The sequence below is a fragment of the Pinus tabuliformis genome, chromosome 8, assembly GCF_031772625.1.
Source record: "Pinus tabuliformis cultivar Carrire ecotype Pingquan chromosome 8, CPIR1, whole genome shotgun sequence".
In the NCBI taxonomy this organism is placed as follows: domain Eukaryota; kingdom Viridiplantae; phylum Streptophyta; class Pinopsida; order Pinales; family Pinaceae; genus Pinus; species Pinus tabuliformis.
Genome location: NC_142294.1, coordinates 1,905,280,459 through 1,905,352,547, shown reverse-complemented (window position 1 = coordinate 1,905,352,547; position 72,089 = coordinate 1,905,280,459).

Sequence of the window (72,089 nt, the reverse complement as noted above, 5' to 3'; positions counted from 1 at the left end):
CTTGACCACCAGATTGGAGATGCCCCTTGATGACACTTCCGTGAGAAGTGAAATGACGGACATGTACTCCGCAATATTGTTGGTGTCGGTACCAAGAAAGACCCCCCTGGAGCAAAATAATTCTGACTCAGGTGCGTAGATGACCCAAGCAGCTGATGCAATGTGCCGTGTGTGACGACTAGTACCGTTCGCATATCCTACGTATGCTAAGGGAAATGACAACATCTGCATTGCGAGAAGAATGCATGATACAAGTACTCCACTAAATAACAAAACAATCCAATCACATCAGAAAAGGGAAGCAAAACTTATGATTACATAAAATTACAAAGCACATGCCCAGTGCGATACTAGGCACAATAATTTTTCAGATAGAGCCCATATCTGGGCTCCTTGAGTGGGATTTCGTCCTAGTCCTGTAGTTCATATGCCCCCATGGGGAGGACTTTGTTATGACATAGGGACCTAGACAAATGGGTCGAAGCGTGCACGCCTCCAAGAGGTTATCTTTTGGATGATAGAGCGATACGAAGTCGCCCTCTTGGAAAGAACAAAAACCTAACCTCTTTCGCAAATTGGGATTGTACCCGCTCCTTGTGAGCTGTGAGTGCCAAATCGGCATCTCGATGGGTTTTATCCAGCTGTTTAAGGTATAGTAGGTGTTCTTCTTCAGCAGTAGGGCTGGGCATGGGTTCAACGACTATTTCTAGGGAAGGGATCAGCCACCCATTTTGTTTTGCTTCGTCGTAAAGTTGGATCTCATGCGCGACAAATGATGGATTAAATTCGGGCATTTCCTCGTGAGACCAAACAAATTCATCGTGGAATTCCTCATGTAGGCAGGTGGAGCTCGCAATTTCCTCAGGACTGTAATCTGCTCGCATCTGGGTGTTTTCCACGATGCCTGTCATGACTGAAATATCTATGGGCAATGACCTGGAAGTGTCGCCCATGTTTCCTTCCGCATCCAAAGTTTGGATGATCGCGTATGGTGAGGAAACAATTTCTGGTAAGTCAGAGGATAGGATTTGAAGAGGCATCATGTCCGAATCAGATATCGGGACATGATGGTGCCAATCCTCCCAATGTTGCTCTCCAAAACTCATAATTTCTTGAACGACTTTGTCCGTAGGTATGAGTTTACTGAATGGATCGAAAGGAGGAGCGGTTATGGGAAGGGCAGTGGTACCATCTGTGATAATCCACATGACCGGGAAAGTGGATGCGGATTGAATGCCTTGGTAGGCCGATTCAGCTGGTGACATCGGCATCTGGTCTCCGAATGTGTCAAGGTCTGAAGGAGCCGTCAGGATCCAGGGATCGGTCAGTTCATGAGGAATTGACGAAATCATGTTGACTGATTGTGAAACTTGGGGCGGTTGAAGAGGAAAACAACCCATAAGGGAAGAATCCTTCAGTAGACTGATACCGATACCGACATAACTTTCAGTTCCACCTCCTACTAGGGGTACGAACACACTTGGTAATGGTGAATAATCGGGGGTACAGAAAGACAACTGATCCATTGTAATGACCTTTCCATCCATTGGAAATAGGAGGATACGAAGGACAATGGATACGACGACCATCATGGCATATGTCCAACTATGACCCAACAACAGATTATAGTCGAGTTTCTTGTCCACAACTTCGACGTCCACCGTTACTGTTTTCCCATACAATGTGATGGGGAAACTAGCTAGGTATCCTTTTGGGATAAAGGTGTGGCCGTCGAAAGCTTTAAGGGAGTTCGATGGCAGGGATAGGGTTGGGGAACCCAGGGCGAGCCAACATGAAGTTGACATGACGCAGGTTGAAGCACCTTCGTCAATGACGGTTCTGTGTATACCTTTACGTTTCGAAGTGATATGCACCTGGAATGCAAGTTGGTGGGAAAGGGAAGGTTTACAGTTTTCCATGTCAAAAATAGAAAGCATGGAATCCGTAGGGTCAATACCTCCGATAGCTGAAACCAAAGCTTTCCGTTGGCTGGGGCATGTTTGTAATACTTCGAGTGCCGACATAGTTGACAGCGCTTGTGCCAAATCCTCTATGATATTGTAGTGTTGGGCAGCACATGCAAATTTATTGTGTGTTGTGCATCGAAGTTCCCCCTTGGGGGGTCGAATTACAAAGTCCTCAACCGGCCTTTCGATATGCAGATTGTTGGGCAGTGATGGGTTTTGACCTGAGGATGGTTCTGCTACAGGAGCGACAGGAGCTCCATAAGATTTGGCTCTTGTGGCGAGTTCTACTGTTTCAAATGTGTAAACGGCAGAAGATCCTTCACCAGTTGAAGGATGTTGTGAACCATCATTGCCCCCTGGCGTGGGTTGCAGTTGGTTGGCAATGAGATTTTCCTGCTGTTGAGTAGGAAAAGGATTTCTAAGGACAGTAGGTGCCTTACCAGAATCCCTTTTGGCAAGGTAATCTATGCATTCTTGAAGACGTGGATAATGCCAGGTTACGTGGTCTTCAGCACAGAGTTTGCATGGATATCTGGTGCCTTTATCCTTTTCCTCATCAGTAGGTGCAACGACCTTCTGTTTCAGGTTGGGATGCTTGGATGACTGCTCTTCAGAAGGAGCGGTCTTGTTCTTATTCTTCTTGTTCTTGCCACCAGATTTTTGTGTAGACTGCACAGAGTTTATCGCAGTGGCAGGAAGAGCAGTCACTTTGGTAGAGGGGTCCACTGCCAGCTTGGCAATGGAACCACTGAGTTGTTTACAACGATCCCAGAGGTTGCGCCGACAATCCCGTCGGCGTGCACTCCAGGGTGCTGAGTGGTGGGAGCATTAGGGTTACCAGGAGCATGGGGGATTATGTCGTAAAGAGTGCCAGACTATGAATAAATCAAATCTAAGTGTTGGGCAAGACATATGGATTGGTATTCTGTGACCGCGCCACCTAAAGCGACATCTCTAGCGATTTGTGGGAGTAAGGACTTACAGAACTAGTTTGTTAAGAGAAAATCAAGGATGGGAGCTTTCACTAACCTCTGCCTACATCTCCATTCATGAATATGATCAGAGATGTGGGTGGCAATATCCTGACAAAATGAAGTAAGGAGCTCTGTCCCAGTCTCATAGTGGATAGGTAACTAAAAATTCTTTAGGAACTCCATCGCTAAAGTGTCAAAGGTATTTACTGACGCGCGTGGTAACTCAATATACCATTTCGCGGCATTTCCAGTGAGGGTGCGGGGAAAAAGACGTAACCAGACACTATCATCCACCATAGAGTTTGAAACACACCAGAGATGGTAGGTGGTGATATGGGTGCCTGGATCCTCCCCTTGTTTTCCATCGAACTTTGGAATGTCTGTTGGTATTTTGTGCGGGATCGGTGGCCATTGTAAGTTGTGGTAGATGGGGTCGTTTGTCAGCTTGTATAAGTCGGGAATATCCAACGTTGCCAAAAAAGGCAAAGAGTTGGGTGCCCCCGACTCGGACCATGGTGATGATAGATGACCTAAGGAGCTCTGTGCTCCTCCCATCATTTGGTTCCCCATAGTGTACATGGGTTGCATGGTGTAGTAGTTGCTTTGCGGTATGGTGTTGTAGAGTGGATTTCCATGAGGATTTTGATACTGGGGTATGAAATTGCCCCCAGTATAAGCGGTGCCCCCTTGACTCATTTGAGTCTGTGAGTAGGGTGCCCCCATGGATTGGTTGGGAACCCCTTGTGGATTCCCGACCGACACAGAACTAACCATTTGGCTTTGATTGACAGAGGGAACACTCATGTCAATCAGCGACTGTCCATGCATGCCTAAGAATGGAGGGGGAACTGTGACATTCCCTACCGGCATGTGCATATTGGGAACCCCCCCAGATATCTGAATCTAGGGGTTGGAACTATACATTGGCGGCCGACCGTGTTGTTGGTAAATGGGAATCGCGCCCATAGTGTCGCATTGAGTGTTATATGGAGCACTGTATGTGGCACTTGTTGAAGGTATGCATTGTGGCACCATAGGAGTGGAACCTGGCATCTGCTGGGTTCCACTTATAGAGGGTGTTATGTGAGTTGTCGTACCTGGGACAAACGGGATAGTGGGATTCCACATTACCAGTGTTGTGATGATCGATGACTGGGGAAGTGGTAGAGGACCAACAGTGTCTCTAAAATTCCACAACCCGTGAGTCATCGAATGGATAGATGGGAAAGTTCCACCTACTGAAGAAGGAAGTACATGTACCACGGGAACCATGATGGGGTCCGATGGATTTATGAGCAGAGTGTTAAAGTGAGGAAGAAATCCTTCCGTGAAGAAATCCTCCGGCAAACTGGAATCGTCGGTCATCCACACAGATCCCGTGTGAGATTTAGGAGACTGATTCCTCGAAGATGAGGAATCTGAGTCAGTGGAACTCGGTGGATCTTCCACAATGAGTGGAGGAAGTCCTAACAATCGCCTGGAGTGACGACGAGGGCCAGATGTAGCCACAATGACTGTTAAGTTCTATCAAATAAATTTTAATGTGATATTCTTTAATTTCTCAAAAATGATAGCACGCAGGTACCTAAAAAAACAAAATACACTAAATATATCAATCAACAAACAGAGGGAAAGTACCTCGTTTGATAAGCACCAATAATTGGAGATGAAACCTAGTATCTCAATGAATAACAGAAAAGGATGGCCAAATGTATGGTTATGGTTACTCTAGAGCTTCGCCCGAACCTCAGATTGAGGGGCCAAGTACTCTCGTGAAGACGAGCACCCTCCCAAAAACTGAAGACAGAGTAGATCCGTCCATTTTAGGTACTAGGACAACCCGTCCCAGTCACCTTGTGTAAGTACCTAGAAGTTTTGGCCACTAGAGATACCTCAAATCACATAAATTACGAGGGGGGACATAATCATAGACAACATGCTATGTGGGCAGGAAACCTGAGTCCCCGACTCAGTTCCGAAATCCCCGAAGGGACCCCCAGTACATAGAATGCCCAAAGGATTTGTAAGAGAAGGCGGGCTACCTTCAATTACAGTCCGATGTTGTCTCGTATTTCACTCCGTTGTTAGTGGAGTGGTCTTGGTAATATGAGTGCAGAAGGATTTTTCACTCATTAACGACACTAGTTTTGGTTTTCAACCTTGGGCAGGAACTGCCATGCTTATCCCAAGATGCTAGCCTAGCTAATGTTGGTTTGCTCAAAAGAGTAACTGATTGATTTTAATGTAAATTTTAAGTGTACTTGATTATTTGTCTTTGGTAGGGGTGTTGACATATGAATATGGTGAGACTCTTGACTCAATAAATCATGCAGAACAATGCTCTGATTTTTTTTTTTTCATTTTTTTATGAAAATAAGTCTTATTCTACATATTCATCTTTTAACATATTCATAGATTCGTCTGTGCGTCTAAAGCCATTCAACACTTGCATAACCAAAAGATTATTTTTCCAATATTTCCTAACAACTACTGAAAACCAAAATGAAGCAGCTTACAACTATTTCGACAGAAGGATGAATACAATTTATCAGTCTTTCTTAAAAAAAAAAAGTATTTTGAGAGAGAAAAACTAAAACATTTTCCTAAAAATAAATTTTCAGGACACCAAATTTGCTAACATAATATAGTTGCAGATCTTACTTCAGCCCATGAGAAAATCCCCCCCCCGCCTTTTGGTCCACAAACTCTTCTGGAAATCATGGAAATGGGAGACTAACGCTCTGTTTCAGTGTAAATAGAGAGTTAGTTGGTCCAATAACACTCCTTGTACACAGGCACAATGCTTTATAAAGCTCTGTTTAGCATGGTAACCTGCCTTAGTGAGGGAAATAGCTCAAACAGAGGGCCTTTAGGATTAGTTTCTAAGGAGAATGCAAACTAGTAGGATGTAACAAGATAGTTGGTGGATCAGAAAAGGATTTGAAGAAGTAGGGAGCTCTTAGAAGAAAGAGAAGAACTGAGAGGAGTCCGGGTAAACCAGGAACTAGATGTATAGTCCCCAGCAGAGTCGCCAATTCTGCTATGGGGTAAAATGCACAGTGTATGTAGAATGAAAACTACCCTCAAAGGCCTTCCCGGGACCTTCGACAGACTGTAAGATTATCTGCAGAAGCTACCAAGTTATACACATGTTCATCTATCAAACATAAATTGACAAGGTATGGAAAGAGGATCACCTTTAGTTCCTTCTAGATTTGTTTGGAGATCTCTATGCGGCAAGAAGAACTCCTTCAAGGCCGGCTCCAAGACAATTCCTGCACAAAGGACAAGGTAAACCAATCACAGCATACACTCTTGAAAACTAATGTAAGAATGCACAATAAACATATATTAGTATATAAATTAACTACTCATCTCGACAAGCATCAGAATGAACAAATCAATGAACAACGTTACCGACATTATGGAGTAGGGAACACAACTGCAATTTTGTATTTATAATGGAAGAGTGATTACAACCATCCGTTGTATCAGCCTTCTCCTGCCCCTTCTTTCTCTCTCTCTCTCTCTCTCTCTTTCAGATCACTTCTTCAAGTGTATGACAATTCACAACAACTTACTGGGCTATCCTTCCAAATGCTCTGACCCCTTTGACAATGACCCTCTTGCTGCTTATGTAGCAATTGAATTAGGGCTGCCAAGCTCCTCCTAGAGTTCATTAGGGCAAAAGCCATGAACCTGCCCTGTTTTTAACCTTTTTCCCATTTGCCTTCATTCTCAGATTGGAATTTCCCCAAATAATTCGATTTTTGGAGTTTCCTTGCTTTCTGGAGCAAATTTAGGGATAAATATCTAGATATTTGTGAGTAGATTCGTTGGCTTGACCCACTGAACTTCTCTTAGTTTCACTAATGCTTCCCCTGTTCTAACAACTTGAGTTAGCAAGGTGACTAATGCTCCTATATGCTTGGTAACAAGCTTTATAAAGTAGGTTAGCAGTGTGCAGAGAGCGTTAGTGTGGAATCAAGGCCTGCAATTGTGGTCTTTGCTTCAGTCATCCTGTCTTTCACCTCTGAGTTGATGAGGAGGTCATTTTGTTGTATAACACCTCGAGACATCGGGAAACTCCATCATATCCAAGAAAGGAAATTGCATATTAAATGACATATAGGGTCTTTGAGGAGACCCAAACTGCGGATTCCATCCTTGTTGGTAAGGAGTTTGGCCCTATAGTGGAGGATTTTGCCCATAAGGGACTTGATTTTGTCCCCATTGAGGGTACCATAAGATGGATTTGGTCCAGGGTAGGCTTGATATTGTCCTAACATAGGCCATTGATAAACATTGTACGTGGCATACGAGTTATAAGGTTGTTGAACATGTTGACCCTAGACATAGGGAGATTGACCCTGCTGTTGCAGGGGTTGACCTTGGGCTTGCAAGGGCTAACCTTGTTGATACACATATAAAGCTTACTACTACCAAGGTTGACCTTGTTTCTACAAAAGCTAACTTTGATGTTGTAAAGGTTGACCTTCTTGCTGCAAATGTTGGCCTTGCGAGGACAAAGGTTGAGAAGATTGTTGAACAAACTGAGTTTGTGGCTGTAAAGGCTGCTGCGACTGCGGTAAAGGTTGTCTCTACTACTGTAATAGTTTCCATTACTGTTGCGAAGGTTTCCCTTGCTGCTGCAATGGTTTTCCTTGCTATTGCAAGGGTAGCTAGACAGTCCCTTGGGATATACCCTAAGGGTATTGATAATTCCCAAATTAAATATGACCATAGCCACCAAGAATAGCGGATTGAATAGGCTGAACATAAGCTCCTGCTTGAGGAATGTGAGATGGATTAACCAAGGCTTGCGAACCATATGGGACATAAGCCTCATGGAGTGGAACCTGAGCCATATAAGGCTGCTGATATTAGATGTTACCTGACCCAGATGGACTAACAGGATTATTAATACTACCATAATAGGGTTGATTAACTCCAAACATGTGAGTTTGTAATCCACTCACATTGGTTTCACCTGACACAAGAGGAGTATTTGGATCTTTCCCCCCAAGTGGTGGCACATTCTGTCCACTTGATGGAGGGGTAGAGGAACTTACCAAAACCTGACCTGAAACAGTCGGTTGTTCCAGAAGGGTCAGTTGAAACAACGATACAGGATGTGACAGAATGGTAGGTTGAACAGGAATTGAGGTGACAACAATTTGTATAGAATTTAGAGAGGTCGTGTTAGGAATGAATGGACCAGATGTAGGTATAGAATTGGAAGACCAAATGGGGTTTTGATACAATGACGAAGCACTAGGAGTACCTGAAACTAACTGAGCTAAAGTGGTATAACCATGTGGCAACATGGGACCACTAGTTTTAGGAATGGTGAGAGACAGGAATCTTCTTGTATAGGGGAAGCCTTCTGGAGGAAATTCATACCCTTTCTCATCATCAACATGGGGAGTATAGGTAGCGGAAACTTTGGAATGACCCAGAGAAGAGGTTAGGATTTCACCTTCTGACTCCATAGATGGAAATAACTAGTGATGACGAACCCGAGATGTACGAGGAGATAAATCCAAAGGAATACCAGGCTGATCGTAAGGACTGTAAGGGTGCTGAGGAGATATCACAATATAATCGAATAATGGATTCAACGAATAGACAACAAGCCTCTACGGACTCTCAGGGGTCTGAATAGGATTGCTAGAGGTACCTGGATCAGATTCTTGAGGTGACCAGGAATCTGATGGAGGTGGACAAGAAGACAAAGGTTAGATACTTGGAATAATCCCAAGTTCAAAACCTTGATCCTCAAGTGATTGAGGAAGTTACGGATGAAATCCTTGGGAGGACCCTTCAGTATCAGATAATGAAGGGGAACTATGAGATGAATTCAATGATTTAGCCACAATGACTTCCTCTCAAAAGAAAAAAAGGAAAGGAGATTTGTTAAGGGCTTTTAACAATCTTGAAATTAACAGGGAATTACTCAATACTGGTCCAAGAAGCAACTTCTTGGGTTTGACATGTTTATTATGGGCAATTATTTTTAGAAACAAAAAGTTTGTCTTTTCATCTTTTAAGAGTCAATAAAGGAAGAAAAGGTGACTCTAGTGACTTTCGATGGTTTAGCGAGATTGAAAGGACAAGTTGCTCGTTGATATTTTCAAATTTAAAGAGTCAGAAAATACCGAAATGACTACTTAGGTGAATCTAGGTAAAAGGAGTACCAAGTAACTGTGAACTGCAATATACACCTCAAAAAATAAATTTACCAAGGACTTGATGTACCTGCAGGCAATCTCCCCGAATGTTGTGTTCGATGTATCACATTTACAGGGCGGCAACTTGACTTCCAATGGATAAATGTTTGCAAACTATGGGGGTCTCCCTTTATATATGCGACGGTACGAGGAGCACAAGTCCGTGCTAGCGATGTCTAATGCCGAAGTGAACCACAACTGCTAATTTTTAAAGATGCCGGAACATGTCTATAGCCTAGATCACTAAATATGAACGTTAATGTTTCAAATGCTCCTTAGATTAATTGATATATTTGAAAGTTGATCTTGGAATTATGTTTCGATTTCAAGGCCTTAACGATGTTACCTGTTCCTAAAATGAAAACTAGATGATGAAATGAAATCCTTCAATTCGATGAAAGCTATCTATGTAAGGAAGAAAATCACTCAAATCATGCATCAAACCAAATTCAAAAGTTCATTCATGACAATCTTCAAATGCTAAATGCAAAATATGAAATCTAGTCTTTCATATGATAAACAAATGCAATGCCAAAACAAACCTTAAAGCAAAAATTCCTTAAGATATAATGATGATTTTTCTCTTTTCACTTAAATGCAACCAATGTAATCTAGTGCAAAAGTAAAGAGAATGCAAGCAAGCCAACAAATATGAAAATCTATTTGACATTAATGATTTGAAAGAAACCTAAAAATGCTTCGAAAACTATGAAAATATAAACACTTCCACTTTCACTTTTTGAAACACAAAACTCAAATCAAACACTTACTTTCGATTTAAATGAGACAATCAATTTGTAATCTATTGTTTGTCAAACAGAAATTAAGTGACTTTCACAATATCTACTAATGAAAACAACTTAAGACACAAGAACCAAAAGGGATGTGTGAACACACAATGACTCTTTAACACAGGTAATTGATCTCTGATCTCTGATGAGAAGACCAACGAGTGGATGAAGGTTGACCTAGAAGACGTAGAAACCCTACAAGGCTAATCAAACTTAAAGCACACTCAAACCAAGTTAAAAGGTAATTGCAATCAGGCAATAAGGGAGTCAACTGATATCACACTGGTAAATCACTGGGAGAAGGCAAAAATAACTGATAACAAGAAGACAAACCCTAAATTTATCTAACTTCTACAATCATCGCACCTACTAAGAGGAAAGCAATGATCATTTCTACTGTAATCAACAAACCAGCGATATCCTCATGATTGTCAGGGTCAAGAACACGATGGTAAAAAAAGCAAAGAAAAAACACAAAATCTTCAAGAACAACTCAAATCAACAACCTTCAAGAATCTACCAGAAAGTGACACTGGATACAGACAAACAATGAGGTCTAAGAATGGATGGTTGATCAAAATCGTCAAAAGACAAGGTCATAGGCTCCCCAGCGGAGTGGCCATTTTGTTGACAAGGTTAATCCTCTCTAGGGACAAAGACGATCCCTATAGCCCAATGAGTGGATCTAGCAATTGAAGTGACAATCAACTAGACATTTTCCTATGTTATAATTGAAAAGTATAACGAAAGAGATGACCTACCTCATTCTAATGTTATTTCGATTTCCTTTGTTGAGGGCCTCTAACCACTTATGTCACAGACTTGTTCCTGCTTCTCTAAGAATTTATGTACCTGCACAAGTTATTAAGAGACAACAAAGCATGTCAAAACCATTATGAAATCTAATAACAACCTACTTAACTGATCAAGGAATGTCAAGCTAAATAAACACATGAACATATAGATTTTGGGAAGATGAACCAACAGTTGTATATTATTAGGATATAAAGGGAAGCTTAAAACCAAAGCCTTGATGTTGAAAGGCTCTCCTTGAGTGGTAATCCAAGTCCAAGCCAAGAAACTCTCCAAGCACTCCTTCTCCAAGTCTAATGAATAGCCTCTAAGCACAAGCTTAGCATAAGGGTGCAAATAGACATAGACTAACCATTTGGGAATGAGAGGAGGAATTTAAAGGGTAAAAGAGGGAGTTAGGACTCCTCCAAATATAGGATTAGGCCCACATTTCAAGGAGGTAGCTCATAGGGATAAGACAAATAGGTCAAGTTGGGAGGATTCGACCTCATCTATGCGAAACCACCTCCAGCTCGTCGCTCTGGAAGCTTCTAGATCATGAAGCTTCTCATCTCCTTTAGGAAAATTACCTTTTTGGGATCATCACAGGTATGCAAAGGAATAGAGCGATGCCATCATAGGTCAAACTCAGTGCAACAACCGACCATCATTGTTTTAAGCTTCATAAGAGCGATGACTCTCATTTTAGGGTTTTAAGGCTATTTCTTCAGGGAAAGCTCAAGGCATTTTCCAAACAAAGTCTTAGGAGGGATCTGAGATGTATCATGTATGAGTATATTGTATAATGGTCATGTTGCAGGCACTTTGGGGTATGTCATAGGGAAGTGCAGGAGGCATGAAAAAATACTGTGTAACACTCCTTGCATTCGTGAAACTCTTTAAGGTGCTAGTCGTGCCTTCTCTCTGTGTTCCCACTCAATCTAGGCAAGTAGGTATCCCATTCATGAAACAAAGGAACATGGTTAGGATAACCAACAATGGAGGAAAAATCTAGTGGGGCAAACTTGTTGGCCAGGAATGCAGGAATGGCCATCTTGAAAACCTCCCTATATGATTGATTTCAGCTTCAAAAGTAGGGAGAGTTTTCAACTGTTGTAGCATCTGAGTGAGTATGGGGCTGCTTGAAAGCCAGGATGATCAAATAGAGATATGGACAGTGGAGTCGCTAGGATGTTTACCATAGAATTGACAGTGGAGTCATGAAGGTGAGAGATCTTCAATCCACACTTCCATAGCTCACCTAACAGGGGAAATGTGAAATTTTGTCGTACCCAGGGAAAAATATTCTGATCCATTCCCCGACAACGACGCTAGAAAGATGTTGTCGCTATTTCTTTCACCTACAACACAAGTACAACAAGAGGCAAAGAAATCTCCCTAGAGACAACCTATGGGTTGGTTGCAGACCAGTGTCTAGGACATCTTAAATAGAGGATTTCTTGTAAGATGGTATGAGAGGGGTTTGTAACACTCTAATTTTCACGAAATGAAGATGGTGGTAAGAGGGTTTGGTTCAATATTCCTTTAATGAGGGACATTCAAGTCAACTCATGAATCCAGATGTTGGGGGTATATGGAGCAATCTCAAAGAGAAATGGTTTCTTCTTCTGGTGGCCTACGTATGGAAATGAGACAACTTGAACTAAAGTTGAAGTGGTGAAGGAGAGGGGGAGGAGAAGGAGGAAATCAGGTGTAGAGGGATGTAACAAACAAAGTCCTCAATCACTCTATTTCAGCAGAAACATGAGAGAGTAAGAAGGTGGAATGATAGCAGTAGGGGGAGCTGATGTAAAGCTTCAGGCTTGCATAGTAATGGGTATCAATCTCTGTTCAACAGTAGAGGTAAGTCTGAGCCACCATAGGTACTGTAAGCTACTCACAGACATGAGTAAATCTGAAGGATGGCATGTATTGATTGCAAAATGATAACATAACTAATTATGTGGTCTCACACGGGTACTCTCTTCTATTTAGCAGTGAAGACAAATCCATTTATCAGCCAAAAACATGACAACTGCCTTAACATTATTTTAAGGAAGAAATACAAAATGAAATGAAGTTACAAGAGGGAAAAATTACTACACATCAACCATGTTTGGAATCAACAGAAGAATTTCCATTAATCTTAAAGGTCCAATAACCAGTCCGTACATCCAGTAATGAAATCAGTGAAGCCCTCCCATGAATACGAAAAATTGAGCCCAAATCGACCTCATAGAGATCAGCCCTCACGGGTCCGAGAATCTTTGCAACCCCTCCAGAACCAGAACCACTACATAATATTTCTTCCCCCTTTTTATAAGAAGAGAGGGGTACTGTCATTATAGTTTAAAAAAATATCTGAGCCCAAGCCCTAGTTTTCATACTAGACTGGCTGTCTCGGCTCTGTGACATGCTCTGCTTCCCCCAAAAATATTACAACAGGATCAAATCCCTTTCTTGAAGAAATACATAAATAAATGCATAGAGAAGGAGAATCAAGAGAGAAAGGAGGAGGTGTCCCCTTGCTGCTTTAGTGGAGGCCTCAGAAGGAGCCATGTCCCTGTTGTCATAGACTCTTTTCATCTGATTTGAGGTGGTTCATTTATACATCAACCGAATTAAGTCAATTCTGCCATTAAAAGGCCTTCGGTGCAGATTGATAGAGGCATGATGTAGGCCATCTTTCTTTAAATGCGCCCATAATCCTCGTAAAACGCCCAACGGCTAACTCATTCGTCTTTCAAAGGCTCTGTGCAGTGTTATTAGCGTATCACGAGATTTTAACCATTTGAACAAGCGAACAGGTGGGCTGTTAAATCATTCAAATAGGTGAATTGGTGGGCACTTTCAATTGAGTCTTAGGCCCTCTTTGTTTCAGCCCCTTTTATGAATTTCTCCATAGGAACACAGGCGAAGACCAAGGAATTTTTCTTAAAGTGCTTAAGTCCTTCAATAAACGCGTGGTGGGAATTTTTCTTTATATCACAATAAGTCCCTTATCGGCCAATTTCCCAGACCAAAATTTTTTATAGGTCACCGTTTATAATATATTGCGTCTAAGACCCTTCCTCATCGCATCGAAATCATCGATAAACCCGAGACCCAATGTCGCCGATCGCCAATAAAATGATGACGTCATCCTGCCATGTGTCACCCTGTGAGTGGTGCCACGTGGAACTCAGAAACAACCTTATAGTACCCCTAAAAATTCCAAAAGCGAGTGACACTTATCCCCTTGCCACGTCATTATTCGTACGTGCAATGTCATCGTTGATGTCAGCTGCCACGTCAACTTCGATGATCAATCAAAAGTCGCCAAGTGGCCCCCTGAAGGAGAGAGAAAAAGGCCGGTCGGGCCTTGGTTTTGCAATGATTTTCTTTGTTAATGAATTTCTTGTCCCCCCTAGCGATATTACACTGTATAACAATTGGCCCCCTCGTGCAGGATTTAGGACTTAAATCTCACTGATTGGCCAATAACCTGGTGCCCTGGCCCGGATCACACTTTCTACGATCACCGATGTTCTTTTCCTCCTGGTCCCCATCGATATCGATATGCGGTTGCGATGAAATATCCCAAGTCTTGATTGCAATATTTCTTCAACACTTAGCCATTTTTTGGGTTTTCTGAGCTTTCTAAAAGGATTCTTCAACATGCCCTAACTTCTGCCAGGAACACTTTTTTGGACTTATATATACCACTGAAAATATATTTCGGAGAACTACACACTAGAGAGGGTCTATTTTGGATTTGACAGCTTTTGTGGTTCAAGATTTGGCATCAAACAACACTGCTATTTGGCTTCTGAAGCCACTGGTGACTAAAAAGGCAGTGAGTGATAGTAGAGAGGATTGGAGTCCTTAAGGAGACCAAGTTGGAGCTTGGATTTGAAGTGAGGATTGGAGTCCTCATCCAAGGTTGGAGCCTTGAAAAAGTTGAAGAACTTTTTGAACAGGTTAAAGCCTGATTTGTTGTAAAAAGAGGATTGAAGTCCTCACCATCTAATTAATAACATTATTTTTTTTTGTTCAAATTCATGTATTTTGGTTTAACTTGTGACAAAAATATTAACTGAAACCATATAACAATTGAAATGAATACTGATTCACCTAAGGGAGGTTGGAATAGGAGGAGCCATCAGAAACTGCATGGGTGGTGAGATCATTAGTGTGTACAAAGGCTACATAGGGTATGAGAGTAACAACACAATCGAGTTAGAAGTCTTAACCCAAGGAATTCCTATAGCCAGGAACATAGGCTACCATCATCTCATCATTGAAGGTGACTCTCAATTGATTATTCAAGTAGCGAAGAAAATCCATTATGGATCTCCTCCTTTGAAGTGCTCCTCTGGCTAGCATTTGGATCAAATGATGCAACAACTAGCCCAAATTTTCTCCCATCAAGAGGCTATAAGTTTCTCCCATATGAGACACAAAGCCAATTAAATGGTAGACTTCCTAGCCAACAAAGGCGTTGAGGAGCACACCCCATGTGCAGACATGAACCTTGATTCCCCTCTAATTGCTCAGACATTGCAAAAATAGATCTCAATACCCTAGATTTGGGTGTATAAGCCGAGATCAAGGGTTATTAAGGCATCCATGATAGGTTACTCCAGAGAATTAATGATGGGAGGATGGCGGTGTATCCCAATTTCCATCACCACCCTTCACATTCTCTACTCAAGGTGGGGTGTCTGGTTGATAGATAATTTGTAATCAATGCATCATCGGAAAGAAATACATGGCTTAATTCCACTAGGAGTCCTTAAATTGAACATTCACAGTGTTGAGATAACTAAAAATTTAAGCAACGATAGTGAAAGAAAATTACATTTGGGTTCCATGGTCCATGAGTAGGGTCAGCCCAAGCGAGGAGGCATAGGAAGAAGCCATTAACCTCAACTTCCATGGAATAGACCAAGATCTAATAAATTTGATGAGGGCCTTCTGCTTCCTATCAACTGGATGATTGTTGAGATGGAAAAACATTAAATTGGAAATACATGTGATGGTCATTGGGTGCCGAAAAATTTGCTTGGAAGGCATAAAGAGACCAGGAAGACGTTATTCTTGATAAAATATGTTTGAAAGGCATAAGAATTGTATCATTGACTTAAACTTTCACCTTGTCTTGTAGATTGTTAGGTGATATTTTCCTATTACAAAATATTTTTTTTTCCCAAGGAAAAGGTTGTACCTTCTCTTTCAATATAAAATCAAAAGTACATTCCAAAGGCACAAAATATGCAGTACTAAGGAGGAACCAATTTACAATATTTCAAAAAATTGGTCCCAAAAGATATTACAATGAAAATTTTGCAACTTGTGATGTTCCATAATATATAATCTTAGTAAAGAGGGCTCACAAACATTACCATATGTTTTAACAAAAGGATCATATTAGGTTTTTTTTTGTTTGAATATTAATGAAGCCATGTTCAAAACGAGCCACTTGATGTTGGTCTTTGAATTCTTGATCGATGAATGTGTTCATCGGAAGGCATAGGGCCTCCTTGGATAGAGCATCGATTTGCATATTTGTTTCCTTGGATATGCACAAGACCCATTGAAATTGTTCTACACTCAAATACCTTTAAGAAAATGCAAGAATCACGTCAAATAGACTTTGTATGAAAAAGTTACGCCTCTCACAAGTTGACCTACCATATTGACCACCATGGTACAAATGGATGCTCTGTTATCACCATTATTTGTTCATATGGGGCTAGCTACATGTGGAATTTGAAGAAGAATCTATAAGGTTCAAGCCCATAACTTTAGTTGAGGGTTGAGGGAGTCAAACATTTCCCTTGGTTGACTATCGGGCTATTGAATTGTAGGTCAGTAGGAGTAGTAGGGGTTCCATGTTATGCTATTATATTTTGTTGCATAGTTGAGTAGAGCGATTGGGAGTGGTAAGTTAGGGAACAAATGAGGGGGTCAAGATTATATAGCAACGATACATGCCACGGTCTCAGATGACTCCATGGAGAGAGTACTTTTTTGTACCTGCACGTTTTCCATTCCAGAGAAAATAGAGTAAAGAAACCTCACATCCTAGTTGGGTTTTCTCCTGTAAGGGTTTTCCAAGGCAAATATTTGTGTCTATTGTGGATGGTGTGTGTATGTTTTTCTATTTTCTATTTCTCGATGTATTTTGTCGATTTCATTTAAGTAGAATATCAATGAAATATGAAATCTAAGGATAAAATTACTATCAAATATTTCAATAATTTTATTAGATTTGTTGTGATGAAATGTATCAATGGAATCTCCACCACACTTTACAAATCACATCAAGAATAACATTTACTTATAGGGCCACTCCCAAAGGAGATGTATGAATATTTTAAAAAATTCTCTTATTGCAAACCAACCGAATGCTCTAGGTAGCCAAGATTGGTAAAGATGTATATCTTTTGAGGTTGCAATCCTAAAAGTAGTATTTGTAGTAGTTCTCAATGTTGGGTTTATCCCATAATTGTCGCAAGTTCCAATGAAGTTCAATATGATCTCAAACTTGTCTAGTGAAAGGGAAGGATAAAAATAAATGTGAAATATTCTGAGCGATACTACAAGATATATAACAATAACTGAGACCTTTGAATTGTAGTTTCTGTAGTTTGTCCCAAGTGAATACTCAATTCTTGAGGATGAGCCAAAAAAGGAATATACCTTTTGTTGGGGATGCTAATTTCTGTTTTTTTTTGTGCCGCCATTGGTTTGATGATGAGTAAGGGCCCGTCAATGATATGTATACAAGTTTTGTTGTGTATTAGCCACCTGTGGCATTGTATACCCAAATTATTTGTTATTTTCATCGCGGAGCCTTACAAAAGATTTCTTGAGTTCATGATTGAATATATGCCAATAGTGGCACCTCATATCATCTAGTTTGTTCTATTTTTCGAAAATCCAACTTTCTTCCCATATTTTTGTAGTTCCAAGATAACTTTCCTTGTTGACTGTACAAATGCCTCTCTCTTGAAGTGAAATATTTAGATTGAAGGAAAGAAAAAAATTTGACCACAACCTATGATCGCATCTGTCCTAATACAAATCTAGAACCCAAACCCCCCTTTCTAGCTTAAGAATTTCCTCTCAATTGAAAAATCTTGTGTGAGTGCCTTCCATTGGTTGGAAGATTTTGAAGTGGATTTGTTCCTATCTTTGATCCAGTCCATTCTCGACCTAGGAGCAATATTTGGCAACAAGGATATCTCACCACAAGCTGTCATATGTTAAGAAAACCTATAGATATTTTGTTTCTAAAGCTTTTCCAAAGAGCATGAAATTCTTCAACACCCATTCTCTTTGGGATTTATGAGTCGCTATGAGTTTCCACTTGACAAGGTGTGACCCTAAGTATTCTAATCTGCCTTTCCACAAATAATTGAACCAAATAATATATCTGGCAACAAGGATATGCCACCACAAGTTGTCATTGGTTAAGAAAAATCCAAAGATATTTTGTTTCTAAAGCTTTTCGAAGGAAGATGATATTCTCCAACCCCCATTTGCTTTGGGATTTGGGAGTGGCTATGAGTTTCCACTTGACAAGGTGTGACCCCAAGTATTTTAATATATATTTCTACAAATAATTAAAGCATATTTTACAAATTCTGTTAACTATGGCCTTTGGAATAAACACCAAAAGGTGCTAATAAGATGGAATTACCTTGAGAATAGAGTTGAAGAGAACAAGTTGACCTCCTTTAGATATCCATTGATTGACCCAGAATTTTCTCAGATTCTCCACTTGAGTGAGAAACCACTTCTAATCAACAATGCCATATTTATCAAGCTTGATGTTATAGCCAATATATTTAAAAACTTGCTCCAAATCATAAGGAGGAAAACCAAAGATCACAATCATTTGTTCACAATTGTTGACTTAATAAAGTTACCGATTTAACGAGAACTTAAATCAGTTCTCCATTTTGTATTTAATGCTAATTTTTATACTCATTTTGAAAAATGGTGATGCAATATTACTCTTTTTCATTATAGAATTAAAATACCCACATATTTTAACAATGCCATTAAAAATCAAATATCATGACTACAAAAAATATTTAAAAAGTCTCTAAAATGTAAAAGCTTTGATGCAACATCACCTTTTTTCCCAATAATGATAGTATTAAAGATCAAATATCGTGATTACTTGAAACTTAAAACTCAACACCAAAAATTTGTCCACCATTTTCTTTGTTTACTTTTTTTTCTTTTTCTTTCATATATTTGTTGTTAAGCGTTTTTTGAAGTTTGTTTAATTATTTTATTTTTAAGGGATATTAACAATTTTGAAAATTAAAAACATAAACTCATCTCTAAATCTAAAAGTGATATATATATATATATATATATATATATATATTTTACATTAAAAAAAATTAAATTAAGGAAAAATTTGTAAATAAAATTTTAAAAGGAAAAATCAATTAAAAAATGGAAAAATACCACCTTCTATTATTAAAAAGAATGATTATTATTATTATTTTTAATAATTTACATTAAAAAATTAAATATATAAAAAAATTGTAAATAATTTTTTAAACAAAAAAATCAATAAAAAAAAAAAAGTAGGAAAAAGAACAACCTTGTATTATTAAAAAAAAACTAAAAATATACAATTTTTTCTTAAAAACTAGAGGTGATTTTTTCCCCAAAAAAGGGAAAAACTACCCAAAAAACACACACACACATATATATAGCCAAAGTACTGAATTTAGAGACAAACACAAAAAACATAATAATTAAAAAAAGTAATATAATTAAAAAATTTATAGAAATATAAAAAGAATAAATTAGATAAAAAAGAACAATAAAATTTTGATTTAAAAAATCACAAAATCTTAAAAAAAATAACAATTCAAAAAACACATATAATTTAAATTAAAACAGAAAAAGAAGAGACAAAACATAGGCTGCAATTGGGGGGTGCTGCTTGGCATTGAGGGCATTTCCCCCAAATCCCCTGTCTCCATGCTTTCTATGTAGGGTGGCTGTTGCACACACATTGCCCCTTGAACCCCTAGTGTAGCATATGTTTTTGTTTATATTACTTTGTTTAGTTTTTCGTATATATAGGGGTGATGCTTGGCATTGAAGGCATTGCCCCGAAATCCCGTGTCTCCACGTTTTCTATGTAGGGTGGCTGCTGCACAAACATCACCCTATGAACCCCTAATGTGGCATATTTTTTTATTTATATTATTTTTTTACAGTTTTACGTGTGTGTGTGTGTGTGTGTGTGTGTGTGTGTGTGTGTGTATATATATATATATATATATATATATATATATATATATATATATATATATATATATATCTATATATATATATATATATATATATATATATATATATATATATATATATATATATATATATATATATATATATATATATATATATATATATGGATGGTTGTTCTTTTTGTAAATTAAAAAGCTTTATTGCTTCAAAATATCTTTACAACCAAATTACACAGATCAACAATACTGTGCTATTTATTCCCATCATATTGGGGAATTTTTGTTGTCATTAGGGACCAACAAAATTCTCTAGCTGACGTTTATAGTGAGATTCAAAAAGCAAAACCACACTCTGGTTGTAATCAGACAATACAAACATAGGATTTGATTAAAAATACTATCAAACTGGAAGACCATTAGGATGCTGAAGAAGATATAGGGGTTATATCCCTTGTGCTCGAACCAGGATGAACAGCTGTGTCAGAGTCACACTGAAGATGCCCTTCCACATGGGCTAGTTTAGCATTAAGCTTGTCCATACAAAAACATTGATTTCTCAGCATTCTTTTGATGTCCTCTAGCAAGGAAAACACATTATACCTTTCCACTTGCTTATCCTTTAGAACCATACCCGCTAGGGTATTCATTTGTTAGTACAAAGTGATTTCATTAAGATACTATTTCCTCCGCCCCTTGGTATGACTAGGGTTAGGTATCTAGCTGGATACCTCCTCCAAAATCTCATAATCATAGTGAGATTGTCTTTCTACGCCCGCCATGGTTTCCAACTTGCGAATTTCTCGTTGAGTCTCAAGAGGTACAACATTAAAATAAACCTTAGTCATGTCCTCATTGAAAAAATAAGCCCTACGTTAACCTCGGTCTTTGCCTGTGATATCGCCTCTCTTGCAACACATTCATTTCCTAGGAGGCATGATGTGTGAGGTGGGCTCTTTCCTCAAGTGTCCACACAATCTACCACCACCAGAAATGCACAAAGTGCTCATAATTGAAGAAAAAAATCTTGAAACAAACTGGTTACCAATAAACCTATACACCACCCCAGCCACTAGATACCATATATAATCAAGGCACATGCCACCACTGACGCGAACCTTGGAGTATAATTATCTATCACATGACAAGACACACCCACAGACTGAACTTAATATGGTGAGTATTACAATAACCCCCCTTATTTTTGACACAATAAACTAGAGATATGAACCCTGACATGCATCAGACCATTATAACTTTAAAAACACAACGAACAAGCACTAAACCAAGACTAACTATTTTGAAAACACCATGAAGCCAATAGCTTAGCGCTACAAGCACTTGTAGGGGGGGACTAGGGACCTTTTTCCAAGAAATCAACCCAATTGCTACCAACAGACCTATGTAACTGTTAGGTCCCTATAATACTAGTGATTCTTGCATTACTATTGTCATTGTATTCCTTATTGTTATTGTTGTGCCCATATTGTCCCCATATTGTTATTATTGTGCCCCATAGAATCCCTCTATTGTTATTTTTGTGCCTTTATATTATTATTGTTAGGTTGGCTTGGTTATATTGTGACCCCTTAGACTCCTATATATAGAAAAGAGGTTTTGTCATTTGAATCATCCATGAATTGTTCATTTGTGTAATGTAAAGGAGGTTGCCCCCTCGAAGAGGCTTATTTCTAAGGCTTCATATATATTTTCTATCTTTTTGTGAGCTGGTTTCATAACATTTGGTATTAGAGCTTTGGATTCTAGGGTTTCACTGCTCCAAACAGGTCATTGTGGTATTTTCACTATAACTTTTTTTTCTGAAACGTTTCAGAAGCTAAAAATAACCCGCTGGAGAAGAAATAGTTCTGAATCTTGTCTCTGAATTTCAGATCCTGTCTCGCTATATTTTCAGAGATATGATCTGAGGAAGTTAGGGTTTTTGCAGACCCCTGAATTACATTCCAAACAGGTCACCTTGGGAAAATCATCATAACGTTCGCTCTGAGCATTAGATTTAATTTTCGTAAGAAGTTACATAAATAGGATGGACTGTAGTTATTTTGGGTATCATTTTTAGAACCTAAGGTTGAAACAGTGACCCGCGGAACGTCATACAAGTTCTCTCTACTGAACCAGTCTATACTCAAGTCATCGTGGGAGATTTGGCATAACTCTTCATTGGAGAATCCAATCTTGATCAGATTTGTGGGGTTAGAAATATTACTCAGAGGGTTACCACAGGAAGCAATTTCAAACTTGGGAGATCCAAAATTACAGAGATATATCAGATTCAATATCGAGCTCCTACAAAGTGAAAAAAGGTGTGTAGTTTTTTTTAAAATTTTTGCATAAGATTGGTTTGAAAAATTAGTTTGAAGGAATTCAAAGGGCATAGTGAAGCATTATTATCAGTAATTGATGCTGCAAAGAAAGAAAATGGAAACACCTAGTAAACAACCTGAAAGCTCTAGCATGACTCATGAAGAAGAGGAAGAAATACAACATGATATATCAAAATTACGAGACCAAGTGCAACAAATTTCACTCACACAAAAAGTAACAGAAAATAAGATGGATGGTTTAAAGAAAGACGTAGAAGCTAAGATGAATGCGTGGAAGCTAAGATGGATGATTTAAAGAAAGGCATGGAAGATTTGCAGACAAATTTGACAAAATTTCTACAAGAAATGCTTACTAATGGCGAAAGGGTAGGAAAGGGAACTCATGATAAGAACAAAATAAATGTTAATCATGATTTCATAGACTCTAATGTTGGATCGAAGAACCATCATGTTCCAAAGATCGATATGAGGAAGTTTGATGGCAAGGATCCCGAAACATGGATACTACAGATGGAGCAGTTTTTCGATCTCCATAATGTGCAAAACACACAAAAGGTACACATTGCAACTTTATATTTGGAACCAAATCAGTTTGTATGGTATCGATGGCTTTGCTCTCGTAAAAAAATTGTCACTTGGTCTATTTTTATGGATGAAATGGTAACACATTATGAAGATACAAAAAGCAACACTTTTTTTAGCCAATTGATAAATCTCAAACAAAAGGGTTCAATGATGGAGCACATTGCGGACTTCCAAAAATTGATAGGGTAAAAGATATTCCAGAGGAGCATAGGATTGATGTGTTCATAGAGACTTTAAAGGATAACATCCAACATGAGGTTCACCTTTGGGAATCAGATTCATTGGAGAAGGCATTCAGGTTGGCAAGAAAAATGGAAATAAAAATTATGGCAACAAGGAAGCCTACCACTCACAATCATAAAGATGGAAGTGTTACTACCCCTAGCCATCCACAACCTACAAGGTTGACACCACAAAAATTGGAAGAAAAAAGAGCAAAAGGGCTTTGTTACAGTTGTGATAGCAAATACACTAAAGGTCATAAGTGTGCAGAGAAGAAATTATTTTACATAGATTGTGAAGAGGAGGAAGAAAATGAACAAGAAATGTCAAAAGAAGAAGATGTACACCAGGAACAAACCCTAGAAAAAGAAGAAATGAATCCGACCATATCTTGTAATGCATTGGCTAGAATTACCACTCCTCAAACTATCAAGATAGAAGGGCATATCAAGAAGAAAAAGGTAATAGTGTTGATTGATTCGGGAAGTACCCATAATTTTATTCATTGTAAGATAACCAAGGAATTATATTGCTTCCTATATCCAGCACCAGAGTGTCAAGTGACGGTTGCAAGTGGAGGAACCATAAATTGATCAGGAAAGTGCCATAATATCAAGCTATCCATGGGAGAATATGTATTGAATAGCCCAATGCTTTCCATTCCAATGGGTGGTGCTGATGTTGTACTAGGAGTCCAATGGATACAATCCTTGGGTACAATAGCTTTAAATTTTCAAGACCTTTTCATGAAATTCTCTTCAAAAGGAAAGGAAGTTGAATTAAGGGGTATCGCAAGGAAACCGAGAAAGATAATCAACTATAACGGAATGACAAAGCTTCTAAAGAAAGAACAACGAGGCATAATTGCACAATTATGTTCACTAGAGGTTCCCACATCGAAATCATCCACTTCTCCAGATCTCCAAAAGGTCTTGGACAATCATTCCAAGGTATTTGAGACTCCCAAAGGCCTCCCACCTATTCGTGATCATGATCATGCTATTAATTTGATTCCAGGAAGTGTTCCTCCAAACCTCAGGCCTTACAGATATCCCTATGTCCAAAAGAGTGAAATTGAACGTATGGTTGCAGAAATGCTAGAGGCTGGTATAATTCAACCTAGTCAAAGTTCTTTCTTTGCTCCAGTAGTATTGGTTCATAAGAAGTATGGATCATGGTGCACATGTCCAGATTATAGGGAGCTCAACAAGCTCACTATTAAAGATAAATTTCCTATTCCTTTCATTGATGAATTATTGGCTGAATTGCATGGATCAATTTACTTCACCAAGTTGGATCTTCGTTCAGGATATCATCAAATCAGAATGAAGACGGAAGACATTCCAAAAACAACATTTAGAACTCATGAGGGTCATTATGAATTTTTGGTCATGCCTTTTGGCCTTACTAATGCACCTTCTACATTTCAAGGTTTGATGAATTCCATTCTCAAACACTTCCTTAGAAAATTTGTGTTAGTATTTTTTGATGATATACTAATCTACAACAAGTCTTGGAAGGATCATGTCCAACATGTTGACATGGTGCTCAAACTATTGGAGGAGAAACAATTATATGCAAAAATATCCAAATGTTTCTTTGGAGTACAAGATGTGGAATATCTGGGTCATATTGTATCTCATGAAGGCTTATTTCTAAGGAATTCACCTATATTTTCTATCTTTTTGTGAGCTAGTTTCATAACAGTAACAAAGATGAACAAGACTAAATTTTGATTCAACCTTGAAAACCCAAAACCAAACAAAACATAAATAACCAATACATCAACAATACTGAGAAATTTTCTACCATGACAAATATCATATCAAAGAGGGAGTACCAGAGAAGACCAGAATTGAGTGGACGAGAGAAAAATTTCCACAAGCGACAACGCCCACCAACGACGCGTATGTCCCAATCTCGTTTGCAACTTCGTTTAGACTAGGTGTTCCACTGACTCTCACCAGACCACACATCTAATTGGATATTTTCCTTCCTCGACTAATGCCTCCACTCCTCTAGTTGTCCTAGACTTCGCTTGGTTCTCAAAGCTCTGATAGAGAAATCCCTAGAGAAAAATAAGGCTTAACACACACAATGAAAGTAGGGGTTCTGTCTCCTCACCCCCCCTTAGGTGGTGAAGTCTACCACCACCCACTAAAACAATAATTCTCATCACCCCAACCATGCTATTAGTATCCACTTGTGCTGCTGCATGCGAGCTCATGCCAGAGACAAGCCGATCCCCCTGGATTTTAATTTCCATCACTTTGATAAGGTGGCAGGCTTGTCCCATGAGACCCCACCTCGATCCTTAGAATCACACCCATCAAGGAATTTTTAATTTTATTTTTTTCAAATTAGGATGAGTCTAGTCTAGGGACAACCCCAACGTTAGATGGAAGAATGATATTTTTAGCAATGAGATGCTATCGCTAGGATTGAGTAAAGATCGATCGAGCTTGGATGCCTTTGGGATAGTTTAATTCCCCCAAAGGTGGCTCCCATCCTCAATCCCTCCCTCTGATATTTGAACTTTTGAACCTATGACATGGTGGGGACTAAACCCCACGTAAACCAATTAATCTACTCCTCATGGATTAATTAGTTTCTTTTTTTGTTATTTTTTAATATATATATATACACACTCTTTTAATGATTTTTTTTTCAAATGTATTTTAGTTTTTTTTTATAACCAAAATGAGTAGTTATATATATATATATATATATATATATATATATATATATATATATATAACACGCCCGTTTGCGTGCAAAATTAGGATTTTAAATAGTATTTTTAGGGCAGTTGAGGGCTACTGATACATCAATTGTTCCACATTTCTTCTATGAGAGTTTTATCCTTGATTCTTACAAAAATTTCTCATTTATGGTATCGTATGACTATATATGCGACAGAACTGGAAGAGTAAATATATACATTTAAAGTATGCCACTCAAAAACATTTGTAAAACCAGATAGAGAACAGACTAAAATTCCATTGGTGTTGGACTGTTTAGATCCAGTCTAATGGATTCTTCTTCATTTCTCATATTAAGATCTAATCTAGTACATTCTTCTTCATTACTCTTGTTTCTCTCCTCCATCTTGAGCTTCAACTATTCGATTTGCTGACGCAATGCATCCACCTCGTCTTCCAATTCACAGATTCATTCCTTCTTCTCCAATTGCCGCTCCTACATGGCCAGATTCTCAAGTTGTTGTTGGTGGATGCAACGCTGCAAAATAGCCAAACCTTCCCGAATCTCTAAGTGATCTTGCACACATTTGTTACAAGCCTACTTGTTGCTGACGCCAACTAGAGAATTACCCTCCCTTGGCCCCCCTGTCCTAGGCCTGCGACAAACTTTGGAGCAAGACAGGGAGCTATCCTTTGCATAATTACTATGCACACTCATGTTTGTCTTCAGAATATCACTGATGTGCCACTCTAGGATGCCACAGAATCCCCGATCCGAAATATCGCACACCCCCAACTCCAAAATACCCACGACTCACCACTCCAAGAGACCACCAACCTCCAACTCCAAAGTTTCCGCGATATTCTGCCCCAGAACCCCCTCCCAAACTAGCAGATTAGTGGCCCTCAGACTAGCAACCCTCATACTAGCAGTCACACTGAGACAAGCAACCCACTGTAATTCGACACTCAAATTTTCTATGTGGTTGCTAACTCCTCTAGAAACCCCCTTGAAGTTCAGAACTATGACCCAAAACCAACAACTGATACTCATAGACTCCAGTGTCAACCGCCAGGCCTTTGTAGAGGTCACCTAAGCAAAGATAAATCTTAAACCATAGAAACATATCATACTATTATTCCTTAAATAGAATGTGCAGGACTGGGTGATGATGTAGTACTGTGGAATGGTACTAATGGAGTTGTAATCCCAATGATCCTCCTTAATTTCCAAACTATCAACCATTATTTAACAACTCTTCTCCTGGTCCATCATCCTCACCCAAGCCTTCCTCCCACGAGTGACCAGAGCTATGTTGAGTTGGGGAAATAAATGCTTCTTTGAATTTCCTATTAACTTGCCTTCGCCTGAGATGGAGTGCCAACGTTTGCAACAAAATCCAAGCTGTGGGGGTTGGATACTCATGCTTTATGATCTAATGGGCACAAGTGTAGTACTAAGGAGAAGGAAGTAGGCACATCGTTGCAGCAGACATAGGAAGCCCTTGCGATGAGGCATAAGGACAAGCTAGGCTAAGCATGGAATGATGCGATAGGGGCCAAGAAGCAGGAGGTTGAAAGAATAAGGGGAGGGGGAAATAATGGAGAGGAGAAGAGGAGGGGCGAGAAAATCAAAGGTAAAACAAGATGAGAGGAAGAAGGATGGTGGAGGAAAGGGAAGGGGGGGATCAAGAGAGAAAAGGGGAGGGGGAGGGGGGGGGAGTGTGGGGGAAAAAGGAGAGGGAAAGCAAGGGGGGGGAGGAGAACTTAAGGGCGGATAGCCTTGCTTAATCCAAGTTGATAGTACTTGCTAACTTCTTGGCGAGTCCAAGAATGCCATCCTCAAACCAATAATTGAAGCTGATGAATAAGATTAGGGGATGCAGATCGTTTCCTCGACGTCGTTCACAATAATTTTTTCGTCACTCAACGGAAAGCCTTGTTTACTTGCTTATCAACTTCTTGATTATTCCCTCTTAGGATATGAAAAAAGGACATGAAATCGAAGGAGGGGATCAACCCTTGGGATCTCTTTATAATTTGATTTAGGTTCATGTTTTTTGCTGATGAAATATAGTTCATATGCCTTATGATCAACATTGAGTCCCCTAGGACTTGGATCTTTCCAATGCCATTTTTTGGAGCCAATGTTAGATTGAGAAACAAACCATAAGCTTCAGCTTGGTTGTTTGTCTTCCTTCCAAGTCCCCAGGCATATCTATATTCGATGATTCCTTTGGGATTAATGAGAATCCATCCCCCTCCTACCACCCCATTTTTTTAGTTTTTGGATAAGAGTATTTTTTGGGAAAAATGATTTACAAGTTTATAAAACTTCCAATGTTTTGAGTGGGTGCTACGCCCATCACCAGGGACTAGAAAAGCATACAATTTGAAGTGAGGTGAGAGAAGTATGAGTATATATAGAGTTTAGGGGGAGGGGTGAACCATTAGGTTGTGAGAAAAACATTAGGAGTGAAGGGTCAAAATATAAGAAAGTAAAGCAAGGGAAAATAAATAAACTAGTAGATAACGTGTCAATCTATTTTTTCTTCTGGAGAAATAGTGTATGTTGATTGAAATGCCCAATGTTTTAGGTGGATGATCCACCCATCATCAAAGACACATACTCTATTTGTGAGAGTAAGATTACGGAACCAAGTTAAATAGAAAGATTGGTAACGACTAATAGAATTGAGCATTAGGAAACATTATTAATTTTTTTTTTTTTGAAGAAGAATGGAAGAATATTTAGTTAAGGATTAAATACTCTCAAAATAGTACATAATTTTCTCCAAAATACTCTCAACATATGATTGATTATGTAAATTTTCACGCTAATATTTTAGTTTAGTTTTTTTTTTTTTTTTTTCTAAGTTTGTATTTATTTATTTTATTTGGTTTGGGCAAAAATTTAACAATTTAATTTGATTTTTCTTAAAATTATCAAATTGTTTAGTTTTTAATTAAAAAATTAAAAAATATGCATTATGATGTTTTGTTTTGTTTTGAAAAAGGGTGTTTTTATGATTTTTACACTAATGTTGAATTTATAGACTATAGTTAAAAAATGTTGCAATTTTAATGCCCCACAGAAAAACAAATCAAGTTTTTTTTGATGGCTATAATAACCAATCATGAAACAAGGGTCATATCGAATCATATGCAATAAACCCCCTAAGTGCAGACTATATTAATAAAAAATTCCAGTTTGTGTTTATATTGTACAAATGGTCACCATATATGATGATAACTGCTTATAACAATTATGTTAGAATTGGTTTTCAAGATGAAACTATTTCCTTATTAGGGGAATTTTGAGGTCTAAAATGGGTGTCCTAAGGAAAATAATAAAACAATAGTTAAAATAATAAAATAAGAGATGAATTTTAAGGAAAAGAAAAGAAAATCTACTTTTTATTCATATTTTTGGCTTATCTCCTTATAGGTTTACTCAAATGTCAAGTGTAGACATACGTTGGATGTGGAATTCAATTCCACATCCACATCCAACGAGTACCCACTTTGGATACTTCTGAGTAGATCCACATCGAAAAAAATTGAAAATACATGAAAGTTGTGTGTTTTTCACGTAATTTCATTTATTTATTATTATTATTATTATTTATTTATTTTTTCGATGTGGATCTACTCAGCAGTAGGAAAAGTGGGTCCTCTTTGGATTTGGAATTCAATTCTGCATCCAATGAGTGTCTACACTTGATATTTGAGTAAGCCTATAAGAAGATAAGCTAAAAATGCAATTAAAAAATAGTTTTCTTATTTCCCCTCCAAAATATGTACCCCTGGGGATGATATCATCGTCTTGAATCATATTGGTACTTTTTGTTGAAAATAGTAACAAGAAATGCTAAAAATAACATTGCTATAAATAGCATTTTAGGATATACTCCAACTCTGTTGGAAATAACAAAAAATAGAAATGTTAAAAATAGCATAGCTATAAATAGCATTTCGGGATAGACTCCAATTTTAATTAGTCCCTGAATCAAAATTGAGAATTAAAATTCGAAATTAGTCTCACCAACTGTTTGAAAAATAATTAATTAATTCATCTTGAGTTAATTAGTTGGAGAAAATCAAACATGAAGGCTTTGTGAAGACATGCAACAGTTATCCCTTTGATTGAGGAAGTTATCCCTTAATTAAGGGGATAAGGATGAGTTGTATTTGAGTTGCAATTAGTTAGCTCAATTAACTAAGTTAAGTCCAGTTAAATTAGTTCCAAACAGTTGGAGGAACTAATTGCGAGTTCAGTCAATTAATGCATGCATGCATGCAACTAGTGTTCTCCAGATAACTGAATATTCTTTCATAAATAACTCATGCATGTCAGTTCAGACAAAGACCTAGTTGAGATTAAAGGAAGGGACAATGTACTATCAGTTGGAAGAATTTTTCTATATAGGAAACTCGTCCATGCAGAAGGAATTATCTCCTTCAGGATTGCACATTTATTTAAGAGGTCAGAGCAGTGTGTGAGGGATTATTACACACAGGTGGCAGCGTGAGGACCCAGGAGAAATTGCGCAAGGAAATAGGAGGCTTGGAGGACTGAAGGAAGGCATATGTGTTGTCTATTCTATCTATGAGCAGTAGTGAGGGATTGTACTGAGAGTTGGATAGCTTGTGAGCTAAATCTTTGTGTAATCCTGAGATATTTCCACTTGTATGATAATACAGATAGCAGGCTTTTTAGATGAGGCTTTCCCCAGAGTATTCTTTTGTGCTTCATGTGTATGATTTCTTCTTCTCTGTTATATGTGTTCCGATTGATCTTGCTCAAATTGATTAAGGTTCCGTAAAGTTTGATAGTAGAAGTAGATCAAGTATTTTTCTTTAGTTACATTGCATTATCAGGTGATCTACGATGAAATTTCTACACTTTTAAAGTTAATTATGTTAGTAGATTTTTTTTCTTTTGAGGCCCACTTTGGACCTCAAAATTATCCTAATGTAACTTCCTTCATAATATCTTAATAAGTGTCTCCATAAATCTCTTAAGCAATCTTCATCCCTAACATCACTCATTTATTCAAATCTCTCATTATTACATAAACTTTTATGGTTGGTCTACTTTATTATAATTTCATTTTATAATTTAAACGTTAATTAATACTTACAAGTATGAATTACTCCTTCATAATCCCCCTTAATGAGTATTTGTGATTTCTCTATCTTCAACTATCTTTTGAATTGGTCATGTATTCATCTTCAATTTTTTTCACTCTTCTTCTTTGGTCTTCTTTTATCTTCAACTTTCATCTTTTACCTCAAAAACATAAATAATATGTTTGTTGAAGTCCATATTAAAAAACAACCATCTGCCAAAATACATGGGCTTCCAACCATTGTATTCGTTAGTTCTATAGGAAGCCCAATCCAAGTGGATATTGGTGGCCACCCACCTATTCCACTTCGATCCCAAACATTGTTTCTTTCAGTTTCCTTAATTGTGACACAATTTACTATTTTTGCAGTTTTTCATGTCCTGAAATTCCAAAGCCGTTTCGAGGCCCTAGACAATGTTGTTTTGGAAAACAGGAAAACCTATAGCCTTTGACAAGGGTTTGTAGTCGAAATTTGTAGTCCTTAGATAAATATTTCTAATGAGGTATTGTACACATCAAACGAAGATCACATGCTAAAGTTATGACCCCGGGAAGTTGATGTACCAATTTACCCCAATGGGGCCCACTGACTTTTGTTGCTTCATTTCCTAGGGTTAGGTTTGTGGATGTTTATGGTTTTCCATTATTTCTCAATAATAAACATGCCTCTGAGCCTCATTGTAACACAGTTCATAAGACATGTAGCTACCACATCTCTTCTCAAAGATAAGCTACCATCGTCTAAACCAGTTTATTTCCATTTTGCATGTAACAATTTTCATTACTTTGTTATTAATGAATTAAAGTTCCATTTTTTATGTAGCTCTGTGTTTCTTTTTTTTGCATTTCATTTCGTTCCTGCATAAATCCGAATCAAAACCTTTTCTGGTATATAGTTCAACAATATATTTGTTAGTATTATGAGCATCCAAAATAAATATTTAAACACATAAAGATCACATTGAAACAACAATATACATACAATATCACATTGTATTAATTTATAGTGATAATACACACACCCTCATATAATCCAATACAATACGTGAGGCCTGATAATATATAATTGAGGTTCCCATAACAAATTTTGAATATGGCTAATTGGTTCAACCATTTCTATAACTATCTCTACAATATATCCATGAATATTTTCACAAATATCTTAGCTGATTCTTTGTAACTCCATTTAATAACTTCTCTCATTGCCTTTATTTATTGATCATGCATTCACTTCTAGAATATGTCTGCTTTCATTGTAATAGTTTTTTTTTTTTTGTTAATAACAAAAATGAGAAGGTTTTACTATTAAAATTTACGTCTGGACGCAAATGTTACTTACGAAATAGTTATATTAATTCATCTAATTGTTGGTCCTCTAGATAGGAGCTTTCTACAATTACAAAAATACTATGTTCGAAACCAACTATTGCTAACAACCTACATGGAACAAATTTACAAAATTAGCTGAAAAGAAAAACACATTTGTGGAGGGAATACATCAAAGATTTGAAGGAGGATTGTCTTCTGGAAGATGGTTAAGATCCGACATAAGTCTGTCGAGGAACTAAATGGAGGCACTATTGTTGGTGGATTCACTATCATTGGTTGGCCGATGCATATTCAATTCTTCTATTTACTATCCAAGAGCGTCGATTCATCCTCTTGTTTGGTTAATTTTCATTTCAAGTTTGAAGTTATTCAAGGAGGCCTATGGATGTTATCATCGGCTGGTGCAACTTCCAGGAAATTTCCATTGTTTCTAGTTGCAGAGCTTCAAATTAAGGGGAATAGTTGTAACAATTCAGTATATCCACTGTTTGAGAAGTTTTGTCTGGTTTAACCCACATCCTCAAGCTATTGACTTGGGAGACCTTGTTTCCTTCTTGCATTGTACGTAGGTGGACTTTCATCATAATAGTTTTATAATATCATAAGTATGAATTATTTCTTCATAGTCCTCCTTAGTCAATACTTGTGATTTAATTTGGATGTCTTGAGTTGTCTTCATATTTTGTCCTCTGCACTTGTATCATCTCTAGTCTTCTTCATTTTCATATGTGTTGTGTTTTTGTATATGAGTTTCATCTTTTTTTTGATAATTCTGGATATTGTGTCAATCATTTGAACTACATCATCTTCATTTCAAGGATTTCTTTTGCTTACTCTTGACCTTCCAATGGCCTTTCTGTGGATTACCCTTCAACCATTACATCATACCTATGGTTTTCTTTACTCACCCTTAAGCTCAAAATGGTTTGACTTACTACAAACCAATCATTACATCAAGCAGTTTTAATGGACCACAAACTTCCATCTGTTATGACAAAGTGGTTTTTGGTTAATTACAAACCTTCCTATAGAAAGTGGTTTTTGGATTACCGTGAACCATTATAAGAAGAACACTCATGCTTCATTTGATTCAAGAAATGACTTGATTACTGGACAACTATTTTGTTAATAAGAACTAATGTTTGGAGGACCAACTATCTCATGAACTTTGTATGAGAGATATTACTATACATTTGAAGAGGTTCACTTTGTATGAGAGATATTACTATACATTTGAAGACTTGAACCTGTAAAATATTTTCAAAATATAAGTAATTTTCTACCATCCAAGCACATTTATCGAAGCACATTGTACCTATATATGAGGCTTTTTGATATTTCTATACTCTAGCACTTATGATGATCACAAATTGTAAGACCAGAAACACTGCAAAGATGTAGGTTCCAATATTTATCTCCTACATGTCTTTTTCAACCATAATGACTGCAAAGTTGTTCTTGCTTTTGCACTATATTGTTGTATTACTACTTGTTGATGGTTCACCTGTTATCGATGTTTCTCCATTCACAAATTTGATAGCTACATTTCTTGTTTGACCTTCATAAATTAGGCCTTCATTTTCTTGCCCCACACATACTTTTATGGCCTTCTGAATACCTTGATCACTTCTACTTAAACCCTTGCCATCAAACCCATTGCATTCAAAAGTTTGGCACCAATTCCTTTTATGTGCTTTTCAAAATAGCCTAGTTCACCATCTTCATATTTACAAATATCAGTAGACTCATTATTTGGAGCCTCAGAACAAGAGAGAAAAATTATATGTACATCATTATTATTATCAACAATCAAACGACAAGTATTAGTGGAACTATCAATCTTTTGAATGAGGTCATTAGTATCACAAATTGCATCACACTTTGTTTTTTCTTTATTTAACTGTTTTATTTTATTCTCGAGTACTAACAACACATTATTTTTCCACTAATTCTTGTTGTACCGATTCTATCAATTTGTCCTTTTGATTCTGAATTTTGAAAAGATCATCTACAAATTGATTTAATAATGTTATTCTTCCCTCTAATTTGTTGATGCATTATATATTGAAATAAAAAAATTCATCAACTTTGCCTATCATGATTTTTTTATTATTATTTATTTCTTGCAAAGTATCATCAAGTTCTTCTTGTTGCAGTAGTTTTTAAATTTTTTAATAATTCATGCCGGCTTGCCAAAAAACAAAGTAAAATATTAGGTATAATAATTATACTTTAATGTTGAGTACCACAAAGCATGCATCCAAAGTTTTCTATTTCACCGAACTTGAAAACTTTTACAAGACTCTAACAAAATTCTCTAACTTTAACTTTGAATTTAATCAATTTATCAAACTTTTTAATGTTTTCACTTCTTACAAACTTCCTTAATTTTAAAGTTTTGACTTTAATCTATCAAAAACTTTCACTCAACTCTTTACCTAAAAAAACTTGAAATTAAAATTTTACACTTTACATAAAATACTTTCAACTCAGCTTTGACTTTAACACTCTCCTTGTAAAATTACATACACCTTGCATTTTAATCTCTAACTCATATTGATGCTAAAATGATCTACGAAGTGTTAAACGAAAACATAAATACGACCAAAGGAAAAAAAATTGCTGTCATGGAGGGTCGTATCGGGTTGTTTATTAAGTGAAAAGTCGATTAGAACAAATATATAATTTATGATGATAATACACACATTTTATTTTATTCTATTACAATACATGAGGTTTTAGAATTGAGTTTTCAGTAACCATTTTTTAATATTGTTAATTGTTTCAACCATTTCTATAATTATTTCCACAATATCTCCATAAATATTTTAGCTGATTTTTTGTGATCTTTATCCCCAATTTCTCTTATTGTCCTAGTCTTTAATTATATGTAGAATTTTAGAATAAGTCTAATTTCATTATAATAATTTCATCATATCATAATCATGCATTATTCCTCAATATATTTATACCTTTAACTCCCCCGACATCATTAATATTCATCAACTTGGCTTTTCTTTAACTTACTTATAACCATACATTGGGGTTTTCTTGTATTACTCTTAACCATACAAAGCTAAGGTGCATCCAGCTCAACAAAAGCATACATTAGATCAATTGGTTTTGGATGACTATAAATCTTTTCTCTTACAAATAATTATTGAGCATCACTTCCTCTTTCATGACAAGTGGTTATTGAGCACCACTACCTCTTCAATGGGGATATGCTTGCCTTATCAGGCTTACATCACATTAACACATTAATGCAAGTACATTAAATTTAAATTTCCATTTAGGTCCATCTATCCTTTTCATTTTGATACCAAATACAAACATTTCCTTTCTACATCAAATACCTTAGGGACCATTAAAATTTTTAAGGATGTTGTTTGTCATGGATTCACTACATTTGCATCTCAATTTTAATACATGGTACTATTATTTACCTTGCTTCATTTCCTTCTTCTTGCATGTATCTTCATCTCCTTCTTTTTCTTTTTTTTTTCCTTTTTGGCGGCTTTTCGCTCCTTAATTCTACTTTATTCTTTTGCTCAAGTCCGAGGTCCACTCTTTCCATCATCATCTCCATTCTACATCATCTTCCCTATACATCTTGCTTTCACTTTTCTCTATTGTCTTCTTCTATCGTGAAGTCTTTCTTTATCTCTTCATTTGTCTACTTCATTCATGTAGTCATCTTCTTTTTTCGTCTTCAACCTTATGTTTTACCTCTTTCAAATCATACTTCTTCTTTGTTTGCCAGTCATCTTTCTTTTGCATAAATTATTTCATGTAAGAAGAGCGCCTCCATCTAACAAGACGCTTAGAATCTTGTTCATGCTTACAAAATATTTTTATTGTTGGAGTTGATCAAGACCCAACAAGATACCTATGACTTTAGTTAGGCAAACTTCACTGATGCACCATGAACATCACTTAAACATTGATTTGACTTTTGACTTTTGACTTCGTCATAACTATTTTAGTTTGACTCCATATTCTCAACTACAATTTAACTCTCGTATAATGAATTGACATAATTGATTAGACATAGGGGTCGAGTAACATTGATCATGCACCCTTATGCATCAATGACTTCTCCATAACCCTAGATTTTTACTAACTCCAATTTTCTTTTAAACTTACTTTTCCATCACCATGCAAACTTTTAACATGATCCATAACTTCAATTTATTTGATGAAGCTCTTTACATCCATAACTTAGTTTATGTACTCAAGCTTTTATCTTATAAACTCACTTGATTTTATTCAACTTTGGCATTTGCTTGCACTCAAGCTTTTATCTTATAAACTCACTTGATTTTATTCAACTTTGGCATTTGCTTGCACTCATATGACATCATATGGCATTTACAACATCCTAAGGATATTTACACTCGTTATCTTTCACTGGGTTACCATTAGAACTTTACTACATTAATAACCATGATACCATGGTCATTTTTTTTAGAAAACTTTTATTCTAATGCACTATCCATTTGTTATTTATGAAATAGCATTTGCATGCTTTAAAACAAATCGATGCGTTGGTTAAAGACTCCAAGTGACCTTACTTTTCTTTTAAAACAATAATCGCTAACCATTGTAATGAAGCACCGAAGTAGTGTAGAGTTTTCATTACCTTCATTTAAAATGTTGTGCGTCTTCTTCAACTTCTTGTTGTCGATTTTGCTCTCAACAGTTTGTTTCATATTGAATTGTTCTTCTACCATATTTAGTCGCACAATTGATAATCTGGAAGTTGTATGATCAACTTTAGTATGACAAGCTACCAATTCATCTCTCCTCGAGGCTGCTGTGACTTGTTATTGTTTTAAATGGCTCTAATTTCAAACATAAATGAATGACAACAATAATCTACGTAGCTTCACACCAAGTCCAATACACCAAAATCCACAGAACTCTACTTACACCATTAATGCTGCATAGATGGCTGATTTTTGCATAGCACACAATATTTACGCAGTAAACTCATATGTCGCAGATCCATGCTGCACAACCTCCTCTTTTTTCCACGCTCTGTCACACTACTACATGTTACGACATGTTTCGTTCAAGGTTCACATCGCTCCACGCAGGTCCATGCTGCACACTACTTTTCACTATGTTCGACCTATTCAGTCTTGAGTTTTTAAGAGCAATAAATACGAATGTGGTATTTCTGAAATATTTTTATGGTTAATTATTGAATGATATAATATTTCTGAACTATTGTTAATTATTTGAATAATGTAGATTATTTTTTAACAATTTCGATTTATTATTGAGTAATTACATTTCAGAAATTCAATCATAAACTATAAAGACAATAGAGATCACAATGCACAAAAGAGAAACATAAGTTTTACATCGGGAAAATTTACTTGGGCACCTTTTTTCTTAGAGAAATTCTTCAATTCAACAAGAGATACATCTAATATATCTAGTAAACTATAAGGTCAAACAGACCATCAATACTTATGGTTAAACCTGGTCAATAGCCTTGAAGTCAACCCTCCCAATCAGCCCAACCACTCACTCTGATTGATATGCCCTAGGCTCAATTTCAACCTCTAGAATATGCTCAGAAAGCTCGACCTTCAAGAATTTTGAACTGCCTAGAAACTACCTAGAATTTTGGCTTGCCCAGAAATTGCTGCCCAAAAGTCACACATGCGAGTTCTAGAGAGAGAAATGTGAGTTAGAGAGAGAGAGAGATAAGATCTTCGTCCTTCTTGTTCTTCTTGTCCTTTGCTTGGATGCCCATGAACTGTCTTTCTTGTGAGAGGTTGAATGATGCCTTTCTGGAGGAGGTTGAATGCCTTTATATAATGATCTGCCTGTCCAGAATGGGTTTCTCTCTTCAATAGGCTGCCTTGACTATTTTGGAGCAAAAAATTCAAAATTCAAAATTCCAAATTTTTCTCCCTTTTTGAATTCGACATAAATAACATGTCATATAGAAATTGTTTTAAGGGCTACATAATCAAAATGACATGAAGAACACGTCTTACAAATTCTTTATACATTACAAAGGCTAAAATATAATTATGAAGACCGACCATAGCTACAAAATTCAACACTCCCTCTTAACTAGGGAGGTATTCTTAATGACTAAATAAATGTTCTTCAAGTGAACACATTTCTCTAAGAAAATGTTATAACAAATCATCACCATAATTGGGTCACAATTGTGACACATGGTAATCCAGTAGCATCAACCATTCACCATAATTTGGGTTATCACTTCAGAACTATGGTATATCCTCACCATCATTTGAGTCAGTGCTTCAAACACATGGTAAATCAACTACATCAACTAATCACCATCATCCGGGTCAGTGCTTTAGACCTATGGTGCGTGCTCACCATATTTTGGGTTAGTACTTTAGACACATGGGATATCATTTAACATCAACTAGTCACCATAATTCAGGTCAACACCTCACGCATGTCATTCCGAGTAGTCTTGGTGTTAGACCCCTATACTAGTAGTGTAACCCCTTATTGTTATTAGTACAACCCCCTTATTATATTGATGTACCCATGTAGTGCCCATATTGTTACTATTGTGCCCATAGAAGCCCACTATGGTTATTATTGTTATGTCGCCTCTGATTATATTATGACCCCTTAGACTCCTATATATAGAAAGGAGGTATTTTCATTTGTATCATCCAAGAATTGTTCATTTGTGTAATGTAAAGGAAGTTGCCTCCTTGAAGAGGCTGAATTCTAATGCGTTGATCTATATTTTCTATCATTTTGTGAGCTGGTTCCATAACATTTGGTATGAGAGCTTTGGATTCTAGGGTTTCTTTGCTCCAAATAGGTCATCATGGAATTTTCACTATAATTTTTTTTTCTGCAATGTTTCAGAAGCGAAACAAAAAACCCATTTGAGATGAAATCGTGCTGAACCTTACGTCCGAACTTCAGATTTTTTTGCACTACATTTATGGAGATATGATCTGAGGAAGTTGGTATTTTTGCATACTCTTGAATTACATTCCAAATAGGCGACCTGGGGAAAATCGACATAACTTTTGTTTTGAGCATCAGATTGAAATTTCGTAAGAAGTTACAGAAAGAGAACAGACTGTAGTTTCCTGTATATATTTTTCAGATCCTGAGGTTAACACAATGACACGTGGCACTTCATACAAGTTCGATCTTCTGAAAAGGTATATAATTAGGTCATCTTAGGAGATTGTTCATAACTCTTTCTGGGAGAATCTAAATTTTATCAGATTGGTGGCATTGGAAAGAGGACGCAAAGGGCTACTGCAGGTCGTAATTTCAAAACTGGAAGAACTAAAATTACAGAGTTATAGTCATTTCAATATCGAGCTCCTAAAATCAAGAAAAGGCGATATGAGGAAGTTTGATGGCAAGGATCCAGTAAATTGGATACTTCAGATGGAGCAATATTTTGATCTCCATGATGTACCACTGTTACAAAAGGTATGTATTGCATCTTCATATTTAGAACCGGATCAATTTTTATGGTATAAAGGGTTTTGTTCTCGTAAACAACTTGTTACATGGTCAATTTTCGTGGAGGAAATGATAGCACATTATGAGGATACAAAGAGCAACACCTTCTTTAGAGCAACACCACAACAATTGGAAAGAGTAAAAGGGCTTTGTTACATAGTGGAAAGTAAAATTATGATAACAAGGAAGTCTACCCCTCACAACTATAAAGATGGAAGTGTTGTTTCTCCTAGCCTTCCACAACCTACAAGGGTTACACCACAACAATTGGAAGAAAAAAGAGAAAAAGGGCTTTGTTACAATTGTGATAGCAAATGCACTAAAGGTCATAAGTGTGCTGCGAAGAAATTATTTTACATAGAGTATGAAGAGGAGGAAGAAAATGATCAAGAAACATCAAAAGAAGAGGATATACGCCAGGACCCAACTCCAGAGAAAGAAGAAATGAATCAGACCATATTTTGTAAAGCATTGGCAAGAATTACCACTCCTCAAACTCTTAAGATAGAAGGATATATCAAGAAGAAAAAGGTGCAAGACGTTAAAGATCACATCGAGAAAGAAGAAATGAATCCAGCCATATCTTGTAATTCATTGGTCGGAATTACCACTCCTCAAACTATCAAGATAGAAGGACATATTAAGAAGAAAAATGTTCAAGAAGTGAAATATCACATCGAGCATCAAGAAATGAATCCGACCATATCTTGTAAAGGATTGGAAGAAATTACCACTTCTTAAACTCTAAAGATAGAAAGACATATCAAGAAGAAAAAGGTTCAAGAAGTGAAAGATCACATCAAGCATCAACAACAAGTTCTCCAACTTCTAAAGGATAACACCACTTTGGTGCAAAATCGAATGAAACAACAGGTAGATCAACATCGTAGTGAAAAATGTTTTGATGTAGGTGATTGGGTATTTTTACTGCTACATCTCAAGCAAGCTATTTATGAGAAGGAAATGTTGGCAATACTACATGCACTTAAGAAATGGCGACCTTACCGAATGGGAAGACACTTCAAGGTAAAAATGGATCATGATAGTCTTAAATACTTTTTAGAACAACTATTATCTTTAGAAGAACAGAAAAATGTGTCACAAATATGTTGGGTTATGACTTTGACATCATCTATAGAAAATGGAAGCAAAATTTTGTTGCAAATGCACTCTCAAGAAAGGATGAGGATGTGGAAGCATTGTTTTGTGCTATTTCTATTATCCAACCAGATTGGATAAACGAAGCAAGGGATGAATGGAAGAAGGACGAAGAAGTATGTCCACTTATTCAAAAGTTGCAAAAGATCCCAATTCAACAATATTTCTAGAAAGTGAAGAGGAAGGAAAAATCATATTAGAACCTGGAGCAGTCACAGAAACAAGAACCCGACAGCTACAAAATCGATCAATTTCAGAGTATCTCATCAAGTGGAAAAACTTACCCGCTGAAGATTCCACATGGGAGGATAAGAATTTTATACAAAAGCATCAAGAACTGCTCAAGTGTTGAGGACAACACTTTTTGAAGGAGAGAGGCATGTTAGGTCTCTATACTACTAGTGTAACCCCTTATTGTTATTATTACAACGCCCTTATTATATTGATGTACCCATTTAGTTCCCATATTGTTACTATTGTGCCCATAGAAGGCCACTATTGTTATTATTATGCCCTTACATTATTATTGTTATGTCGGCTTTGATTATGTTATGATCCCTTAGACTCCTATATATAGAAAGGAGGTCTTTTCATTTGTATCATCCAAGAATTGTTCATTTGTGTAATGTAAAGGAGGTTGCCCCCTCGAAGAGGCTGAATTCTAAGGCGTTGATCTATCTTTTCTATCATTTTGTGAGCTGGTTTCATAACACTTGGTTCACCATCATTTGGGCCAATGATACATGGTGAATTTCCAAAGGGCAAACTCAAGCTGCACAATCCAAGGACTGATGCTAAATGAACATGATTCTCTAAGATCACTGTTTCTCATTTAGGTCAACATACTAGATATAGGAAGAATAATTGTGCTCTACCGAACCATTTTCCATAGTTTGGGTCAATGTACTTGACGCAGGGAGAATTTCCCTAATTTGGGTCAATGCACTTCACCGAGAGAGAATGCTAGTCCACGGTGCTATGTCAACAACACTCCCTCTCAATGAGAGAGACATTCTCAATGTAGGTTTTAACCCTATACAGAAATTACCTGCATACGAATTATTAAACAAAGAAAATAAACAATGCGAGAGCATAACCCATAAAACACATATGCACAGAGATTTTTTTCCTGGATCCCAAAACCGGGACTACCAGCTTGATTTTTCATGATATTCCTTTCAATGTTACAATGCATATTTATACATGCTGAAGCATCCAATACCATGGACCGAAAAACCATCGCGTCCAATACCATGTGCGAAAATCATGCACAAAACCATAGGTAGGTTCGCCCAACCTAATATAGGGTCCAAAAAAAATTTTCCCGGGGCGCTGCCCCGGACCCCGTAGAGGGGGGCTACCCGCCCCCCTCAAACCCCCTGTGACCCCCCCGCTACGCAATCGGCGCAACGATAACCCCCCGTTAAACTACGTAGGTTAGTCGTGGAAAGAATATAACACAACCCAACAATCTCCCACTTGTTGTTTTCTTTCCACAAGGGGCCACAGGAGAGCTTAGTCATTTTTCCAGCCCTGAAACACCCATTGTTTCTCTACACCAAGAGAACTTCTCAGAGCTCACATATTTTGTCAATGCATCTGCAGTATTCTTCAAAGTGTCCACCTTTACCAGCAACACCTTTTTGTCTTCTATCATATCCCTCACAAAGTGATACTGAACATCAATGTGCTTTGTCTTTGAATGATAAGCAGGGTTCTTTGCCAAGAAAATTGCACTGTGGCTGTCATAGTCTATTCTTATAGCTCCCTGTACTAACCCCATACTTGAACACAATCTCTGCAACCAAACTGCTTCCTTGCTTGCATGAGTGGCTGCCATGTATTCTACCTCTGTAGTTGATAGTGCCACTACAGATTGTTTCTTACTCATCCAACTGACTGCACCTCCAAATAGGTTAAACACATACCCACTTGTAGATCTTCTCTGATCCAGATCTCCAGCCCAGTCTGCATCAACAAAACCATGAATATCCAACACTCTGTGCAATCCTGGTCTTCCTTGGTAGCACAAACCATAATCACTAGTGCCACGCAAATACCTGAAAACCCACTTTGACATAAACCTGCTCAATACTCCCACTGCATGTGCAATGTTCGGTCTAGTACAGACCATTGCATACATCAGGCTATCGACTGCACTTGCATATGGAACACGGGACATGTCCTCTTCCTCTTCTTGTGTCTTGGGACACTGTTCAACAGATAACCTCACACCTACAGGAATAGGAACCTTCACCGGTTTACTATCCTGCATATTAACCTCTGCAGTATTGTCTCGACATACTTCCTCTAGTTTAACCAGAGCTTCCTCTTTGCCCGATCTCTTTTAATTTCCATGCCCAAAATATAGTTTGCAGCACCAAGATCTTTCATGTCAAATTTGGAGGACAATTGGGTCTTCAAATCCTGGATAATTTCTTTGTCATTTCCAACCAGCAACATATCATCCACATACAGGACCAGATAAATAACACGGTCACCAATTAATTTAAAATACACACAATGATCTGCTTTACTTCTGGTGAAGCCAAGTCCCCGTATAAATGTATCAAATTTCGGATACCACATCCTTGGTGACTGTTTTAACCCATACAAAGACTTCTTTAACTTGCATACCAGTTATTTCTTACCCTTCACCACAAAGCCTTCAGGTTGCTTCTTGTAGATTTCCTCTTCCAAATCACCGTGAAAAAATGTTGTCTTCACATCCATCTGTTCTACCTCAAAATCAAAAGCAGCAGCAATAGATAAAAGTAATCTAATAGAAGCTACCTTGGCAACAGGAGAAAAAATATCACCAAAATCAATTCCCAACACCTGGGAATAACCTTTTGCTACCAACCGAGCTTTGTATTTCTCCACCTTACCTTCTGCATTAGTCTTCTTCTTGAACACCCATTTGCTGCCAATGGGTTTCCTTCCAGTCGGCAACTCTACCAGATCCCAAGCCTCATTTTTGTGCAAAGATGCCATTTCATCAACCATGGCCTCTTTCCAGAGTTTTCCATCCTCTGAATCCACTGCTTCCTTCACAGTTCTGGGATCATCATCAGTAACAGACAAAGCAAAATTTGAACTGAAAGCAGATGGACTATACCTTTCTGGCTGCCTTCTTTCTCAACCTGATCTTCTCACAGCCGGAGTTAGTGGCTCTTCATCTTCTGATTCCTCCTCTGCTGCAGAGTCTGATTCTTCCTCCTTTGGATCAAACTCTATCTTCTTAGGTTCCTTTGGTTGGACTTCATGTTGAATAACATCTTTTACCTCTTTCTCGACCTGATCTTCTCACAGCCGGAGTTAGTGGCTCTTCATCTTCTGATTCCTCCTCTGCTGCAGAGTCTGATTCTTCCTCCTTTGGCTCAAACTCTATCTTCTTAGGTTCCTTTGGTTGGACTTCATGTTGAATAACATCTTTTACCTCTCTGAACACCACATCTCGGTTGTACACAGCCTTCCGTGTGACTGGGTTCCAAAGCTTATAACCCTTTAAACCATCCTTATACCCAATAAAGATGCACTTTTCAGATTTACTATCCAACTTGGTTCGTTTCTCCTTTGGAACATGTACATATGCAACACATCCAAATACCCTCATATGTGAAAGAGAGGGTTTCTTACCAGTCTATACTTCTTGTGGAGTCTTATCCTCCAACGCTGATGAAGGTGATCTGTTGATCAGGTAACATGCAGTATCCACTGCCTCTGCCTAGAATTCCTGTCCTAACCCGGCACCACTGAGCATGCTTCTTGCCCTTTCCATCAACGTCTTGTTCATTCTTTCTGCGACTCCATTTTGCTGAGGTGTATATGGAGTAGTCTTCTGCCGTGTTATACCACACTTCTTACAAAATTCTTCAAATTCCTTGCTGCAAAATTCTCCACCATTATCTGTCCTCAGCACCTTTATCTTCTTCTCTGTCTGATTTTCCACCAGAGCCTTAAATTCTTTAAACCTGTCAAAGACTTCAGATTTCTTCTTAAGGAAATATATCCATGTATTCCTTGAGAAGTCATCTATGAATGATACATAGTACACAGACTTACCCAGTGATGGAACCTTCACAGGTCCAAACACATCACTATGCACAAGCTCTAATATCTGTTTCGTCCTCTTACCACCAGAGGGGAAACTCACTCGATTCTGCTTCCCATACACACAATTTTCACAGAAATCAAAATCCAGAGAGCTATCATTCATACCTTCTACCATACCTTTACTATGAAGTATTCGAAGGCCCTTCTCTCCAATATGTCCAAGCCTTTGATGCCACAACATGGTCTTCTCTCCAGAGACCACTAGATTTTCTACTCCAGTTTGTACAGAGTTCCAGTCCGAACTCCCCGCATCAATATCAGTGCTCCTCAAACCATCTTGCAGGTATCTTTCTCGAACACCGTCTTTACACCTGAATCATCCAACTTGCTTACAGAAATCAGATTTCTGGCCAATGCAGGAATATGTAGAACACCCGGAAGTGTTCTAACCCTTCCACCTTGCAACTTCAACTTTACTTTTCCCCGACCAATGATTATAGCCTTCCTATCATCTCCTAAGAAGACATCACCACCATCGTATTTCTCATACTCGCAGAACCACTCTCTATGGGGAGTGAAGTGAAAGGATGCACCTGAGTCAATCAACCATGCCTCATGATCTACATGTGTACTTGAAGAAGCCAAGTACACATCCCCACCTTCATCTGAGGTGGTTTTCGCCTCTGCAGAAGGAGCATCATCAGATCCCTTTCCTTTATCAGGAGCTTTAGATTTACAATCCCTTCTGAAGTGTCCTTCATTTCCGCATTTCCAGCACACCACCTTTGTAGGTTTTCCTGGAAATTTAGATCTCCCTCTAGATTTAGATCTCCCACTCGATGACTTATTTTTGTTTTTGTTCTAGGACCGTCCTCGTACAGACAAGGCATCACCATTCTGGTTGTCCATATTCTTCCGTCTCATCTCCTCCGTCAGCAAGGCTGAGACTATTTCATCAAACTGCAAAGCAGTTGCATTGCTACCTATTGCAATAACCAGACTATCCCACGAATCTGGTAGATAACATAATATACTGATGCACTTATCTTCATCTGAAATTTTAATATCAACAGATAATAACTGACTTACCACAGTATTAAACGCATTCAGATGCTTTGTCACCGAGTCTCCATATTTCATCCTCAGGTTATACAACTTTTTCCGCAGGAACAATTTATTCACCAGAGACTTAGATTGGTACAAAGTCCCTAACTTGACCCACAAAGCCTTCGCCGTAGCTTCCCCTGATACATTCAACAATACTGAATCTGAGACACACAATCGTATTGTGCTCTTTGCCTTCCGATCCAACTTCTTCCATTCTTCATCGGTCACTCCCGATGGTTTAGTACCCGGATCTACCGCGATCCACTGATCTTTATCCACCAACAGATCCTCCATCTTGAGTTTCCACAACTCAAAATTCTGACCATTGAACTTCTCAATCTCGATCTTTCCACTGCTCGCCATCTTCTTTCACCACCAGAATCGATCTCGCAAATCTCCCACTGAACAGGGTCTACCACAGGCCCGAGCAAAACCCCTCAGCAACAAAGGCGTCCCCTTGAAGCCAAAGCAGCTCTGATACCAAATGTAGGTTTTAACCCTATACAGAAATTACCTGCATACGAATTCTTAAACAAAGAAAATAAACAATGCGAGAGCATAACCCATAAAACACATATGCACAGAGATTTTTTTTCCTGGATCCCAAAACCGGGACTACCAGCTTGATTTTTCATTATATTCCTTTCAATGTTACAACACATATTTATACATGCCGAAGCATCCAATACCATGGACCGAAAAACCATCGCGTCCAATACCATGTGCGAAAATCATGCACAAAACCATAGGTAGGTTCGCCCAACAAAATCATTCAACTACGTAGGTTAGTCGTGGAAAGAATATAACACAACCCAACACTCAACAAGTCCAATATTTTCTCCGAAGTTTACAAACTTTTCTTAGGACAAAGGCTTTGTCAAAATATCAGGAATATGCTCATTAGTAGAGACATATTGGAGCTTCACTGCTCCCTTCTGAACTATGTCATGGATGAAGTGGTACTTGATCTCGACATGCTTTGACTTGTCATGAATCACTAGATTCTCTGTCAGTTTCACACAACTTTTATTATCACAATATATCACGGTCGTCTTAAGCACATGATCAAACAGTCCTGCAAGTAACTTTTGAAGCCACACTGCTTCGCAAATCGCCAAACTAGCTGCAATATGTTCTATCACGGTAACGTTGTGCGCGACAAATGTCTACTTCCTGCTCATCCACGAAATCATAGCAGAGTTCAAATTGAAGAAACCTTCGGATGTACTCTTCCTGTCTTCAACATTCCCTGCCCAATTTTCACCTATATAACCCTACAACTAAATATCGTAGTTTGAGACATATCTCAAACCAAAGTCAATCATACCACACAAGCACCTCAGCAAGTGCTTTGCTGCAATCCAATGATCTTGTCTAGGTTCCACTTGGAACCAGATCAACGTGTTCACTGCAAAGCAAATGTGCAATGTGGTATTAACCAGATACATCAGTGAGCCAATCAACTTCCGGTACATTAATGAATCTATCAAATCAAAATTAGGATCTTTTATCTTTCTCATATTTGCAACCATGGGAGTCGATATTGACTTGCAATCATCATACCAAACTTTTGCAAGATCTTGATAATATATTTTTTTGACCAAGAAATATTTTGCGACATTTTTCCATACTTCTATCCCCAAATAATAGTGTATATAGACCCTTCTTATCAAATTTAGAAGTTAGCTACCTCTTACATTGAATAATCAAATGCTCCATACCTTTCAGAAATAGGTCATCAACATCAACAATAGGATTACAGGTTCATTCTTCTTGACCTTGAATTACATGTTTGGATCAACATTGCTTTTGGAGAAACCAAGTCTCATCGAATAATTGTTAATTCGTGTATACCAGGATCTTGGTGCTTGCTTAAGTCCATACAAGGCTTTCTTCAATCTGGAAATGTAAGACTCTCTACCACGGATCTCAAAATCTTGAGGTTTCTATAAGTACACTTCTTCTTCAATTACACCATTAATAAAAATATCTTTACATCCATTTTATAGAATTTTCTTGTAGATTTAAACTGCATATTGTAATATTCTAAAACAATTGACTTGAATCTACTCTACTCATCAATGGAAACAAAAATTGATTAATGAAATCACAAAGCAAAAAATGAAGAATTTCAATCACACATAACATAATAATTTTATGGGGAAAGCCAAATCTAAAAACCCTCGTTATCTGTATATTGCGTTAATCAGAAGATCTGAGAAGAAAATACAATTCTTGTTCAACCCAAACAATCTCTGCACAAGTACAATCTATCTCACTACTTCATAAACCAGCTCAAGCCAATACTTAGCCAAATTTGTTGCCTGCCAAACTCCTATTTCCTTGAACTCACAAGCTCCACATACAACTTGTGCTTCCTATTGCTTCGTCTCACCAACTCGTGCTCACCAAAACAATGATTAAACTTGTGCCTTCATTCTCCTTTTAAAGGAAATTTGAATGGTTAAAATTAGTGAGTTTTCTAATTAAGGAATGATTTATTTTAGGCATTTTTCTAACTGCATGCATCATCTGTTTAATTTAGATGATTTTACAACTAATAGTGCACAATCCCTGAACTCCAAGTTCAACTGGTTCTTTCTTTGATGTGACATACATGAGTTAACTATGAGTGAATCTTCAGTTTACTGGATGAGCAATCCTGGTTACACCCCACTACTAGATTTGATCTAGGTAGATATTGGTGGCCACCTGCCTATTCCACCTAGAGCCCCTTAGTCAATTTCGTTTGTTTCCTTGTTCATTTCATCATTTACTATTTTTAGCAATTTTTTGGGTCCTGAACTTTCGGAGCAGTTTTAACCCCCTAAACGATGATTTTTGGGGTTCGTGACAAGCCCATAGCCATAGGAAAGGGCTTGCAGCGAAACCTGTCGTACTCAGAGAGACCTTTACAAAAAGGTATTGTACGCACCAAACAGAGATAATATGACCAAGTTACGACCCCGAGAAGTTGGCTGCCCAACTAACCCCAAGGGGGCCCACAAAATCTTGGTGTTACATCTCTTGGGGTTAGGGTTTTGGCTGTCTATGGTTTTCTCATGTTTTCCAATAATAAATAGGCCCTTGAGCCTCATTGTAACACATTTCAGAGGCATGTAGCCACCACATCTCTTCTTAGAGATAAGGTACAATCGCCCATGATATCTTATTTCCATTTTGTTTGTAATCATAATTCAATATTTCTCTATTAATGAAATGAAGTGCTTTTCTGCTACATCTTTGTGTTTATGATTATATCTATAAGTTGTTGCATTCCTGTTTAAGTTTAGATCAGTGGTATCAGTGTGGTCAACTCTTTCTCTATTTTTCTTTGCACGTCCTCAACAAGGTTAGGGTATAAGGAGTTAGGGCTTGATCTGGTTGAACCATTGCAATATCAACCTCGCAAAACCCGATGACCTCCCATGGCGGAAGAAAAAAAAGATGAGGGGGTAGGAGATCCTTTCAAAACCTTGCTTAAGGAATCTCTCTAGCGATAGAGGGATGTGATGATGGATAACTTTTCCTAGATCCTTTACGACTACCCACAAACGATGCATCTTCATTCAAAAACTACTCTAGAGGAGCCACTCCTTTTAAGGTACAAGTTAACTTTGATATTCCCATATTTGAAGGCATGATAGATGCATACGCCATAGATAAATGGTTAAATATATTGGAAGGATATTTTCCAGTTCATGACTTTTCCAATTGGGAAAATATTACTATTTCACTTCTTAAAGTCACCCCACACATCAAGGATTGGTGGGAAGCCTACTGTGAATAGAAGGATGAGAGTGAACCTTCGTTGTTTTCAGCCGCACCCACTTGGAATTCTTTTTGAGATGCCATCAAGGAAAAATATTACCCTGTTGGGAGCTATGAAGAAAAATACATAAAGTGGACCACGCTATGATAGGGAAGGGACTAGGATGTGCTAGAGTTCACAAATAATTTCCATACCCTTCGCACGAAGCTGGGTATCAAGGATACTGAGTAGAATTTGGTGCTCAAGTACTGTGGTTGTCTACACAAGTATATGCATGACGAGATGGAGTTCCTGGACATTTCCTCGCTCGGCACGACGTATCAAAACACTATCAAGATTAAGCAGAAGTTTAAACAAAAGAAGCAGGACTTTGGATCTGCAAATCCAAAGAAAGGAAAAGGGGCCTCCACACCACATATAAAAGGACACCAAGCCAAGGCAGTGCTACCCAGGACAACTTTCCAAAGTCGCAAGCAAAGAACAACACCCCGAAGATGAAGAAGGACACGTGAAAATGGTGTGAATTCCATAAGAGCTCCACTCACAATACAAGTGAGTGTCAGACCAAGCAGTCATTAGTGGTCGAGCTAAAGGTTTTCGAATCAGACGTAGGTTTCGACTTTGAATCAGAACCCAAAAACAGATCATTGATGCAGAGCCCAGTCCCATTGCGGCCACCAACAATATTCAAAAGATTGAGCTTGAAGATCCAGAGGAGGGGAAATGACTCTTCCACTCATAGATGTGGGTGAAGGGTTCGCCATTGCAGTTCATTTTCGACAACGGGAGCAAAAGAACCTCATTTTAACATAGGTCATGAAGCGGTTGGGCCTAAAGACTATAGAACATCCACAACCATACACCATTGGGTGGCTTCACCAAGGACGAGATCTTCGTGTCAGCCAACAATTCTGCCTTCCCTACAACATCTAGCCCTTCATGGATGAGAAACTATGTGACGTTTCTCCTCTTGAAGTTTGTGATGTGTTGTTAGAACAACCATACTTGTGGAAGCAACATGCTATATATGAGTCTAGACCTCACTTTGTGATTATTACTTTGGCTAATAAGTGTACAGGATACCGGAGGTAGCCCCACCTACCGCCATCTCTTTGATCATTGCAAAGCAATGTAGTAAGACCATTTCATAGACTAGGATTTTTTTTTCCTTATGATTCACCCCTAGAGAAAGAAGAAGGTTGTAGCCACAACTTCCAGGCAGGGCTCCTTTGCACAACAACAACATATGGACAAGGATGTGGAGGAGAATAAGGATATTTTCACCTCACCCATAGGGGTACCTTTGTACTATCAGGTCAAACACTCCATTGATCTGACCCCGGGCACACTGCTGCCCAATGGACCGATATATAGACGCTCTATTATGGAGAATGATGAGATTAAGAGGCTGATTTAAGAACTATTACAGAAAGGGCACATCAGTCCAAGATCATCACCTTGTGGGAGCCCGATTGTATTGGTACAAAAGAAATATGGGACCTGGAGGCTCTGTATTGACTATCGGGCACTGAACAAGATCATTGTCCAAAATATGTACCCAATCCCATCGATTAATGACCTTCTATACCAGATCAAGGGGGGCAAATATTTCAACAAGATTGACTTGAATTCAGGTTATCACGAGGTGCCTATCGAACCCTCCTATGTGTGTAAGACTGCCTTCAAAACTAAGGAGGGCCTTTTCCAATGATTGGTCATGTCATTCGGATTAACGAATGCCCCTGCAACCTTCATGAGACTAGTGGATGACATCTTGCGACCCTTAACCAATGCATTCGTGGTGGTGTATTTAGATGACATCTTGATCTTCAGCCAGAGTTGGGAAGAACAATTCCACCATATTCAACAGGTCCTTCAAACTCTGCACCAACACAAGTTGTGTGCTAACTTGGAGAAATGCACCTTTGTCTTGACCCAGGTTCAATATCTAGGGTACATCATTGATGAGTAGGGTGTAAATGTGGACCCATCCAAGATACAAGTCATTCGGGATTGGCCAGCCCCAACCACTCTAACAGAGCTCCGCAGCTTTTTGGGTCTTGCCAATTTCTACTGCAGGTTTGTGTTGGGGTTCTCTCATATCACTTGGCCTTTAAGTCAAGTCACCAAGGGTAGAGTGAAAGCAAATTTTTTTGGTTGGAAACCCAACAACAAGAATTCTCCGAGTTGAAGAATCGCCTCTGTTCTGCACCAATGCTCACATTACCAGACCTGCAACAACCATTTGAGATTGAGACAGATGCCTCCGACTATGCTATTGGTGTGGTTCTTACTCAGCATGGGCATCCAGTGGCTTACCATAGTGAGACACTTTCAGACACAGTCCGAAAGTACCCCACTTACGACAAAGAAATGTATTCCATTGTGTAGGCATGTCGTCAATGGAAGCATTACATTCTGGGAAGGAAATGATCATCCACACAGACCACCGAACTCTATAGTTCATACAGACACAAGGGAAGTTACAGAACGATTGCCATCAGAAATGGTCCACATATTTGCAACAGTTCCATTTGAACATTAAGTATAAGAAGGTGTTGAAGCCTCAGATTTCTGTTGCTGCAACATGGGGGATAACCACCTAGTCCAGACCTTAAGGCAACTCCTTTTCCATTTAAAGTGGTGGCTCCAACTGGGGATGATGGGCTATTAGCAATTGGATAATTCGTTAGCTGATTTAGATCCGGTAACTCTAAAGTCGCCACGAAGGGTAACTATTGATTTAGGTTTGGCGAAGCATACCCAGGATAAGATGGAATTGCCTGAGAAGTTTGTCTTTGCATACCAACATAATGCATTTGATGCTGGTAACTTTGGTAAGGTTGATGGGCATAACCATTATAGAATGATTGATTTTGACCGTTTTGAATATACGGTTGCCCCCATTATTTGCAAAGATTTGTTGCTCAGATCCTTGGTAAACTTGTTGGAATTGCGGTTGTTGATATTGCACCAGCCATGGTTGTGAAGCCATGTGATGTTGTCAAATACTGGCTGTTTGACCAAGATGAGGGGTAATTGACCCGTTTGGGCCTGTGTCATTCCACTAGTTGGCGATTGTGGTTGAGTCACAGGGACAAGAGGTTGTTGCATTACAACCTGAGAAACCTGAGGTTGGCATACAACAGGCAACGCTTGTACTTGCGACACCGTCACAATAGCCGACGTAGTTGGTATGTTTGACATAGGTAAACATTGTTGCATTGAATATACAACTCTTGGTTGTTGAGGCAGTATTGGCACTTTGCCTTCCGATCCAACTTCTTCCATTCTTCATCGGTCACTCCCGATGGTTTAGTACCCGGATCTACCACGATCCACTGATCTTTATCCACCAACAGATCCTCCATCTTGAGTTTCCACAACTCAAAATTCTGACCATTGAACTTCTCAATCTCGATCTTTCCACTTCTCGCCATCTTCTTTCACCACCAGAATCGATCTCGCAGATCTCCCACTGAACAGGGTCTACCACAGGCCCGAGCAAAACCCCTCAGCAACAAAGGCATCCCCTTGAAGCCAAAACAGCTCTGATACCAAATGTAGGTTTTAACCCTATACAGAAATTACCTGCATACGAATTCTTAAACAAAGAAAATAAACAATGCGAGAGCATAACCCATAAAACACATATGCACAGAGATTTTTTTTCCTGGATCCCAAAACCGGGACTACCAGCTTGATTTTTCATTATATTCCTTTCAATGTTACAATACATATTTATACATGCCGAAGCATCCAATACCATGGACCGAAAAACCATCGCGTCCAATACCATGTGCGAAAATCATGCACAAAACCATAGGTAGGTTCGCCCAACAAAATCATTCAACTACGTAGGTTAGTCGTGGAAAGAATATAACACAACCCAACACTCAACAAGTCCAATATTTTCTCCGAAGTTTACAAACTTTTCTTAGGACAAAGGCTTTGTCAAAATATCAGGAATATGCTCATTAGTAGAGACATATTGAAGCTTCACTGCTCCCTTCTGAACTATGTCATGGATGAAGTGGTACTTGATCTCGACATGCTTTGACTTGTCATGAATCACTAGATTCTCTGTCAGTTTCACACAACTTTTATTATCACAATATATCACGGTCGTCTTAAGCACATGATCAAACAATCCTGCAAGTAACTTTTGAAGCCACACTGCTTCGCAAATTGCCAAACTAGCTGCAATATGTTCTATCACGGTAATATGTTCATTCATTGTCCTCCCGGAGGAGACAATGAAATGGTATATTACCCCCCATACGATGGTAATCCGGTACTTAAAGGAATGGTTTTCCCTTGAGGACCGCGCTGCCCAAATTGACATCGTGAAGGATCAATTTGCTGAGACTCAACATAAGAGTTCCCGGATATTATTCCGGATGAACAAACGGGAACAGACCATACTGTCGAAATAGCCCCTGAGTGGGCCCCATCTAGTGATTGAGAGCTAGTTGGGACAATTGGTATACCAACGAACATTGTTGGAGTAACAACAGGAAGTTCCGACGTTGCTGTGTCGGATGACACAGTCCTAGATGTCGATGATTGTTCAGACATTTCTAGTCTATCCAAAAGATTTCCTAGCGATTCTACAGGAGCTTCCGATAATGGTAGACTAATTTCGGATGAAGAAGGATATAGGGTGATCCCGACTCCAAATTGCGATGGAGTACTAGATGGAGGATCCTCTACAATCTCTTCTATAGCAATCAGACCAGGTGGAAGAGGTAGACCGTCAGGTCCGTAAAATATTTCTGGTGCCGAAGAAGGTATAGAATCTGCAGCGACAGATGTTTGGGGAATAACACCCTCCGAATCAGCTGTAGATGGCGATGGTTCAGTAATACAAGTGTTTACCTTCACACTAGGATCAGCTCTACCGTCCTTTGGTGGCTACGGAACTTCTTCTGTAAAGGTAGGGATACCAGAAATGTTTGGAGTAACCGGAGTCTCCGATGGTGTTGGAACACTTGTTCTAACTTTACCAGGGGATTTGGAACTGGTTAAATGAGTTCGCTTTGTCCGTAACAGTTTTGATTCTGGAGACAAAGACGGTTGACTCGTAAGCCTCCGCGAACGACGGGGTTTCAATTTACTTTCTTCCACGATTGCGGATTACTTGATCAACTAAAAATCAAGGGGAAATATGTTTCTAAATTAAATGAATTTTAGACGCTTTGACACGACTTGTTTTTTCAATTTTTAAGAGTCGAGAAAAAACAAAAGATGACTCTAGTCGCCTTCGATTTTTAATGATCTTGAAGTGACAAGTGCTCAGATGGACCTTTTCCTTTAAGGAGTCTGAAAAGGAATGAAAGAGACTACTCTCGAAATCTAGATAGAGGGATTACCAAACCAATCGCAAAACTGCATAATACTTTTTACGGTACGACAGTCAATCTTCCCGAATGCTGTGTTCAGTGCATTTCGATCGATAGGGCGGCAGACACGGCTTCCTATGGATAAAGGATAAAGCCTATTGTGGTCTCCCAATATACACTCGACGGTACGTGGGAGGACAAGTCCGTACTAGCACTTATCATCTCAAAGTGGAGGAATCACCCAACCAGCAATGAAAACAAAGTTACCAGGCTTTACGATGCCGGAATACGTCTCTAGCCTAGAATTCTATATGTTGTGCGTTAGGTTCCAAAGCGTTTTTAGATTCATTAAATTTATTTTACAATTGATCTTGCTTAAGAAATTTTCCTTTCAGGTTCACCGCGTGATGTAGATATACAATTTCCTAAAATGCAATCTAAGATGATAAACAATTGTTTAATCTTCTTTTTGCAATGAAAATCCTAGCTACTAAGGAAAGAGAGACGATATTATTTCAACATAGAGCAGAGAGCACACAATATATGCATTGTCCTAAATCAAACCAACAAACAGTCTAAATGCAAATGCACATGCATGTATTTGTTTTCAGCCTTCTTAATGTGTGAAATAAAAAGTAAGCTAAGCGCAAATCTGAATTATTTTCAAAGCGACATTACTAACAAGTTTCTTTTCAAGAAAAAATGAAGACAATGACGACACTTTGTGATTTGGAATTGAAAACTTGCTTTCGACACTTGAAAAACTATTAATTAAAATCAAATACAAGAGTAACAGTGTAATCGACTATCAAGAACAATCGGATTCTCTTCTATGACTAAAAACGACACTTTCCACACTTCCAAATCAAGAAACGACAGTTCAATTACACTACTTCTTTGTAAAAGGGAACTGAAAATGGCTCAAAATACATAAAAACATTTACAGTTCTTTGCACAATGGAGGTGGAATAATGGCAAGGAAGGGGGTTTCCAACAGAGGTATACTGACTATAGACATCAAAACTCCTGAATAGAGCTAAAAAGAGTGAACACAGAAACCAAAATCTAAGAGCAGAAGAGGTTTTGTCTGATCAGCGCACTTGTAACACAGGGAAAGTGAGATACAACGCACCTACTACACACGAGAAGTGTGATGCATCCAGATTCCAAAGAAGAGACAGTGCGATGGTCCAGGGACGAGACTTCAATTGGGTTCTGGGTCACAGTTTGCAGCTTAGTTCAGGGATTTAGGCCGAGCAAGTGGTAATCAGTAAATAAATCACATGGGTAGATCTAAAGAGGTCACTAGAGCCACCACAAGGGAAATTAGAGAGCTTGTAAATCGATTGTTCAGTTCATAAACAAAACCCAGAGATAGACTGAAGCAACATTGATCTACTTTGCACTTGCATAGAAAATGCAGTTCGAAGGTTAGCTGGCTTGATTTCAGGCTTCGTCTGTAAGCTTATAAAGCAAACAAATATAGACAAACAAACAATCTATTCGCTCCCCAGTGGAGTCACCATTTTGTTATCAGGAAATCTAGTGTCTATGTAGAGCTGCTAGTCCCACTAAGGCTGGTAGCTACCTTAGAAACAAACAAACTAAAACCACTTTCATTTCCCTTTATGAGAAGTAGATAAGAGGGGAAAGAAGGAGACCAACCTCTGTCTTGCGCTTGGTTCCTTGCTTGATTCCTCTCCCTTCTGATAGATCTTCACCACTTGCTTCCTCGTTTACCTAGCTTCAAAGAGTACCTGTAGAATCAAAGCAGCATAACACTATCCAAGAGCAGAGATCTACTATCATAAACAATATAGGACCAGATATATATTGACCACACAAATGCATATATCATCAATCATACAAGAATGTGGAGGAAAACTCGAATAGCTTTATTAATAATCAAGAATAACAAAGAGGATTACAACAAATTGTTCTGACCCAGCGTCATCCTCTCAGCAAGAAAGCCCTTCTTCACCTCATGAAAAGCTTAGATCACCCAACACTACGATGTTACACCAAGAAACCAGCAACACTTCCTTACAAGATACAAAATTCCATCCTCTGGATCCCTGGGATGAGGGATCCATATATAGATGTTTGCAAGGGGGGTGAGTCAGCTTTTGAGATTTGATTAGTGTCCTCTCTCTGATAGTTCTTGATTCCACTTGGAGATTGATGATCTCTTACTCATCCCTGGGCGAATGCAGAGAGGCAAGTGTCACAGGAGAAGTTTCTGGAAGATTCCATGATCCTCCACCTTGCAGATTGACCTTGCCATTTGTCCACTCTCGCCCATCGCACCCCATAAAAGGGCTTTTCAGTATGCATCGCACCTCCCGTGTGCATTTAGGTGGGATGCAGCGCACTTTGACCATGGAGCAGGTGAGATGGTCCAATTTTGACCAGTTCTGAGTAGTTTTTCATGGAGAACTTCTAGGAGATGATGTAATCAGCTGACCTTGTTCTTTTAGGGATTGGAACAACACTTTTAGGGACTTAAGAGCCCTTGGTTTATGGACATTTATGATTGGGGTTGCAGTGCCCAAAAATGTCTATAACAACTAGGAGATTGTGTATGGGTATTATTGGACAAGCAACACTTCAAGGGCCAACACCATAAGCTTCATCCTCTAAGAAATGGTCCCTCTATTGTTCTATAACACATTGGAGAAAATGCATATCGCTTAGACTTGCCTTCCCATCTAGGCATCAAGGATGTGCTTAATGTTAACAACTTGAAGCTCTTTGAACCACCTCTCATTAAGGAATCAATCATATTTTAGCATCTCGTGGATAATATTTTAATATTCAGCATCCCCTGCTAAAGGATACAATTATTTATTCCAAGATGAGAACATGTCACCTGTATATGTGCATATCATACCTTATAGCTCAGAAGGGATACACACCGGTGCAAGCAAAATGGATGACTACACATACATTGTAGTTTAATTTTCCTGATTTGGTGGCAAAAGCAAGGATTTTCTCGGCTCTAAAAAAATGAGTAATTGGGCAACCAAGAAAGGCGTACCCCTTCTAGGGTAACTCATAACGAGGGAGGAAACATCTAATAATATACCTTCTTTTTCTCATGCAAACTAGTTGGTCAACTTAAAATTAAGGAAGGAAATATCTTAACAATGTTTTTGTCTTTCCATGCAAAACTACTTGTAATCAATTTAATAAGAAGGCACCTTTCTTATAAAAGGATACCTCTCCATCATATTAGGATGGTGGTATTCTTTTCAAGATCTTGTTGTTTCAATGTGTCATGTATGATTAATCACTTTTAAATCTACATGTAGATAAGTTTGGTTGGAATGGGAGGGCATGTGGCATCAGGCGTGATGGGTTCATTTGTGAGTTTCATTAGGTTTGGGAGATTTAATGAAGCAACAAATGGGAATTTTAGAGTTGGAATTGCAATTACATGAGTTTGGTGATTATAAACTGGGTGAGAAGGAGAGTTAATGTGAGGTAGGCTAGTATTGAACAATTTTTTTCCTAATACAAATGATTCTAACAAGGAAGTGTTAAGATATGACTATGGAGGAGTAGATTGAACTGGAAAAATGGTAAGGCTAGGAACACCTCCAAATAGTTGTGGAAGGCTTTGTAGGAAATGAAAATGGCAAGATGTGAGGGGTTCCCTTATAGTTATTAATATGTGTTAATGTGTGTTACCCCCTTCACAAGTTTATTCTTACCTTTGGTCTGTGAACATTGTATGATGAAGGATTTAGAGTTTCCTAAAAGACAACTTATATAGTTCAAATGAAAATGACTAAGAGCGGTTATTTGGATGCCTACCCTCTAGGTTCTAACAACCTACAATATGGTTTTGTGACCTCTTGATGGAGGGGCTTAATATGTTGAATTAAGGTTGCTTTTAAAGAGTCTTAGAGTTGGGAGGGTGGTCCAACTTGTTTAAATTTGTGATTGAATGAAATGAGTTCCTTATATATGATTATCAACTTTTTTATTCCTCTAGATCGTTAATCAACAGAAGGGAAAGAGCATACTTGCCAACAATAGTCCTAAAATAAATTTTGGTGTGCAACGTGGAGTGTGTGGAAGTGGGTTGGTCCAATCTCATGTGGCACATTGCATGATGTGGATATAATTGGATCCTTATTGATTTGTGAATTAAACTAAATGATATTGTATCCTCACAAAAAATGACAACATGTGGACATTTATGGGGCATGCACTTATTTGTCTAAATAATTTTATGTGGAGTTTTCTATCTACTTAAAAAGGGAGATGAGAATTACTTAGGATATTTTTTTTATTCACTAAGGCCCTAAGATGTGTAAGGTGAAGAGCATACTCAGATGGAAAGCTTCTCTATTAGTCCCAAAAAATGATAAGAATATGCAATCTAAAAAAATACAAATATGTTTAGTGTAGGTCATCCACATGGAAAAAGAAAAAGAAAAAGAAAAGGTTATTTTATGGTTTTTACCAATTCTAATATCCTATCTAACTAAAATTTACCTATGAGCAAGGGAAATATATTATAGTCTACTACCCAACTCAAAAAGTAGAAAGAAAAACTTTGAAAAAATACAATTTTGTAGATTTGTGCAGGTCAGTGATGCACAATTGCACAAATCATGCATAACATAGGCTAAGGATTTGTGCAAATTGCATATATTTTTTTTTCATTGTTGTGTGAATCGTTTGTGTGCGAAAATAGACTAAAAATTCTCACATATAGGAGAAAATAATGGTTTCTAGTTCTGCATGGAGGTTGCTAGGGCACCTGTATGACAAATTAACAAGGAGAAAGAGTATAACAAGCAACTAAAAGAGTGTAAAACACTAGTGGACTCACTAATATGTAGTATGGGATTAATCAAGAGGCTGAGCTAAATCAAGGATTGTATAGGTAGTTGCATCAACACAACATTAAAAAAATAATTAATGGTTAGAAGGAAACACAAATATAACTTGCAAAATCCAAATATGAATGAAATAACGCGCAATTAAACACATAAGAGAAACTAAGTAAATAGTAAAAAAACTCTTTGTTATCAGTGGAGCAAGGTTTTGATGGTCTGCGAATGAGACACAAAAGGGAATTTTGTTGAGATAAGACTAGCCTTCTTCAATATGCTTAAGAAAGTTCCTTGTTGTTTCATTTGCTAGTTCGCTTTCTCACAGTCATGAAGTCCACAAGCTCTTCCAATGGTGAAAGGCTTGTTAAGAGGCAGTATCAATGCATGCAATGGCTTGAAATTTGGAAGCACTCTTGGCAATATTTTGGCAACATAACACTATTATTCTTCTTATGCTAAATGCTAATACACAACCTTGTATTTATGGACTTTTTGCAACTCCATTAGAACTAACTTCAAGTGCAAATGGAGTTCAATCCAACTAGGGCTTGACACACATGAAGATGCCCTTGGGATTCTCAAGTACCTTTTATTTCTATTTTTGAACCTTGACTTGGCTTGGTTCAAGTTTCCTCTTCCACTTTGGTGGGTTGTAGGAATTTAATGCATTGAAAAGTTGGTACGATTTCATTTCTGATGGGGCCAACCCACGTGGTCACCACTTGCCTCCGCTTAGGTGGACTTATGCTATTGGACTGGTTCGTATGTTATGGTAATTGTAAAGTGATTTTGGATTATTTAATCAATCAACTTGTTGTACCTTATGTTGGTCCTCCTCTGGACACCTGTCCTCCTCGATCTTATCAAACCCTACATCGCCTTTTGGTCACCCAGTTCGCGCCTCTTTGGTCATTCTTGCTTTCAGTGTTTGGTAGCAAAGGTCTCTGTGCTATTTTTGCTCTGTCTCTGAGTCGCTTTGGTCTGTAATGAAACCTCTTTGGTTTTCCGCCGGTTCTGTGGTGCTATGAGGTCGTTCAGCTATGCCTTGTCGCCACTGTGTGGGTCTATTCGGCTTCTGGTTCTATTGGTAAGCTGCTGAGGTTACACTGTGCGGTCTTTTCGTTTTCGTGCCCGTAAGAACTGTCTCTGTTTTGTTTTTATGGTTACTGTTCGGTCTGGTCCTCCGGACAAATTTGTGGTTGATGGCTATGGTGAAATGTTGCTTCGTTCGCCCAGTTCGTTGTTGCACAGCTCAATGGAAACTCCAGCTTCGTTCTTCTCCGGCGCTCGCTCTCTGGACCAGGTATGTCATCGTTCTCTGCTATATTTTCTTCTCCTCCGTTTGCACCGTGGCTAATGATTTGCAGCCCCTCTGTGGACAGGGGTCTCTGTTTCTGGGTTCTACTGTCTTGTTACTCCGGCATCGCTATCAGGTAAGCTCGTTTTCCTTTTTACACATTCGTAGTTTACTTTTGCAATCTTGTGGTGCCAATCTCCCGTGCGAGGGTTTTGTGGGAAGGTAACCCTAACCTCCTGCCTTTTCTCTGTTGTGTACAGGTGCGGCCGGTTCCCGTAACTGCACAGTGGCTTCCGTCGTTTTCCTCCGGGTAGTCTTATTCTCGCTTTGCTTCTTTGTAGTGGTTCTAGGTCCTGGTCTTGATAGCAGTCGTTTGTTGTATGGCTTATCTGTCTTTTTATTGGGTCTGGACTTGCTGGGTTAGGCAAACCCTTGGCCGCAACATGGAAGGGTTTATGGGTCGATGGTAGTCCTGTTTGGTTACACCTCGTTGCACAGTCCTTGTAATTTTTAAGCAGAAAATACAATGTAATATTTAACTGATAGTTAGACTTGTTCGCTGGAAATTTTGGTTGCTTACCCGGTTGTGTAGTTGTCTGGTGCGACCCTTTGAGGGTGCTGGTTCCTTCCGCTGTTTGGTCACTTCTTTACCTGCCAGTTCGTAGCTGTTTGGACATTGTAAACACTATTGTTATGAAAGAATGAAATAGTTACACAGCACTGTATATACAGGTTTTTATAACTGAGGACATTTATAAATAAACAGTTTGTCTGCTTGTGCACAGAATAAGATGAAGTAAAAATGTGTATTCTATTACTCTCATGTAAATGCTCCGTTCGTGAACCCCTCTGGGTTATCTCATTTGTCTCTTTATACAAAGCTTTTGTTTAGGCAGTTAGTTAACTGCTGGCAGTTATGCAATTACAGTTTGGTTTACAGTTAACATAGACATGTTTTTCTTGGCTTCTAATTAGTTTACGTTGCCTGCCTTTTTATCATAGGGTTTCGTTGTCAAGCACCTACTGACCCTATCCTACTATCATCATCTTTAACTAGAATCTATTACAATATTTGAATATAATTAACAGAAATTTAAAATAACAGAAAGTTGATAGTGTAGTTGACCATGGAAGAAAATAAAACAAAAACATAAAAGTTTGACAGACTTGCTGTCCGTTCAGATAACTGTGTCTCACTCGCAATCTTCTTCTGAAATTTTGTTCGCCCTCTCTCGGTCTTCTCCCTGTCGACCAGATGCTCCTGCATCAGGCTGCCGGGGTAAAAGAGAGATCTCATGGCTCCGTTCCATGAGTTCCTCCACCGAGTAGCCAGCCTTCCGAATCTGTGTCTCGTCGAGCCAGGAGCTGTCCTCCATTGGACGGTCCTTCCACTTGACGAGGTAACGCAGATACTCCTTCCTGCGCGTCTTCTTGGCTACCTGTGTGCTGAGGATTCCTTCGATTTCATGGGTCCGGACCGAAGGCAACTGTTTCTTCCAAAGACTGCTCTCGAACTGGGTGTCCCGTTGTGGCTGTACCATTCTATCATCTTCCGCCTGGGCATGATATGGGAACAGGTCTGCCACGTTGAATATGGGTGATATACCTATATCAGGTGGCAACTGAATTTCATATGCATTCGCTGAAAATTTGCGCAGAATTTTGCATGGGCCGATTTTCTTGAATTTCAGTTTGTTATACGTGCCCTTAGGAAACCGTTCCCGGCGCAAATGCGCAAGGACTTCGTCTCCAATCTCAAAATTTACCTCACGCCGCTTTATGTCTGCATGCTGCTTATATTTCTGCGTGCTGTCCTGTAATCTTAATTTAACTTTTTCATGCAGTTCGCTCATTGCTTCGGCAAAATCTTCTCCGTCTGCACTTCTCCTTTCTAGCTGTCCCAAATCTCGTAATTCATGTACTCCTCGCGGATGCATACCATACAAGATTTGAAATGGGCTAAATCCGGTGCTCCGATTGGGCGAATCGTTATAAGCGAATTCTGCCTGGGCGAGAGCTCGATCCCATAATCGCGAGTTTTCTCCTGTTAAACTGCGTAACAAATTGCCCAAACTCCTGTTCACCACCTCTGTCTGTCCATCAGTCTGCGGGTGATACGCAGAACTGAAATTTAACTGCGTGCCCAACTTTTTCCACAGGGTGCGCCAAAAATGTCCTGTGAATTTCACGTCCCTGTCTGATACAATGGTTCTAGGTAAGCCATGCAATCGAACTACTTCTGTAAAGAAGAGGTGTGCCACATTTGTGGCGTCGCTGGTTTTCCGGCAAGGAATGAAATGAGCCATTTTTGAGAATCTATCCACCACCACCATCACTGAGTCATAACCCCGCTGCGTTCTAGGCAATCCTAGGACAAAGTCAATGCTGACCGAATCCCACGGTCTGCTTGGGACAGGTAAGGGTGTGTACAGTCCGGTGTTCTGGCTGTGCCCTTTCGCCAGTTGGCAGATTTTACACCTGGTTACATACCTCTGTACGTCCCGGCTCATTTTCGGCCAGTAATAAAAATGCCCGAGCTGCTCCAATGTTTTATCGATGCCAAAATGTCCCGCTAGTCCGCCACTGTGTTTCTCTCTCACTAAGTTTTCCCTCATCGAACAGTCTGGAACACATAGCTGTCCTCCTCGAAACAATAATCCTTCCTGTAAATTGAAATCTAGCCATGGGCTTGTATTCCTCAATACGGGATTCTGGCATGCTTCAAAAGCTTCTTTGAAATCCGCGTCCATCTGGTACAAATCCTTCAAGTACTCAAATCCCATCACCTGTATGCCACTTTCTTGTAAGAGCAGGGTTCTTCTGCTTAAAGCATCCGCCACTTTGTTGGCTTACCCACTTATGTGCTTCAATACAAAAGTAAAACTCTGCAGGTACTCCACCCACTTGGCATGTTTATGGTTCAGTTTGTGCTACTGTGTTATATACTGTAACGCAGAATTATCAGAGAACAAGACGAACTCATTGCCTAGTAAGTAGTGCCTCCAATGCTTCAAGGCTTGAACCACTGCATAGAATTCTTTGTCATATGACGAATATTTCTGCCGACTTTCATTTAGTTTCTCACTAAAGAACACCACTGGTCTGTCCTCTTGACTGAGTACAACGCCAATAGCTGTCCCGCTTGCATCACACCGAACCTGAAAAGGTTTGCTAAAATCGGGTAGTCTCAAGATTGGCCTCTCCGTTATTTTCCGCTTCAGAAGTTGGAAACTGTCTTCTGCCGCCTTAGTCCAACAAAAAGGTTGGATGGCCTTTTTGATGGTTTCTAGCATTGGTGCGCAGATTTCACTAAAATTCTTAATGAACTTTCGATAAAAACTGGCTAAACCGTGAAAGCTACGTACCTCGAATAAATTCTTAGGTGACGGCCAACTTATGATCGCTGCAATCTTCTCTGGGTCCATCTTTAACTCATTCTCTGCCACTACAAATCCCAGATAAATTAACTCCTTCTGCAAGAAAGTGCATTTCTTCAAATTTATCAGCAGTTTGTTCTGCTGCAGCTTCTCGAATACCCTTCGAATATGCTGAAGGTGCTCTCTTTTCGTCCTGCTGAAAATTAAAATATCGTCCAGATAGACTATCACGAATTTTCCAATAAATTCCTTTAACATTTCGTTCATTAGTCTCATAAAAGTACTCGGAGCGTTACTCAACCCAAATGGCATGACCAGCCATTCGTACAGTCCTTCGTTGGTCTTGAAGGTTGTCTTCCATTCGTCTCCCTCTCTAATTCTGATCTGATGGTACCCACTTTTCAGATCTATTTTTGTAAAATATGCTGCCCCACTAAGACAGTCCATCATGTCATCCATTCTAGGCAAGGGAAACCTGTATCGAATGGTAATCTTGTTTATAGCCCGCGAATCTGTGCACATTCGCCATTCTCCACCTTTCTTGGGTGCAAGGACTGTAGGTACTGCACAGGGGCTTAAACTCTCTCTGATCAGTCCCTTATCTAACAACTCCTGCACTTGTTTGCGTACTTCTGCATTGTCCTTTGGACTCATTCTGTATGCTGCCTTGTTCGGCAAGCTTGCTCCTGGTATAAAATCAATGTGATGGATGATGCTCCTTTTGGGAGGCAACTTATCAGGCAGCTCATCAGTCGTAATGTCTTGAAATTCTTCTAACAACTCTTGTACTTCTTTGGGCAATTCTGATTTTTCGAATTTCAGTAACACTGGCTTCATCCTCCTCACAACTGCAAAATTAATTTCATTTTCCTCAACCTGCTTTATAAACTGTTTTCCTCCCATCAATAGCGCCTTTGTTCCGCTTGATTCTGCTGAATCTTCCTCTTTGATGGGTACAAGTGTGTGTTTGACCCCATCCTTCGTAAACTTATAACAATTAGTTTTCCCATCGTGTGTCACCTTCCTGTCATACTGCCATGGTCTTCCGAGCAGTATGTGGCACACATCCATTGGCATAATATCGCAGACCACTGTATCGTGGTACTTGCCAATGTGAAACTCTACCTCGCATTGTTCATCAACCAACAGCTGGTGGCCCTTCTGCAGCCACGACACCTTGTAAGGTGTGGGATGCTTCAGCCGCTTTAACCCCAGTTTTTCCACCATCTCAGTGGCAACCAAGTTATCCGTACTCCCGCTGTCTATTATCACCTTGCAACACTTTCCATGCGATTTACAGACTGTCCGGAACAGTGCTTTCCGCTGTGTTGGTTCAGCCACTTCCTTGGTTGGTTTTAACAATACTTTGTTCAAAATCAAAGCTTCTCCTGTCTCCGCCATGTCTTCCACCTCCCGGGGTTGTGCTTCAGCTTCTTCAGGCTGTGCCATCAGCGTTCCCCTCTGACCGGCCTGTTCAACTTCTGGACACTCAAAGGATCTGTGCCCCCATTTATGGCACCTGTAGCACTGGACTCCAGTCCCTCTTCCGCGGCCATTCCCTCGTCCTCTCTGGTATGACCGACCTCCTCTGGTGCTATCTCCTTTTTCTGTTGTCCCTGAAGTTTTTGAACTGCTGCCTTCTTCGCTGTTCGCAGCACTCTTTCCTCTACCGTAGGACTGTCCCCGTCCTCTGCCATTTCCTCTCCCTCTTCTGCTGTTCTGTTTTCTGTTAATTTTTTCCTCAGCCTTTACAGCGCTCTGAAAGGCTTCTTCAATATTCCGGGGAGAAAGAATACTGATTTCATCTAATATCTCCATCCTCAATCCATTTACGTACCTTGCTGTCTTTTCTGGGTTATCATCAGTATAACCAGCACGTAAATTTACTCGGTAAAATTCTTCCGTGTACTCCTTGACAGTCATTCCCCTCTGCTTTAAACTCTGCACTCGCCGATATAATTCCACCTGGTAGTCTTTTGGCAGAAATCTGCCCTTCAATTTCGCTATCATCCTTGACCATTGTCGTATCGGCGACTTGTTCATTCTTTTTCTGTCCGCTTGGACACTGTCCCACCACAAGAGCGCGTGTCCCTTTAGCTTAGTGGCAGCGAACTTAACCCTTTTATCCTCACTGACTTCTTCGTTTTCAAAATATTTGTCCAGTTCGCTTATCCAGTCCAACAGGACTTCTGCGGACAGACTGCCATCATAATTAGAAATTTCTGTTTTGGGTTTGCTGCTGGCCAATAAAACTTGCCGCAGCAGTTTCAATTCCGGAGCTTCCTCATCAGACCCGTCTGCAGAAGTTACCACTTCCTCCTCACTGATATCTCCCAGTTCTGGGTCTCTTCGTCTACCCGCTTCCACTGCTTCCGAACGAGCTGTAAGAACTCTAATCTGTTCCCTCAATCCTTCATCTGCTCCCCTACATGCACCTCTTCCACGTACTCGTCTTGGCGCTTCCATCCTCTTCTATTTCAACAAAAAAAACTCGCTCTGATACCACTTGATGGTGCCAGCTCACGTGGTCAATACTTGCCTCCGCTTAGGTGGACTTATGCTATTGGACTGGTTCGTATGTTATGGTAATTGTAAAGTGATTTTGGATTATTTAATCAATCAACTTGTTGTACCTTATGTTGGTCCTCCACTGGACACTTGTCCTCCTCGATCTTATCAAATCCTACATTGCCTTTTGGTCACCCGGTTCGCGCCTCTTTGGTCATTCTTGCTTTCGATGTTTGGTAGCAAAGGTCTCTGTGCTGTTTTTGCTCTGTCTCTGAGTCGCTTTGGTCTGTAATGAAACTTTTTTGGTTTTCCGCCGGTTCTGTGGTGCTATGAGGTCGTTCAGCTATGCCTTGTCGCCACTGTGTGGGTCTATTCGGCTTCTGGTTCTATTGGTAAGTTGTTGAGGTTACACTGTGCGGTCTTTTCGTTTTCGTGCCCGTAAGAACTGTCTCTGTTTTGTTTTTAAGGTTACTGTTCGGTCTGGTCCTCCAGACAAATTTGTGGTTGATGGCTATGGTGAAATGTTGCTTCGTTCGCCCAGTTCGTTAGTTGCACAGCTCAATGGAAACTCCAGCTTCGTTCTTCTCCGACGCTCGCTCTCTGGACCAGGTATGTCATCGTTCTCTGCTATACTTTCTTCTCCTCCGTTTTCACCGTGGCTAACGATTTATAGCCCCTCTGTGGACAGGGGTCTCTGTTTCTGGGTTCTACTGTCTTGTTACTCCGGCATCGCTATCAGGTAAGCTCGTTTTCCTTTTTTACACATTCGTAGTTTAATTTTGCAGTCTTGTGGTGCCAATCTCCCGTGCGAGGGTTTTGTGGGAAGGAAACCCTAACCTCCTGCCTTTTCTCTGTTGTGTACAGGTGTGGCCGGTTCCTGTAACTGCACAGTGGCTTCCGTCGTTTTCCTCCGGGTAGTCTTATTCTCGCTTTGCTTCTTTGTAGTGGTTCTAGGTCCTGGTCTTGATAGCTGTCGTTTGTTGTATGGCTTATCTGTCTTTTTATTGGGTCTGGACTTGCTGGGTTAGGCAAACCCTTAGCCGCAACATGGAAGGGTTTATGGGTCGATGGTAGTCCTGTTTGGTTACACCTCGTTGCACTGTCCTTGTAAGTTTTAAACAGAAAATACAATGTAATATTTAACTGATAGTCAGACTTGTTCACTGGAAATTCTGGTTACTTACCCGGTTGTGTAGTTGTCTGGTGCGACCCTTTGAGGGTGCTGGTTCCTTCCGTTGTTTGGTCACTTCTTTACCTGCCAGTTCGTAGCTGTTTGGACATTGTAAACATTATTGTTATGAAAGAATGAAATAGTTACATAGCACTGTATATACAGGTTTTTATAACTGAGGACATTTATAAATAAACAGTTTGTCTGCTTGTGCACAGAATAAGATGAAGTAAAAATGTGTATTCTATTACTCTCATGTAAATGCTCCATCCGTGAACCCCTCTGGGTTATCTCATTTGTCTCTTTATACAAAGCTTTTGTTTAGGCAGTTAGTTAACTGCTGGCAGTTATGCAATTACAATTTGTTTTACAGTTAACATAGACATGTTTTTCTTGGCTTCTAATTAGTTTATGTTGCCTGCCTTTTTATCATAGGGTTTCGTTGTCAAGCCCCTACTGACCCTATCCTACTATCATCATCTCTAACTAGAATCTATTACAATATTTGAATATAATTAACAGAAATTTAAAATTACAGAAAGTTGATAGTATAGTTGACCATGGAAGAAAATACAACAAAAACATAAAAGTTTGACAGACTTGCTGTCCGTTCAGATAACTGTGTCTCACTCGCAATCTTCTTCTGAAATTTTGTTCGCCCTCTCTCGGCCTTCTCCCTGTCGACCAGATGCTCCTGCATCAATTTCACATGTTCAATCCACACAACTATCAAAGGAATAATTGCATAGCTCATGAAAAATATAAACTGAGAGTTTGTGTGGATTGATCAAAACCCACATTTATATAGTTCACCATCTTTAATTTACTGATTTAATTGCCATGGGAAACCTTTTCTGGCTATGGTAATGAAATTCTTAGTGATCACCTATGTCACATTGTGAGTTATTTTTAGGTGATAACAATGCTTCTTCTTTAATAGACTCTATTATATCCTCGATAGCTAGAGAGATGCACCTATTGAAAAACATCTCAAAGGACCCTACTTTCAGTGGAGCATGAGTGAGAGTCCCGTGGTGAAAATCCCTTTTTTTATTAATTTTCTTCCCTCATACCATGTTGGATGCAAATAATATACGATGATGGGGAATCACACCAAAGACCTGTGGATGAATTTGTGTGGGAATCCTATCAGAAAAGTAGAGCAAAATAATCCAAAGGCTAAGGGTTTGCATAAACCAATATTGTGTGAGAATGAAGTCGACAATGAACTAGAGCTCTAATGAAAAAATTGGAGGCATGAGATTGCCCTTCTTAAAGCTCATTGTAGTCTTTCTCATCCATTGCAAGGCATGGGAAACTAATTCTTATGAAACTTGTCAGCCATGAGCGAAAGACCATGAAAATTCCCATGTTGTAGGTGTCCTTCCCTATCGCTAAGTGGCTACCCAGAAGACAAGAGGCTGGAGAGTAAGGATTTTGCATTCCCGAGGGATTATACATTTCCATCACCTAATCTAAGCAATAATGGAATAAGTTAAAAAGTTGTCCAATTCAATTATTTTTTATCATTTTTATTTTTAATATTATTAAGAATTATATCTAAAATTATAAGTGAAAATATATATTTTTTATCTTTTTAATTTTTAATTTTTAATATTATTAAAAATTTATTTCAAATTATAATTCTATATAATTAGTGAGAATATAGAACTTTCGTTTTAAAGAATTTTAATTTATTTTAAAAAAATCCATTTTCAAAATTTCAAAAAAATATAATAATTCAAGCAAAACTTTATTTATAAAAAAATAAAAATAAAACTCTTTATTTAATCATATTATTTTTTTAATAATTTAAAACTCACCTTATAATAGTAAATATTAATTGATTAAGTGAATAAGCTTAAAGTGATTCTATTAAATTTAGAAAATAACATTTTAAAATAATATACTAAATTATTTTTTAATAAAATATATTTTTTTAACATAGATGTCACGATTATATATAATTGTTTTGTTAAGTTTATTGACGATTTGTATATTTTTTTGTTTTTAAAAGTTATTTAAAATAATCCTGATATATTACAAAAACAAAACAAGGATAATAGTTCAATGTAATATAGTGCGGAGTGTGGAGAAGACTCCACATAATAAAATCCCTTTACACAAATTTTCCACACAATGAAAGCTCTCTGCACAAATATCTCCTCACAGTGAAAGCTCTCTACACAAAGCCATGCAGGGCTCTTAAAATGAAACATAACCAGAGAAAACTCTGCGTAATAAAATCTCTTTGCACAAAACTCTCCGCACAATGAAATCTCTCTGCACAAATCTCTCCGCACAAAGCCATGCAGGGCTCTTAAAATGAAACATAACTGGAGTAAGACGAGGCAAAATCAACTTAAAATATTATGGAAAATGGCCAAAATGAATTTGGAAATCATAGGTGATACGGTGTCTATTTTGACACTTAGTTAACCATATTTTAGTGATAATGTTGCCATCGGTTTTAGTTAAAAGGATTTTCTTTTACCAAACCAAAGAATACCCGACCACACATACGATCTATAATAATCGATTAATGGAATTTTTGGTGTGCAAAGATATGGGAGGGAGAGTGTATGGGTTATTGCGTCAAAATTAGAACTTCAGCAGGCATTTCTTAAAGTTTTAAAAGCGATATCAAGGTCAAGCAAGGTTGCTCATTGTCTCCTACCCTTTTTGGTTTATATATCGACAAGCTTGAGGAGTGGTTAAATTCGCAAGGGGGTGATGGTATCTATTTGGGAAAGTTTGTTATAAGGCTTATTTTGTATGCATATGACCTTATTCCGATTGCTAAATTGGATCTTGGTTTGCAAGAGCACTTACAATCCCTTTAGCATTTTTGTAGAAGTGTGGGGATGCAAGTCAATATCAGCAAAATGAAAGTAGTGGTTTTCTCTAAAAAAATAAAACATAACTAGCATAAGTTCTACTTTGAAGGAAACATTCTGGAAGAAGTTGCGGATTACAAATACCTCGGAATTGACTTCAACAAAAATCTAAGTTGGGATGATTGTAGAAAGAAAAGAACTTTGGGGGGTTGGAAAGCATTTTATGCTTTTCAAAATAGATGTAGAAAGGCAGAGTTATGGGACTGGAAAACCACTCAAACTCTTTTTGGGCTTCTAGTGATTCCGGTGATTCTCTATGGTTGTGAACTATGGGCCAACAGTACATCCAACATGCAGTGGAAACAAATTGAGAAAATTCAGAAGTGTTTGATTACAAACAAATTCAATATTAAAAGTGTAGTTCCTTATGCTATCTTGTTAAGTGAAACAGGGATTTCTCCTATTGAAGTAATTGTTATGGTGCGAGTCATAAGGTATTTAAAAAAAATTGATCAAATGGAAGAGGGTAGATGGCCTAAGGTTGTCTTTAATGACATGTTGTGCAATAGAAAACAGACATGGATGTAGCAAAATAACAAATGGTAAGTAAATGGGGTCTTTTCTTGAACACGTGTCCCATAAACAGCGAAGAGATAAAAGCTTTTGTTATGGATAAATTCCACAAGAGTACTTGGGATAAGGAGCTAGGAAGAAAGAAAAAATACTATATTAAAGTGTTTAGTCCCACTCATAGTCATCAACCAAAAGCATACATAGAGGCCAATATA